The 70,158-nt window shown below is 39.5% G+C and overlaps 7 protein-coding genes and 1 long non-coding RNA gene across 15 annotated transcripts; 4 read left to right on the top strand and 4 right to left on the bottom strand.

The window, feature by feature from the left end:
- Positions 1-16,615: 16,615 nt before the first annotated feature.
- Positions 16,616-19,197, bottom strand: LOC121752744 (MADS-box protein FLOWERING LOCUS C-like). The gene is made up of 2 exons (XM_042147840.1): positions 18,938-19,197; positions 16,616-17,039 (listed from the first exon to the last, which is right to left on the bottom strand). The coding sequence occupies exons 1-2, from the start codon at positions 19,195-19,197 to the stop codon at positions 16,616-16,618; spliced, it is 684 nt and encodes a 227-aa protein (XP_042003774.1).
- Positions 19,198-24,141: 4,944 nt separating this feature from the next.
- LOC121751894 (SNF1-related protein kinase regulatory subunit beta-1-like) lies at positions 24,142-30,009 on the top strand. Of its 3 annotated transcripts, none has more exons than XM_042146706.1 (5): positions 24,142-24,449; positions 27,397-27,572; positions 27,695-27,857; positions 29,159-29,514; positions 29,634-30,009. In XM_042146706.1, the coding sequence occupies exons 1-4, from the start codon at positions 24,279-24,281 to the stop codon at positions 29,474-29,476; spliced, it is 828 nt and encodes a 275-aa protein (XP_042002640.1). In that variant the 5' UTR covers positions 24,142-24,278; the 3' UTR covers positions 29,477-29,514; positions 29,634-30,009. The 3 variants fall into 3 exon arrangements, with proteins under 3 accessions (XP_042002640.1, XP_042002639.1, XP_042002641.1); XM_042146705.1 differs by having other exon boundaries at positions 29,594-30,009; XM_042146707.1 differs by having other exon boundaries at positions 24,174-24,449; positions 27,393-27,572; positions 29,594-30,009.
- A 120-nt stretch (positions 30,010-30,129) lies between these two features.
- Positions 30,130-31,406, bottom strand: LOC121752743 (DNA ligase 1-like). The gene has a single exon (XM_042147839.1). It carries the CDS (start codon positions 31,404-31,406, stop codon positions 30,261-30,263), a length of 1,146 nt encoding a protein of 381 aa, XP_042003773.1. The 3' UTR covers positions 30,130-30,260.
- Positions 31,407-31,435: 29 nt separating this feature from the next.
- On the top strand, positions 31,436-31,945 carry LOC121751896. Its single transcript, XR_006040205.1, has 2 exons — positions 31,436-31,582; positions 31,646-31,945. It is a non-coding gene; the product is annotated as an uncharacterized LOC121751896 (long non-coding RNA).
- A 965-nt stretch (positions 31,946-32,910) lies between these two features.
- LOC121751895 (calmodulin-like) lies at positions 32,911-34,592 on the bottom strand. Its single transcript, XM_042146708.1, has 2 exons — positions 34,413-34,592; positions 32,911-33,551 (listed from the first exon to the last, which is right to left on the bottom strand). The coding sequence occupies exons 1-2, from the start codon at positions 34,486-34,488 to the stop codon at positions 33,178-33,180; spliced, it is 450 nt and encodes a 149-aa protein (XP_042002642.1). The 5' UTR covers positions 34,489-34,592; the 3' UTR covers positions 32,911-33,177.
- A 13,751-nt stretch (positions 34,593-48,343) lies between these two features.
- On the top strand, positions 48,344-55,346 carry LOC121752027 (protein argonaute 4-like). 3 transcript variants are annotated; one of them, XM_042146898.1, is made up of 24 exons: positions 48,344-48,460; positions 48,780-48,827; positions 49,856-50,097; positions 50,194-50,399; positions 50,488-50,712; positions 50,780-50,916; positions 51,019-51,116; positions 51,211-51,308; positions 51,401-51,563; positions 51,647-51,763; positions 51,854-51,961; positions 52,094-52,156; positions 52,238-52,351; positions 52,438-52,603; positions 52,689-52,801; positions 52,930-53,067; positions 53,271-53,401; positions 53,655-53,720; positions 53,915-53,978; positions 54,051-54,162; positions 54,269-54,342; positions 54,578-54,672; positions 54,757-54,788; positions 54,882-55,346. In XM_042146898.1, exons 3-24 carry the CDS (start codon positions 49,864-49,866, stop codon positions 55,055-55,057), a joined length of 2,730 nt encoding a protein of 909 aa, XP_042002832.1. In that variant the 5' UTR covers positions 48,344-48,460; positions 48,780-48,827; positions 49,856-49,863; the 3' UTR covers positions 55,058-55,346. The 3 variants fall into 3 exon arrangements, with proteins under 3 accessions (XP_042002832.1, XP_042002834.1, XP_042002833.1); XM_042146899.1 differs by lacking the exon at positions 48,344-48,460 and adding an exon at positions 48,467-48,614; XM_042146900.1 differs by lacking the exon at positions 48,780-48,827 and having other exon boundaries at positions 48,377-48,460.
- A 3,034-nt stretch (positions 55,347-58,380) lies between these two features.
- LOC121753118 (CSC1-like protein At4g35870) lies at positions 58,381-61,008 on the bottom strand. Its single transcript, XM_042148299.1, has one exon. The coding sequence runs from the start codon at positions 60,888-60,890 to the stop codon at positions 58,425-58,427; it is 2,466 nt and encodes an 821-aa protein (XP_042004233.1). The 5' UTR covers positions 60,891-61,008; the 3' UTR covers positions 58,381-58,424.
- Positions 61,009-62,327: 1,319 nt separating this feature from the next.
- LOC121750618 (probable ubiquitin-like-specific protease 2B) lies at positions 62,328-66,036 on the top strand. Of its 4 annotated transcripts, none has more exons than XM_042145188.1 (6): positions 62,328-62,630; positions 64,466-64,895; positions 64,963-65,130; positions 65,202-65,333; positions 65,456-65,537; positions 65,618-66,036. In XM_042145188.1, exons 1-6 carry the CDS (start codon positions 62,615-62,617, stop codon positions 65,966-65,968), a joined length of 1,179 nt encoding a protein of 392 aa, XP_042001122.1. In that variant the 5' UTR covers positions 62,328-62,614; the 3' UTR covers positions 65,969-66,036. The 4 variants fall into 4 exon arrangements, with proteins under 4 accessions (XP_042001122.1, XP_042001121.1, XP_042001120.1 ...); XM_042145187.1 differs by lacking the exon at positions 62,328-62,630 and having other exon boundaries at positions 63,512-64,895; positions 65,618-65,707; positions 65,801-66,036; XM_042145186.1 differs by lacking the exon at positions 62,328-62,630 and having other exon boundaries at positions 63,512-64,895; positions 65,618-65,731; positions 65,801-66,036.
- The last annotated feature ends 4,122 nt before the right edge of the window (positions 66,037-70,158 follow it).

The raw sequence follows: 70,158 nt of genomic DNA, 5'->3' as shown, positions 1-70,158 counted from the left end.
TGGCTTCACTCTGCTTTTCCCTCTCCTCTTCTCCTTCTGACTGGGATGTCTTATCCTTCGGTATGGGTTCTCTAAGAGCTTGTTCATTCTCTCCTACTGATCTTGGTGCGAGGTCCAGACCCTCAGCCACCAAGTCAGTTGTCTCCTCTCTTCGGTTTACCCTGTTCATTATCGAGTCAAACTCCTCGTCCGTCATGAGGCCCTGTTTCCTGGCTGATTCGTTCAGATCTATCTCTGGCCGTCTTACTTCTTGAAATACTGGGTCCTTCTCGGGCGTCATTTTTGCTCCGCCACTCTCTCCCTGGGTTTCCCTTACTTGGCTGGACCTTTTCTTTCGCTCCTCAGAGTCGGAGCTGTAAAACGCGGCGATAGCTTCCAGGTCTGCCGAATCTGGTACCGAGGGTTCCGATGCCGCGGTGGCTGAGGGAGATCCTTCCTCCGACTGTAGTTCTGCGTGTCTGACCTGTGCATGAGGAATTCCACTGGGTGCGGTTCCTATGCCCCCCGTGTGGCCGAAATTGGTCAATGCCGCCGTCCAGTCCCTAGTCGGGTCTTGTTGGCGAAGGAATACCATTACGGCATCCAAAGAAATAGTGGCCGGCGGTTGAGCAGTCGGTGCGGGTGGTTGGTTCGACTGTGGTTGGGCCTCCGGGGTTTCTTCTCGCAGCGGCTGCGTATCTTGGGTGTTCGCACGACGGGGCTTGATTTTCCTCGCGATAGCTTTCTTACCCATGACTGTAATTTGTGATTTGACGGTAGAAATTAGGGTTTGGTTTGAGAACGATGGTTCTGTGAGAGGGATAGAGGAGAATTTCTTGAAAGGTATTTTGGAAATGAGGGTTTTTGAGGGAGAAAGGGAGGGTCGGTTGGTTTAGTTCGGATTAGAAATGGCAGTTGCAGGTGGTTTCAACCGGCTATCAGTGGTTACCGGTCATGCCGCTTCATGTGAAAAGTGGTTGGGCGACAGGCGTTGGTTCCTGATTGGCTAGCGTGTGTACTCTCTCTGCTCCACACCATTCCAGCACTGCCACCCTGCAAAAGCTGCACACGCTTAATTCAAATTTACGTCCTATCCACAATTTCCCTCTATACTTACCTATTACGGAAAATAATTCAAAATGGCACTTAAATACAAATTGGAGTGACACTAAATAGGTAATCTCTTGGTCAAAGTGTACCCCAACCTAAATTTAAGGCCCGAAAATATATTTTTGGATTTTTAGAAAATTTTCAAGCATGCAAAAATTAATTACGTATATACAGTATTTACATTCTCCTTAGGTAATTTGGAATCCTACCTGGCCAGTATATGCAGAATATTATCAAAATGAAACTAGCCACGTGGAATTCCAAATTCCTATCTTACTAATCAGTATGTGACCTTAGTATGTGGTAGTAGTGGAATTTCATCCACTACCCCCACCTCACTATTATCCCTAAAGATTTTCAACCTATGTCCATTCACAACAAAAGGCTCAGAGTTAGAAAGACTCCCTGAAATCTCCACCGCTCCATTAGCTCGGAGGGCTGTTACGATGTACGGTCCTGTCCACTTAGATTTGAGTTTCCCGGGCATTAACTTCAATCTTGACTGGAAGAGTAGTACTTTCTGGCCAACATGGAGCTCCTTGGTTCTCAGATTTCTATCATGCCATAATTTCGTTCGCTCCTTGTACCACATGGCCGAGTCGAAAGATTCCAATCTAAGTTCCTCAAGCTCCTGTAATTGCAGCTTCCTTTCCTCCTCACAGGCTGTAGCATCCATATTCACTTTCTGTACTGCCCAGTATGCTCGGTGCTCGATCCCTACAGGTAAGTGGCACATTTTTCCAAAAACTATTCGGTAAGGGGACATACCAATGGGGGTCTTGTAGGCTGTTCGATATGCCCAGAGAGCATCCTCTAATCTCACGCTCCAATCCTTCCGAGAAGGATTTACAGTTTTCTCCAAAATCTTCTTTATCTCTCGATTAGAGATCTCGGCTTGGCCGTTAGCTTGCGGGTGGTAGGGGCTTGAAAGTCTATGGTGCACACCGTACTTTTTCATTAAAGCTTCAATTGTACGATTACAAAAGTGTGTACCTTGATCAGAGATGATCGCCCTTGGGACTCCGAAACGGCTGAAAATGTGACTCTTTAAGAATTTGGCCACCTCCTTTGCTTCACACGTACTTGTGGCCGTCGCTTCTACCCATTTGGAGACGTAATCCACCGCGACTAGGATATACAGATTGCCATAGGACGAGGGAAAAGGCCCCATGAAATCCATTCCCCATATGTCGAATAATTCACAAACAATAATCGGTACTTGCGGCATCTCATCTTGGGCAGATATTCCACCGGTCAGTTGGCAACGCTCACAGCTCCGGCAGAACTCGTATGCATCTTTGTTGAGAGTTGGCCAGTAAAAGCCGCTATCCAGAATCTTCCTTGCCGTCTTCTTGGATCCGAAGTGCCCTCCACATGCTAACGAATGGCAGTGGGTCAACACATCCCGCTGTTCCCAGTCAGGAATGCACCTTCTTATCACTTGATCGGATCCTACCCTCCATAGGTAAGGGTCGTCCCAAAAATAATATTTTGCCTCACTCTTGATCTTCATTCGTTGGGCTTTGGTAACACTTGGTACCTCTGGAAGTTCTCCAGTTACTAGGTAGTTGGCCAGGTCCGCATACCATGGCTCCTGCCCTACCTTCTCTTTTCCTTTTGCTGCATCATTCTGACCAGTAAGTTTGTACACTTCTTCCCAATCAATTTTTCTGGGTGCAAAAATCACCTCACATAAGTGTTCCTCTGGAAACTTGTCGTGCACCTCCTCGCTGTTTCCTTCTTGCACTATTCTGCTCAAATGGTCTGCCACCTTGTTTTCGACTCCTCTCTTATCTTCCACCTCCCAATCAAATTCTTGTAACAAGAGTACCCATCGGATCAAGCGTGGTTTTGATTCTCTCTTGGTAACTAGATACTTAAGGGCTGCATGGTCAGTGTATACTACGACCTTAGATCCCAGCAAATATGGCCGGAACTTCTCGAAAGAAAACACCACTGCCAGCATCTCCTTTTCGGTGGTATCGTAATTCCGCTGGGCTTGATTTAGAGTCTTGGACGCATAAAAAATTACGTGCCTCCTCCCATCGATCTTCTGACCCAGCACGGCCCCTACCGCAAAGTCGCTGGCGTCGCACATTACTTCGAAAGGATGGTTCCAATCAGGAGCTCGTATGATAGGTGCGGATACTAATTTTTCTTTAAGAAGATCGAAAGCTGCCTTGCATTGCTCATCAAAAACGAACTCCACATCATTTTGAAGCAGTCTGGTAAGGGGTTGGGCGATTTTGGAGAAATCCTTTATAAATCTTCGATAAAATCCAGCATGTCCCAGGAAACCCCTTATTCCCTTCTGATCAGTAGGGAATGGTAATTTGGATATGACATCCACCTTGGCTCGATCCACCTGGATACCTCTTTCTGAGACTACGTGTCCTAGGACTATCCCTTCGGTGACCATAAAATGGCACTTCTCGAAGTTCAAAACCAGACTCTTTGCTTGACACCTTTCCAAAACTATGTCCAAATGATGAAGGCAAGAGTCGAACGAGTCTCCGTAAACCGTGAAGTCATCCATAAATATTTCTATGCACTCCTCAATCAAATCGGAAAATATGCTCATCATGCATCGTTGAAACGTACCTGGAGCGTTGCATAAACCGAAAGGCATGCGACGGTATGCATAGGTTCCAAACGGGCAAGTAAAAGTGGTTTTGTCCTGGTCCTCAGGATCCACGTGAATTTGGAAGTACCCGCTGTACCCATCTAGAAAGCAGAAAAATTTTTTCCCAGCTAATCTCTCTAATATCTGGTCGATGAAAGGCAAAGGAAAATGGTCCTTCCTTGTTGCGTTGTTCAGCTTCCGGTAGTCGATGCACATTCGCCAACCCGTGACCAGCCTTGTTGGAATCAGCTCGTTCCTCTCATTCTTGACAACTTGGATCCCGGATTTCTTTGGAACCATGTGGATCGGGCTGACCCACTCACTGTCCGGCACTGAATAGATAATCCCTAGCGACAACAACTTCAAGATTTCCTTTAAAATTTCCTCTCGCATGTTAGGGTTTACCTTCCTTTGAGCATCTCGATGAGCCTTCGCTCCCTCTTCTAGCCTGATGTGGTGCATGCAAACGTCGGGGCTTATCCCTACTAGATCTGTAAGGCTCCATCCGACTGCCTTCTTATTCCTATTCAACACAGCCAGTAGCCGCGCTTCTTGTTCTTTTGTGAGACTGCTGTTTATGATTACGGGATATGAGTTCTCCTCCCCGAGGTAGGCATACTTCAAGTTCGATGGTAACTTTTTTAGCTCGACTTGGGGTGGAAGTGTGTCTTCGGGTAGAGGGTTTTTCTGGGCCTCCCCGTCTTTCTTTAAGTCTTCCCCTGAAGGTTCTTCCGTACTGACTGGAAGCTTGGCCCCTGCGGCTCCAATGAACGCCGACTTTTGACAGAATTCCTTGATCGCTCCTTCTATTTCTTCGTCGGTCAACCCCTGGCTACTGATCAAATCACACCACGCAGCAGCTTCTTCGTCGGCCTGATCACAAGCATCTAAAGCCTGGAGTTTTTCCTGTAATAGTTCGGTCTCAAGAAAATCTTGGACTAGAGGGTCAATCACATCAACAAAGCATAGATTTTCAGAATCAATGGGTTTCTTCATGGCATCATTTATATCAAAAGTAAACTTCTCACCATTAAAATCAATGCAAATAGTCCCCTCGGCCATATCCACTATTGTCTTAGCCGTTCTCAAAAAAGGTCTCCCTAACAAGACTCCACTAGACTCTCTCGCTTCATGCTCACTCATTTTTATCACATAAAAATCAGCAGGGTATGTGAACTCCTGTACTCTAACCAACACGTTCTCTAAAACTCCCTCAGGGCTTATGCACGACCTATCAGCCAGCTGGATCAACACCCTAGTGTTTGACAGCCTCACTCCTTTCAGTCGGTTATAGATTGATAATGGCATGACATTAATGGAAGCTCCAAGATCACACATCGCATGTTCAACTTTCACATCCCCTATAGTTATGGGTAAAGTGAACATACCTGGATCGGCCCTCTTGGGCGGCAGTTTCTCTTGCACAATTGCGGATGCGATCCCTTCCACCATGATTTGTCCATCTTTTTGAGCTTTCCCGGCTATGAAATCCTTAATGAATTTTCCGAGCGGGGGTAGTTTCACGGCTTGGAGGAATGGTATGGTGACGTCCAACCTTCCAAAAATCGACAAGTAGTCGACCGGGTTCTCTTTCTTCCTCTTTGTAACAAATCGGAATGGGAATGGTTTCTCCCCTTTTTTCTCTTCTACGGGTTCCTCAGCAACTTTCTTTGGTAGCTCTTGGGTCCGAGCCTCCATTCTGGGATTTTTCTCTTGAGGAGGTTCCTTCCTGGTCAGTAAGGCATCGGGTTCACCTCTTATACTTGGTGTATCATCCAGGAAGAATGGATCCTGCATTCGAGGCATGAAATTCCCTATTTCCTCAGCTGAAATTGTCTCGCCTCCTATCTTCGTTCCATTCGATCCTTCACTCGGCTGTTTCGGTTGAGGTGCATCATAAGTAGTTCCTGACCTCAACGTGACCTTACTCACATTTGTCTTCTCGGGCATTTGGACTGTAGATGGGAGTTTTCCTGCATTTCCCTTCAAATCACCCATCGAACTGGCCAGTTGAGCTAACTGCCTATTCATCATATCCATGTTCGCCTTATGTTCTTTCTGGGCATTTTGCATCCCCTGCACGACCTCATTATGGGCTTGCAATTCTCCTTTGATGTTCTGTTGTGATGCTAGCATTTCACTCATCATGTCCTCAACGGATCTCCTCGGCCTGTTCGAGTTTTGGAAATGACCCGGCCCTTGGTGTTGATAGTTCTGGAAGGTTTGTTGTCCTTGATTAGGCGGGTATTGGTTATATTGGGCAGGAGGAGTGTACTGATCTTGAGGATATTGATTCTGGTGCTGGGCTTGGAATTGATTCTGGTTCTGATGGTGTTGGGATGCTTGGTTTGGTTGATTTTGGTAGTTTTGGAAATTTCTCTGATGGGGTGGCTCGTAAACAGGGTTCGAGTTTGAGCTTTGTGGGTTATGGTTTTGGGCTTGTTGGTTTCTTCCTGACCAGTTGGGCTGGAAGTCTGGGTTTGCTGGTCCACGGTTAGGGTTTTGGTTCGGGTAAGGGTTATATTGGTTCTGGCCTTGACCTTGGTTCTGGTTTTGGTTCCCTTCTCCCCATCGAAAATTCGGGTGGTCCCTCCATGGTGCGTCCCGTTGTCTCCCCTGGATCCAATTCCCATTCTGGTTAAAATACCCAGCAGCGTTAGCTTGCTCCGTACTGATCAAGTCATTCGGATGCTCGTATTGGGCCCCTTGATTCCCCTGCTCTGCACCCTTGTAGTTCCCAGTTGGGAGAGGTGGTGGAGTGCTCTTCTCGATGGCACTCAAAAGTGACTTCTTCAGCTCATCCATCTTCAAGTCCATTTTCTGCTCCAGCTTGTTCTCCTGATCAGTAGTCGATGCAACAGCAGCCCGCTCTCGGTTGTATCCTTCCCTTGAATGGTCATACTCTTTCTTTGCATTCAGTAGCTTCCTTAGGACTCTCTTTGCTTCGCTGACCCGTAATTGCGTGAAGCTTCCTCCCGAAGATGAATTGGCCAGGTCTTTGGTTACCGCGTTCATGCCCTCGTAGAAAGTATGATGTACTTCAATGTCCGCCATGCGATGGTTGGGACACGATTCCAAAAGACCCATGTATCTTGCCCAATAGTCGCTCAAGGGCTCGTCATATCCTTGCTTCACATTCGTTATTTCTCTCTTCAGTGCGCTTGTCTTAGATGACGGAAAAAACTCGCCCAGGAATGCTGACTTGAAGTCGGCCCAAGTCTCAATAGAGTCAGGGGGCAAGCGCATGAACCAGGTGTTCGCCTCCCCCTTGAGCACAAATGGCAGAGCTTTCAGCCTATAATCATCTTCAGTCGCTCCTGCTGGTCTTCTCTGCGCTCTACAAATCTTACAAAATTCGTGAAGGAACTCATACGGCCCTTCATAGCTTTTCCCGCAGTATGTAGGTAGAATCGCTATGACATGAGGCTTCACGTCACAAGCAGTCTGTCCCGGGGTGACCACGATAGCTTGCGGTGGTTCTCCTTCGGTATGCGCATTCAGCGTACCGATCTCTGGATCTTCGTCCATGTTGGCAGCCATTCCTGGATTGCCTTCCAACAGTGGTAACTCCACGGGAATTGGTCCTTCTATGGTGTACTGTTCTTCGTCGCTACTCGTGTCTAGGTCAGACAGAGTTGTTGACAGGCCAGAACGAGTGGTCACAAGTATGGATCCTCGCTGAAGTATCTTCGGTTTCCACGGATTAGGATCCGAACTGCTTCTCATAAACTGAAACAAAAGAAAAAGAGAAAAAATTATACACAATATTTACGCCAAAGTATCACACACAATAGTATCTAAAACGCCATCCATCCCCGGCAACGGCGCCATTTGAAGAGGTAACGTGGTGCGTAGGTGTCGTTCAAGTGAGGATATATCCTACTGGCAGGATAAAGATCCTAACTAAGCCTAGACCTCGTCTTCAAAGATTCCTCAACCCACTTCTACTGATCAGTATAGTGGAGGTAAGGGTCGAATCCCACAGAGATGGTGCGTTTAAACTACTGCGGTGATGTTTTGGAGGGTTGGTTAGCTACCACGCTCGGGTTGAGTTTCTACCTAGGCGAGTAATTAAAGGGTGGCGTCCTACTGACTAGGATGGGGGAGCAGATCATGGAATGCAACTGTGTACGTGGAAATGAGGGGACATGGTGTAACAGAAATTGTTTGGAAAGGACGGTATTTCTATTTTTGGCTAAACAGAATATTCAGAGTGTAGTGGAGGTAGTGGTGACTAGGCTGACAGATCTGCAGGTACAACCAGAGGTGAAGGACAAAAGAAAGCAAAAGTAAATAAAAGTAAGGTGGTCCCCAATCTGGATGTAGACATCATCTTCTCCAACAACACAAATTAAACTCAGATAACAATTCCAGATCCAACCCGGCAAACGCAGATTAACAACTCGCGAACACAGATCTAAAACTAAGAAATCAAATCTGAAATCAAACGCTGAAACTGGACTTCTGCATGCTGGTCAACATGAAAGATCGATTCAGAAAATAAAACGAAGCCTTGCATGCAACGATCTACTTCCAGATCAAATAGTACTTGTTTACCTATCCTAAAGAAATTTGTTACGTAACAGAATTTAGAGATTTAGCACTTAAAACACCGAGAAATCTTAGATCTAAGCTAACTAGACAAGGAAAGAAAAGAACACTACAATGAACGAAACGGAAATCAACTTCATAGCATTAACACGTTCGGATATCCAAAGCAAGCATTTCAAAACAACAAAATCCCAAAATGTAACAGAAATCCAACGTAAAGACGGAGAACTAATTAAACTACGAAAGCAATTTAAAGATTGTTTGCCACTCCGGGCGATAAAATCTCTGACTGGAACTACGATCTAGCTAACTGGAACGGACGATGACTGGAACTCGGGAACATTCTGAACGTCAGGTGATCATGGCTCGGCGAGGCAAGAAGTGGGACACGGCTGAAAGACTGAAATTACCGAGAGAACTCTCTACCTAAAGATGATGGTGAATTGAAGTCTCTCCAAGGCTCCTTCTCTCTCCAACTTGGCTACCTTTTATAGGGAGGCTACCCTTGATTTTAGGGTAAATCCTCGCTGCAATTTGACTTCTTTGCCCTTAATTGTGGGTAATCCGTCCCAGCTATCCGTCTTCTTCATCTCAAGCCGTTTTAGCACGTATACGGATCAGTATGAGACCATGCTGGCGCTTTTTCTACCCGAACACTCCGGAACTTCCCTACTGGCCAGAACACTTATCCTGCACACTTTGAGCAACTGCTTTGCAAATATAATCATTTAAACCTGTCATACTGACCAGTAACCGAGGCCTAGAATACGACTTATCAAGGACTAATGAGGGAATTGCCTTAACGCAATCTCATTATGTTGAGAAAATGCTTAAAAATTCAACTCGTGTGATTGTAAGCCAGCAAAGACTCCTTTGGAGCCCAATGTCCATCTGAGCAAGAATATGAATGATTATGTTGCTCAAGAAGAGTATGCAAAGGTCATTGGAAGTTTGATGTTTATCACAAACTGTACTCAACCTGATCTTGCTTGTCCTGTAAACAAGTTGAGCCGATTTACGAGCAATCCTAGCAAGGAACAATGGAAAGCTCTATGTAGAGTTTTGAGATACTTGAAGTATACTATTAACTTTTGGCTGCATTACACAAGATATCCTCAAGTACTTGAAGGGTACTGTGATGCAAATTGGATCTCTGATTCAAAAGACTCATTTTCGACAAGTGGATATGTGTTCACTGTGGGGGGTGGTGCTGTTTCATGGAAATCAACGAAACAGACGTGTATTGCTCGTTCCACCATGGAATCTGAGTTTATCACATTGGATAAAGTAGGGGAAGAAGCCGAGTGGCTCAGAAATTTCCTAGAATGTATTCCATGTTGGAAGAAGCTAGTGCATGCAGTATTGATACACTGTGATAGCAAAGCAGCTACAGGTAGATCACAAAGTGGCTTTTATAATGGTAAGTCTCGACATATTCGTCGGCGACATAATACCGTAAGGCGGTTGATCACAAGTGGCATTATCTCAGTTGACTATGTAAAGTCAGGGGATAACTTAGCGGATCCGTTAACGAAAGGTTTAAACCGTGATCAAATGCATAAATTGCTAAAAGGAATGGGGCTGAAAACCACATCTTAAAAGATGAGTATAGTGGTAACCCAACCATACGATTGGAGATCCCATGGGATTGGTTCAATGGAAAAACGAAGCTATACAAATCTAGCTGTAACGCTCAGAAGATTTTAATCTTCGCCCATTCTTTAGAAAGCATTGAGTGTTGTAACCTGCACGTGGTAAGAGGTTAAGTCTTTTGACTTTTAATGATTCTTGAAATCTCAAGGAGATGCAGTATGGCAGGATACTCATGAAAGAATCACCTATGTAAGTGAAAAGTGAGGTCGCTTCGTGTGTGTGAGTCACTTATGAATTCCAAAGAGGTGTTCCACGGCCGAAATGGACACAAACGGGAGAACTGATGGAGTTGAGACAATATTGTGTTGATGCTATTGACTAGGCATACACCAAGGAGGAATAGTTCAAGGAATCACGTCCACTAGCCTGCCGGTATGTCCGATAGTGTTGACTATGGAAGGTTCAAAATCACAAGTTACCTATCCAAATACAGTATCGTTTCTCGAGAACTGAGCAAAAAGTCTGTATACATGCATTTGTGTCTGGTGTTGGTTTGAGCTGGCAGCACTCTAACCAATGTGGGGGATTATTAGAAACATGTGGAAAATGTGGAGACCTTTGATGTGGCCAAGACCTATGGCCTTTCATCTTAGGTAGCCCTCAAATACATAAAGCGATAACTTGATTGCAAGGCATTTCAAGTACTTTCTCTAGCCTATAAATAGGCTTGATCTTAGAGTGGAAGAAAACACCAACTAATCATTCTCTCTTCTCTCTAGCTCTCAAGCATTCTAGTTCGCATCATTAGGAGCATTGCATTGCTCGGTTCTCGCCTCCAATTCAAGTTTGCTGGAGCCTACGAGTTTGAGGTGCCTCAAATCGGTAGGAGGAAAGTCGTTTCATCTTTGGGGACGTTGCGCCAATCCGTGAGCACTAGCCGGGGCGTATCTCGTCTTGCGGAGAGAGGGATACCTCGACTCGACTTGAAGAAGACTATAGTTTGTATCTTGTTCTTTTTATTGTACTTACTTTGTTTTATTTATCTTCTAGTTTTTGGTTCTTTTGTAATAGCAAGAGTTTGCCCGTGTAAAAGGTTGTAATATTTCCAACATCTTATGCATGATCTGGTTATTATATGCATGAAGTTATTTGCTAAATAAATATATTTAAATAAAAAATGCATATATATATATAGGGGTGCATTATAATGATAACCCCAATTTCCGTAATAACCCTATAACTAAATCTGGACCACACATTTTTAAAATCACGTGGTCTAGATTCAAACTTAGCTTTCCTTCATAAAAAAGGCGCAGAGGGTAAATATGTCATTTCGCTTATTTAATTTCTGAATTTCGCTCATGATAAAATTTACGTATCCAGATTTCGCTCATTTAAATACGTAAAATCTTATTTCCCATGATATACAAATGTATGAGGTTCAGTTATACGTAAAATCTTATTTCCCATGATATACAAATTTCGCTCATTTAAATACGTAAAATCTTATTTAAGTATCATTTTATCATTTTATCAGTCAAAAGTATCATTTTATCAACTCAGAGTATCATTCTATCCAGCAAAACTATCATTGTATGCAATAAACCTAACATATATCATTTTATCATTTTACGTGATATTTGGCGAAATTCAGAAATTAAATGAGGGAAATGACATATTTACCCCCGCGCTTTTTTTTATGAAGTAAATCTAAGTTTGAATCTGAACCACAAGATTAGAAAATATGTGTGGTCCAAATTTGGTTATAGGGTTATTACGTGATTTGAGGGTTATTATATGATCACAACTCTATATATATATATATATATATATATATATATATATATATATATATATATATAGGACTATGACCAATACCAAACCAGTCTTAAACCTTAAACGCCGAACAACATCATTATAAGACAACCTGGAGTTCATTATAATGAACTAATAACAAACTTATAATATATATATATGGGTGCATTATAATGATAACCCCAATTTCCGTAATAACCCTATAACTAAATCTGGACCACACATTTTTAAAATCACGTGGTCTAGATTCAAACTTAGCTTTCATTCATAAAAAAGGCGTAGAGGGTAAATATGTCAATTCGCTTATTTAATTTCTGAATTTCGCTCATGATAAAATTTACGTATCCAAATTTCGCTCATTTAAATACGTAAAATCTTATTTCACATGATATACAGATGTATGAGGTTCAGTTACACGTATGTATGAGGTTCAGTTATACGTAAAATCTTATTTCCCATGATATACAAATTTCGCTCATTTAAATACGTAAAATCTTATTTAAGTATCATTTTATCATTTTATCATTTTATCAGTCAAAAGTATCATTTTATCAACTCAGAGTATCATTCTATCTGGCAAAACTATCATTCTATGCAATAAACCTAACATATATCATTTTATCATTTTATCAGTCAGTCAAAAGTATCATTTTATCAACTCAGAGTATCATTCTATCCGACAAAACTATCATTCTATGCAATAAACCTAACATATATCATTTTATCATTTTATCAGTCAGTCAAAAGTATCATTTTATCAACTCAGAGTATCATTCTATCCGGCAAAACTATCATTTTATGCAATAAACCTAACATATATCATTTTATCAATCAGTCAAAAGTATCATTTTATCAACTTAAAGTATCATTCTATCCGGCAAAACTATCATTCTATGTAATAAACCTAACATATATCATTTTATCAGTCAGTCAAAAGTATCATTTTATCAACTCAGAGTATCATTCTATCCGGCAAAACTATCATTCTATGCAATAAACCTTACATATATCATTTTATCATTTTATCAGTCAGTCAAAAGTATCATTTTATCAACTCAGAGTATCATTCTATCCGGCAAAACTATCATTCTATGCAATAAACCTAACGTATATCATTTTATCATTTTATCAGTCAGTCAAAAGTATTATTTTATCTACTCAGAGTATCATTCTATCCGGCAAAACTATCATTCTATGCAATAAACCTAACATATATCATTTTATCATTTTATCAGTTAGTCAAAAGTATCATTTTATCAACTCAGAGTATCATTCTATCCGGCAAAACTATCATTCTATGCAATAAACCTAACATATATCATTTTATTATTTTATCAGTCAATCAAAAGTATCATTTAATCAACTCAGAATATCATTCTATCCGGCAAAACTATCATTCTATGCAATAAACCTAACATATATCATTTTATCAGTCAGTCAAAAAGTATCATTTTATCAACTCAGAGTATCATTTTATCCGGCAAAACTATCGTTCTATGCAATAAACCTAACATATATCATTTTATCATTTTACGTGATATTTGGCGAAATCCAGAAATTAAATGAGGGAAATGACATATTATCATTTTATCATCTCAGAGTATCATTCTATCCGGCAAAACTATCATTATATGCAATAAACCTAACATATATCATTTTATCATTTTACGTGATATTTGGCGAAATTCAGAAATTAAATGAGGGAAATGACATATTTACCCCGTGCTTTTTTTTATGAAGTAAATCTAAGTTTGAATCTCAGCCACAAGATTAGAAAATATGTGTGGTTCAGATTTGGTTATAGTGTTATTACGTGATTTAGGGGTTATCATATGATCACAACTCTATATATTTATCATATGATCACAACTCTATATATTTATATATATATATTTGTGAATATCATCCTCTTCTCTGCTCCGCAAGGATAGAGCTCAATATAGTAGGAGATGGGCATAGCTCCTAAATTTTACACATATATATAAATATATGTGTTGGACTGTGATCAATACCAAATCAGTTTGATATCTTAAACGTCGAACAACATCATTATAAGACAACATGAAATTCATTATAATGAACGAATAACAAACATATAATGAACTTCATATATTTAAATTATGCTAGATGACTTCATTGTTTTTAAATCTTTGAATTCTCTTTAATGAACTTCAAATAAAGTTGTTATTAACTTTGCGTTATTTTATAATAATGTGTTTGGTGTTTAGCGTTTAAAACTAGTTTTGTATATAATATAATCATGTGGATGCTTTCAATACTATAAATATATAGTACTACCCTATTTATTCATGCCCCTTCTCAAATTCTCTACACTATTTATTCATCCCTTCTGAAATTATCTCTAAAATTTTCTCTACATATATTTTGCCCATTGAGGCTATTTCCTAGCTCCGCCCGGCCGGAAACCACGACAACCTTCACCATCGCTATTCTATAAACTCGTCAAAATTTCAAGTTAAATTAAACGAATTAACCTTCCATCAAATTATCCTCACATTCAATCAAATAAAATAATAGAGAAATAAATGATACCATATGATTCCTTAGAGAGAAAATACTAGTAAATAACTTATGTGAACGTCAACTATGAACATTCCTCTGGTTTAGTTCAAATTAATCATATTTGCTTTATTTTATATGTTTAGTTTGTATTTAAGTACCTTAAAATTTGTTATTGACATCATTAATTTAAAAATTACATAAAACCAAAGCTCAATTTATTCCTTTATTGACTTATTTGAAAGTATAGAGAAACATACAAATTGAGCTTTTGTTTTTATTCAATTTATAAAAAATAATTGCATTAGAAATAATGTTTATGTATTAAAATTAAAATAAAAGAAAACAAATAATGCTAATTAGGTGTAAACCAGAATGATGCTACTAACTATAATGCTCACGTAAGGTTTATAAGATGGAGTATTATTTATGTATATGCCACGTATAATTCTTTAAAATGGGACATTGTTTTTTAAAGAAATTAATAAGATATTAGAGTGTAATATATATATATATATATATATATAATAGGGAGATGATCAAAGTATAACTAATGTTAAGTGTATAACTGGAGAACAAATCTCAGCCACTCATTATCTTAATCAAATGACTAAACTAAGTATTATTTTTTATTAATAAAAATAGCATGGGGTATTTTGGGAAATACATTGTTCCATATTTTGCTACTGAACGAGAAGCCATGATCCAGAAGCGAATCGCGCGACGAGAGAGCCCTAGACACCACCGCGCTCAGGCTCCTGCCGATGACCGGATCGCCCGACGGCGGGAGAGGGGGAGGAGGCGCGGCAAGTCGGAGTTGGTGTGGATGCTCATCGATGTGATGCAGCAGAAATGATGCATAGCACACGGATTGACTTTAGCATAATTTGGATCGATGCGTCATGGAAATTGCACCGATCGTTCCCCGGAATTCGCGGCGAGAGGCAAATCGGTGGTGGCGGAGAAGCGATTTGAAGCCATTCAATATAGAGTGATTTTATTTTATTAGATTTTTTTATAGGGTTTGATGCTCAGCTGTGTCTACATTTGCTATGTAATCGAATGGAAAATTGAATGATTGCTACTCCGGAAACGCAGATCTGGTGGTTATCGTTTTAATTGATTGATAGATTGATTTGGTTTTATCTTATTTTTTTATTTCATGGCCGATCGCTTTGGGTCTCATTGTCTTAATTTTTATAGATCACGATTTCTGATATGGATTTGATGGTGATAAGGAGTGAAATCCTCGTTGAAGAAAGTATGTTTAATGCTATGAATTCTAGGGTTTAATTAAATTTGGAAAGTGAAGGATATTTAAACCCAGGAGCTAAGTCTAGTTCTTCAGATTTTGTGCTGTCGTTAGTCATTTTAATTTTTGAGTGCATTTGAGTTTGTGACCTGAACTTGATTGATATATGTAATTGTTTGTGTTATAACCCTGGAACACATCACTATAATCATGTTTTTACTTCACTGATGTTAACAAAATACATCACTATAGCAAAAACTCAAAGAAATATCACTCTAACCCTGGAACACATCACTATAACCATATTTTTACTTCACTGATGTTAACAAAATACATTACTATAGCAAAAAATCAAAGAAACATCACTCTAACCCTGCAACACATCACTCTAACCATGTTTTTACTTCACTAATGTTAACAAAATACATCACTATAACAAAAAATCAAAGAAACATCACTCTAACCCTGGAACACATCACTATAACCATGTTTTTACTTCACTGATGTTAACAAAATACATCACTATAGCAAAATATCATAGAAACATCACTCTAACTCTGAAACACATCACTATAACCATGTTTTTACTTCATTGATGTTAACAAAATACATCATTATAACCATGTTTTTACTTCACTGATGTTAACAAAATACATCACTATAGCAAAAAATCAAAGAAATATCACTCTAACCCTGGAACACATCACTATAACCATGTTTTTACTTCACTGATGTTAACAAAATACATCACTATAGCAAAATATCATAGAAACATCACTCAGAACACATCACTATAAGCATGTTTTTACTTCACTGATGTTAACAAAATACATCACTATAGCAAAAAATCAAAGAAACATCACTCTAACCCTGGAACGCATCACCATAACCATGTTTTTACTTCACTGATGTTAACAAAATACATCACTATAACCCCATGTTTTTACTTCACTAATGTTAACAAAATACATCACTATAACCATGGTTTTACTTCACTTATGTTAACAAAAGACATCACTATAGCAAAAAATCAAAGAAACATCACTCTAACCCTGGAACACATCACTATAACCATGTTTTTACTTCATTGATGTTAACAAAATACATCACTATAGCAAAAAATACTTCGTAGACTGATCACTCCTCTTCAAACTCAATGAAGGAGAGGTGATTTAGCCATCACCGCTCCTTCCCGGCCTCGATCGCCATGGAATAGGCGATCGGAGCACCTCCTTCTCCTCCTCCGCCTCTCCAGCTCTGGAATTAGGGTTGGGAAGGGGGTGGTTCAAGCTTCTAACGGGAAGAAGGAGAGGCTTCCGGCTGCTCTGTGAAACGGCGTCGTTTTGCTCCTCAACTACAACTACTGTCTCGTCTCTATGATACTGAGAGTTTAATGCTTCAAACTTGTTCTCCTCGATCACGGATTCGGATTCGGATTCATCATCGAAAACAGATGAAACTTGCAGCAGCTTGGACAAATATAGTTGTGCATTATCAATCTTGTAGTTGTCTTTGTGAGGCTCAATATCGTTATTCTTGCTTAACAGTCCGTACGAAACGGCGATGCCCACAAAAATGAGTTGCAGAAGCTCCCAGCTTGTTGAGTGGAAGGTTTGGTTGAAGAAATCAGGAGCTGTTTGAGTTGATGTTGTTCGACGAAGGACTAGATGTTGACGACTGGATAGCGACGGCTATGGCGACGGCGACGGCTACGGCGATGGCGACGGCTACAGCGAAGGCGACGCGAGGTTGAATCGCGGTTTAATATTGCAGAAGAAGGAAGAGGAGAAGAACGCGGTTTCTTTTTCAAATGAATTGAATTTGCCAATGACGTAACCTAATTTTGGATGTGCAATGACCATTATACCCCCGCCTTGTTATTGTGAAGTAAATTTGTGATTGAGGGAACTAATTTCTCCTTAAATTCGAAAATTACATGTATTAATAATAGCCATTGATTTTCTTGATTTTGTGGCTGTGATTTGTTCTCTAGTTATAGGTTTAAGGGGCTCTTGCCCTAGATCACTACTATATATATATAGGATTGTGATCAATACCAAACCACTCTTAAACCTTAAACGACGAACAACATCATTATATGATAATCCGGAGTTCATTATAATGAACTTCAGATTTCTAAATTATGCATGATGATGTCATTGTTTTTAAATCTCATAATTCCCTATAATGAACTACAAATAAAGTTGTAATGAACTCCGCATTATTTTATAATGACGTGTTTGGTGTTTAGCGTTTAAAACTAGTTTAGTATATAAAACAACCCTATATATATATATATATATATATATGTAGTGATCTAGGGCAAGAGCCTCTTAAACCTATAGCTAGAGAACAAATCACATCCACAAAATCAAGAAAATCAATGGCTATTATTAATACATGTAATTTTCGTCAATCTTGTAGTTGTCTTTGTGAGGCTCAATATCGTTATTCTTGCTTAACAGTCCGTACGAAACGGCGATGCCCACAAAAATGAGTTGCAGAAGCTCCCAGCTTGTTGAGTGGAAGGTTTGGTTGAAGAAATCAGGAGCTGTTTGAGTTGATGTTGTTCGACGAAGGACTAGATGTTGACGACTGGATAGCGACGGCTATGGCGACGGCGACGGCTACGGCGATGGCGACGGCTACAGCGAAGGCGACGCGAGGTTGAATCGCGGTTTAATATTGCAGAAGAAGGAAGAGGAGAAGAACGCGGTTTCTTTTTCAAATGAATTGAATTTGCCAATGACGTAACCTAATTTTGGATGTGCAATGACCATTATACCCCCGCCTTGTTATTGTGAAGTAAATTTGTGATTGAGGGAACTAATTTCTCCTTAAATTCGAAAATTACATGTATTAATAATAGCCATTGATTTTCTTGATTTTGTGGCTGTTATTTGTTCTCTAGTTATAGGTTTAAGGGGCTCTTGCCCTAGATCACTACTATATATATATATATATATGATTGTGATCAATACCAAACCACTCTTAAACCTTAAACGACGAACAACATCATTATATGATAATCCGGAGTTCATCATAATGAACTAATAACAAACTTATAATGAACTTCAGATTTCTAAATTATGCATGATGATGTCATTGTTTTTAAATCTCATAATTCCCTATAATGAACTACAAATAAAGTTGTAATGAACTTCACGTTATTTTATAATGACGTGTTTGGTGTTTAGCGTTTAAAACTAGTTTAGTATATAAAACAACCCTATATATATATATATGTAGTTATCTAGGGCAAGAGCCTCTTAAACCTATAACTAGAGAACAAATCACAGCCACAAAATCAAGAAAATCAATGGCTATTATTAATACATGTAATTTTTAAATTTAAGGAGAAATTAGTTACCTCAATCACAAATTCACTCCATAATAACCAGGCGGGGGTATAATGGTCATTGCATAGCCAAAAATATGTTACGTCGGCAAATTGAATTCATCTCCTCTTCTCCATCTTCATCGCTGCCTTGTACCTGCCGTCGTCGCAGCGGCGGCGGGAGATCGGATCGATGCGGTCGATCAGAGCAGGGTGGCCGAAAGCGTAGAGCTTCTGCGCCGGGGACTGCACCAGAATCGCGACTTCCGCACCGCAGAGGATGGAGAGTTCGGTGGCTTTGCGGAAGAGCCTGCCGCGGCGCTTGGTGAAGGCGACTTGCAGGCTTGATTTATTCTCGATTTTCCTCATTGGGATTTTCCTTCTCCCCGGAGTTTTTGTGCCGTTGGAATTCTCCATTGCTGTGATCAAAATAATTGTAATGCTGTTGCGTTGTGATTAAAACTAAACATACCATCTATATTTATTGAGCGTCAATTTTTTGACGGATTATTCATTTGAATGCACATTTTTTATGGATTTCATTTTTTGTTATTCGATTGGAATGAGCAGGCAATTGATGTGTCATAATTTTGAACTTGAAATTGATGTGTTTTGTTAACAACAGAGTGATGTGTTTTGTAAAAAAGAGTGAAGTAAAATCATGCTAAGAGTGATGTGTTTTGTAAACAAGAGTGAAGTAAAATCATGCTAATAGTGATGTGTTTTGTAAACAAGAGTGAAGTAAAATCATGCTAATAGTGATGTATTTTGTAAACAAGAGTGAAGTAAAATCATGCTAAGAGTGATGTGTTTTGTAAACAAGAGTGAAGTGAAATCATGCTAAGAGTGATGTGTTTTGTAAACAACAGTGAAGTAAAATCATGTTAAGAGTGATGTGTTTTGTAAACAACAGTGAAGTAAAATCATGTTAATTGTGATGTGTTTTGTTAACAATCCTAAAAATATTGAACTTGTTGTGCGGATATTTTTAGGAAAAATATGTTGAAGGGTCCGAGAGGAAACTATTGTGAAGTAAAAATATTATAGGATTTCCATAAGCTTTTTCGTGTCACTCTCCGTACACATCCACGTGTCTCCATGGCCATGAGCTTTTTCCATAAGACCGCCGCTTTCAAAATTCGTTTTCAAAATCGGCGGCATTAGGCATTAATTAAGAGCTAACAATTCACAATTGTGATGTAATAGGCCCTAATTTAACATAGCATACAGTCGTTAAATTCCTAACTTCCTGCACCACTCGCCACACCTCTCCTGCTCTCTACCGCCGCCGCCTCTATGCCTTTCTCTCTCCTCCCTCCTCCTCCTCCTCTTATCTCACCAACCATTTCCACCTTCTCTTCCAGTAAATTATCCAATCAGAAATGATTTGCTCGTATAATCATGGAGGCTTCTAAAAACGACGACGAAGAACCTGCTTTCAATCTGTTTGGGACTGAGACTGGATTTGGCAATTTAGTTTCCAAAAATGCCCTTGTTAATTACTTTTTATTTAAAATATATAAAAATAGCTAAGTCATATGATTAATTTGGAGTATTAAGATTTGTGCCTAAGATTTATTCTCTAGTTATACACTTAAAATTAGTTATACTTTAATCACTCTCATATACATCCCTATATATATATATATATATTACAATTTCCATATTAAATGAAACATATAGGGTCAAAACTTGATATAATTAACAGGTTGGATTTTTGACCAATCTAGCGTTACAAGCCCTAAAATTTTGGGACGATATTTATGTTTTTCCCTATTTTAAATGCAGATTAGTGAGAACTTGTGAATCTGAGTATATTGCGTCAAAATCCAGCTAACTTAATTCTAAGTGAGATGTGAAGAAATAAAGCATTCTCTTATTATCATTACTATACATATCATATTGTTACTCATTAATTGCTTCTCCTCTTTGTATTTTATCTACAAATTAATTTATGGTCTTCCTTTCCCCTTTAAAAATAGGCCGGTCCTCTTTTGGTTCTTTTTGAAGTGTATTGTTAATTTGTTGTATTTTAAGTTCACACATTTCTCTTAATTTCAAAAAGTGTAACGAAAAGAATAAAGAACCACATTTCTTTCTCCTTTTCCGAATGGACAAATCTGGTGCTTTTTTACAATTTTTTAAAGTGAGATTTGGTATATCTTACACTATTTATCTACTCTGAATAAATGAATAATTAAATCAAAATTAAAATAAAGAAACATATAATTCCATCGATTCTCATTATTCACAAATCTAGTATTAAAGATCAAACTAGAGACCAAATTAGGGCCCTCCATTTTTTTTAATCTTGTGGTTAGGATTAATTTACAATTAATTTAATATTTTATTTAATAAAAACTTTTTTATTTTATTTTTTTAAAAAAAATTATATTTTTTTAAAAAAATTATTCAATAAAAACTTGCCGGAGTAAATAATGAACTATATTCACTAAATAATGAACTAAAAGAACGTATGTTATGAAGTAATTTTGACATGTTATTGAAATACATTAATGATACAACAAATTTTTGTGTTAAACGTTAAGCGGTAGTAATGAATTATATCAGTAAATAATGAACCAAATGAACGTTAGTAATGAGGTAAATATGACATTTTATGAAATACAATGTTAACTGTGTTAAAAGTCAAGCAGTAGTAATGAACTTATTACTTCATTGAGTCATGCTATTACTTCATTCCGTTAGTTTATTACTTCATTCAGTCATGCTATTACTTCATTCCATGAGTTTATTACTTCATAATGTGTTATGACATAATTATCTTTCAGTTGAAGTAAATTCGGTAGGTAATGAATGCAAAAATTTACTTCATAACATGTGTTCATTTAGTTCATTATTTAGTGAATATAGTTCATTATTTACTCCATCAAGTTTTTATTGAATAAAAAAAATTAAATAAAAACAAATATATAAAATTTACTCCCTCCGTCCCCGATTAATTGTCACTCTTTTCCATTTTGGTTCGTCCCTCAATAATTGTCACACTTCATTTTTACCATAAATGGTAAGTAGGTCTGACATTCCACTAACTCACTTCACTCACATTTTATTATAAAACCAATATAAAAAAGTAGGTCTCACATTCCACTAACTTTTTCAACCAACTTTTCTTTACATTTCTTAAAATTTGTGCTCGGTCAAAGAGTGACAATTAATCGGGGACGGAGGGAGTAAAATTTAAAGAAATATATTTTTTGAATAAAATATTAAATTAATTGTAAATTAATCCTAACCACACGATTAAGAAAATAGATGACCCTAATTTGGTCTTTAGTTCGGTCTTTAAGAAGGATTCGACATTGATCATAACTCTAATTCCATCGTTATATTAATATAATCTAATCGAGGGAAAGATGATTTTTGACAAATAAGTGTAGGCGCCTTCACTCCCCATTATAATTGTGGGTGTGCGGAATATATCAAATTTTTATTTATTTCATATAATGACTTAACTTTGAACATAGTAAAATTTTTGGTATTTTTAAGTTCACTCTAGTCTGCATATCTCTAAGTTCAATATATTTCAAAATCGAAATAAGAGAACATATATATAATCATTACATAAACTTGATTGGGACGATTAAGTAATTTACAATATATTTTGTAATGATTATATATATGTTCTCTTATTTTGATTTTGAAATATATTGAACCTCGAGATATGCAGACTAGCAGCAAATTATTATTAAGTGACTATCTCAAAATTTTAATCCCAATATAACAACGAGATTAGTTAAGCTTTTAACCCAGCTTTGTTAGTCGGATGGATGGAATACCTCAGATATATTAGTTAATATACTTTTCTACATTTGTCTTAATATGTACACTTCACTTCATCATTTAATCAAATAAATAAACGTAATCACTTCAAAATCGAACGAAGCCGAGAAGGGGTTAGATTTTGACGGTTACTTATTTTGGCGGTTTGGTGATGGTGAGGAACTAAAAAATATTTATCAACATCGGTTAAGTCTTTACACGACAAATAAAATATTCGGAACATTCATTATTCTTAGTATGGTGTAACTTTTAATGATTAGTCATTGTACTTATACGTAGGGATGTCAGTTCAATCCGAACACGAAGAGTTTGACCCGATTAGCCCGTTTAAATTAAAAGATTAGGATTGAAAAATTACAACTTGATTAAAAATAGGACGATATAAGTCTCGGATGCTATCTAGCTTGCAGACAAGCTTGGCAGCTATCAAAATACCAAAGTACATAGGACAAATGTTCCCACAAGACTGTTCAATACCTTTTTTGATGTTTCCCACACACCTAATTGAGCTTAGGGTGGTGCCTCGTTTAAACATGGGACCAAAAACGCAAAGGAAAAAAAGCACTAAGACCATCTCCAATAATAGGCGAGCGACCGGCTCGCCGATTTTAGGCGCTCGCCGGTCCACTCGCCAAACTATTACAGCCGGCGAGCGCCAAATCGGCGAGAATTTCAGCGAATGCACGTCGATTCCCGGGCGCTCGCTGATCCGCTCGCCTCTATTGCAGCCTCCCGACCGGCGAGCGGATTTTTGTGGCATGTCGATTGCATTGTTGATATAATGTACGCCTGTATTATCATGCACAACATTATTGTCGAAGATGAAGGTGGACAACTGACTAGTTGGGCCAACGACGATAACGAAGCCGGTCCAAGCCACGACGTGGCCACCCCGAACGTACGAAGTGGGGTACCTCAAGATGACGTGGCCACCCCAAACGTACGAAGTCGGGTACCTCAAGATGACGCCGGCCGCCTCCAAGCACATGCCGACATGCGCCAAGTGGAAGCTCATATTCGACTCCAAAAGGATTTAATTGAATAGCTGTGGGCGCGGAGGATTGCACGACGTTAGGGTTTTTTTTAATTATGTAATTTTTTTTAATGTACCTTTTTAATTTAAATGAAACTATTGCATTTTCTCGTGTCTGTGTCGTAAGTTGAATTCCGTATTTTGTGTGATTGTTAATTATTTGTTTTTAGTGCTGATGATGTGGTTAGCCTATGGCTTGGCTATTGCTTGTCTAGTTGCTTGTTCTGATGATGTGCCAGGAGGATTTTAGAGCTGATGATGTGGCAGAAGAGTTTGTGACTGAACTATGGCTGCATTATTGCTTGTCCACTGGCTATTGGAGATGCTGTTATAATTTATCTCTCTCTAAAGTGACACATCAGAGACACGCAAGTGAGTCAATCGAACTCGTCGATCAGAAATTGAACGACGGGGATTTCACAGCGACAATAGTTCTTATCCAAAGTTGACGACCAGGATTAATCCACGTACTCAGATCTATCCTCTCAATTTCCTGCTGAGTTGACATTGCTTATATTTCCAGTTTTATCCCTCCTCCTCCTCCTCCTCATCATCCACAACACCGCCCTTTTGATCCCTCTAAAACCCTCACCGCCAGCCGTGCTCTCTCTCCCCGCACCTGCAGAATACGCATTGACCTACATGCACTTGCGTTACTCGCATGGGAAATGCGAATGGAAAAGAAGAAGGCTGTGAAAATGGCGGCGGCGACGAAGTCTCCGATGGTTCGAACCACGCGCCGACAATCCGCGTGGCTTCCTCTGATCTAATGGTGAGCTCTCCGCCGCATGATCCCCATCAGTCTCGCGCTCCTCTCTTGTTTTCGTCGCAGGTTAGGTCTCCCATTCCCTTTCTAGATGTTATTTATTCGTGCCTCTGTGTCGATCTCAGCTATTTATCCAACTGCAGCTGGATTTTTCTGGAAAATTTTGTACAGCTTTAGTAAGCTTTATTTGGCTAATGCTGAAGAATGTTGCACGGCTGTTAGTAATCTATGCTTATTGATTTGTTGCTTGCGGAGATCTGTTTTTCAAATTGCTATTGTGCTCTTGGAAATCATTAGAGCCAGGTCAACACTGCATTTACTTATTGTGGCAAGTGAAATGCTAATATCAATAGCGTATATCTAGCTTTGTAATTCAAGTTTAGATCAAAGACTATTTTTATCGATTATTGCCACTGTCGGATGTTGAAATTGATGTGAACTATATTATCCTTTTCGAGAACCGAGGCTCACATATGATCCGAATGCAAAAGCTCTTCCTGAACATATGTAGCTAGGCAAGCCAATCGTTGAGTGGATGCTAAGATAATTTCCTATAGAGATCTCATGATCAGCCACTTAACATTTGTTTTGATTTTCTTTTCAATTGTTTCCATGTGTAAGAGTGTAGGTTGCTAGGGTAAAAGTGCACTGTGTGCAATCCCTAATTCCCTTAATGACACCTTGTTTCGCTGGGAGAGCATGCATTTCTCTGGATCCCTGCAATGTGGACATATATAGGCGATGTGGTGATCCCTTTTTACTAATTTTATGTTGTTTTACTTATTCTAAATAATGTGGGAATAAGAAATAAATCTAGGCATGGGACGTGTTTTATTGTCATCATACATGGTTGTGGTCTTGGAGTAAATCTAGCACCTCTTGTCCTTTTAATTTCTTGTGGTTCATTGGAGTCGGTTGTTGACAAGTGTTGAACAAATATACAGCCTTGGAATGATTGGTCCTGAATAAATGCATATGATTAGTTTCGGTTGAACTTATGCAGTCTCTTATCTGATGTGACATCATATTATTATTCTTCAAGTCCACTGCTATTGGTTTTGGAAAAAAGATTGAAGTCCTTTCATAAGCATTCTTATTCATAATCCCTGACCTGTGGCATTTGGTACCATTAGGTTTGTGTTGAACTTGAGCCACAGATATTCCTACAAATATTTCACTTTTCTGAATCAGTACCATTAGGCTTTTTCTCTAAGTTATCATATGGCGGTTTAGTGCACAAGGAAAAGGTGGAAGTGTAAAGTAATAGGAAGGATGTGATTCCTTGTATCTAATCATCTGTGACACCTGTTATAATATCTTCTGTATCCTGATTCCCAGATAATATCTCACTTTATTGATTAGTTCTGTATTTGAGATAGTAAGCTGTTTGATTTGCGGCTCATCGAGAATAATAAATCATAAAGTATAAAGTTTCAGGATAGTCTTATTCTCCAATAAAGTAAGAATGAAAAGAAGAAAATGGGATATGGAGATTTCAAATCTGATCGGTGACAACGAGTACTTAACTGAACTGTTGTGCAAAGTCTTTATGAATTTATATTTTGTTTTGTCTATTCAATTTGATGCACAGAGAATGTTTTAAAATTTGATATGCACAAATATATGAATGCATGCTACCAGATGTAGAATGTAAATTACATAATATAACATTATGTAATGTAATTATGATTTATGACTAATTAATGCACAAATTTATTTTGTCTATGAATGCACAATAATCAGTATCAATATGTATAAGTTCATATTTATCTTTGTTATTTATATTATCTATTATCTAGTTCACTTATGTATATCAGTTATTAGATGGTTCAAGTTTAAATGTCTACATGAGTCTTCAGTGTTATTCTGGTTGAACTAGAGAGGGAATGAAGGCAGTTAAGTTTATGGGTCATAAAGCATCAGAAGAGGGGAATTATTCTAAAGTCCGTTATATATAAATGGTCCTATGGGACTGACCTAAGTTGTATTACTGTTGTAAACAAATGATCACTGTCATTTTGTATAATACAGTGACGTCTCAGGAATTTCTTTTAATAATCAATATCTATGCTAGGAAAATAGGGACACAGTGCAAATTTTGGTCATGTTTTTTCATTAAACTCATTTTAATATCACCATTGAAAGACAGGAATCTTTTCTTTGTTTTTGGTACGATTATTGGTAAATAGTGTCTTCAATTGGAATTAGGGATTAATATAGGAGCTCTACATATGGGGAACAAAATTGTAAACTTGAGAAGGAATACACCTAGTAATAGTAAGCCAGAACCATTTATTGGTCATTCAGAATTTTGTATCTCTTAATTTTAGATCCATTATTCAGATTTTGACAGGGCTTTGTACCTTGTTGGTACATTTGTTTTAACATTTTTCCATTTAGATCTCCAAAGCTGGAAAATGATTTAAGAATTTACTTGAGGAAGTAGACATGAATCTGATTGACAATATGGGATAGGATCATAGGACCCTAAGCTTGTGTAGACTTTAGTGGTTAGAAGAAGGTGAATTTGATGTATAGCACAAGCTAGGTTTGTTTCTAACGATATTATTAACTTGGATACAATGCTTATGAGAAAGAAATTTGAAAAAGCTTCAAAATTGTGCTAATCCTCGAGTAGTTCAAGTGCTGAGTCCTATTTGCACTCGTCTTGGTCCTCTGTTGTCTGCCTTACAATATATACAGTCTGTCAGTCTCCTCCTTATTCTTCATTTTGATGTATGTAAAAATTGATTAATATTATCATTATTATTACTATTATTTTATTCTACTATTAGATCTAGTGCAGTAGGGTTGTGTACGTATTTTCCCTTGTCTGGTGTTTGTCTATATTGGCACTATTTTTCCAAATGTATTAATCAGTGGTTTCCTCAAGTGCATTTAAGACTATATCACCACCTTAAATGTAATTTCTGTTGTGTCTTTTTTGTTAAGGAAGACATCTTTAATGATTTTATAGTGTGTTATGTATCTGATTTTTTCTATACCTAGGCAGGCCCCTGTAATTCCTTTGCAAAGAAATGATGGCCAGTCACTCAATCCACTGAGGCAAAATGAAGCTCAAAGAGCTTTCGATCACCCCCTTGAACAAGGTATACCAACTATAATAACTTGGAGTTTTGGCGGAAATAACGTGGTTGTGGAGGGTTCATGGGACAACTGGAGGACAAGGTGAATCTACTCATTCCAGCAATATTTTTACTTAATATATGCACTCATTCTCTTATGCTGTTTGCTTTTCTTTTCTTTTATTTTTCTTTCTTTTTGACACTGTATATAAATTCTACCTGCAGGAAAATGCTCCAAAGAACAGGCAAGGATCATTCTATTCTTTTGGTGCTGCCATCGGGCATATTTCGTTACAGATTTATCGTGGATGGTGAAGTGAGATATATCCCCGATCTTCCAACTGAAACAGATCAGAGCGGCCATGTTTGTAATCTTCTTGATGTCAATGTAAGTAAATGCTTAACCCAATGCATGTATCTCAATCAAAGACCTGGTATTTGACTCTTGAGGGTTTAGAGTTTTTTCCCCTTTCTGTGTGAAGGAAAATGTGGATTGTTTTTATAAAATTGATTTTTTGTTTCTAGTTTTATGGATTCCATTCATAAGTTATGGGGGTGAAATTTTTCCATACCTTTTAAGTCCTTAGATATTTATTTCAACAGGACGAAACTCTGTAATAGTATATAATTATATATAAACTGAAGAAAAAGAAGAAAAGAAAAACAAAGATTAGTAACTGTCTTAATTATTTTCCCTTCTAGGAGAGTGAAGGATATACTTTAAGCAGCATAAAAATCAATGTAATACTTAGTTTTTAAAAATTGTGAATTTTGAGAATATATGATTATGAGTAAAATTCAAATCAGGAAAAAAAAAAAAGAAGAAAAAAAATTTGTCAGTGAAATATGTAATTGATAGCAGGAGAGTGAAGTAGTCATGTCTCATATAAAAGATATATTTAGAGTTATGCAATAGAAATATAAGAAAAGAAAAACAAGACGAACCTGGTTCCACCCTTTCTAAGTTCCCATGCCTATTCAAGCTAAGGCATTGCCTTCCTCAAATTCCTCATTACCATTTCTTCCATTGCCACCATCCCATCCTGCTCCTTCTTGCAGATTTACTCATGCAAGCAAATTTTCCTCTCAATCCCCAGGAGATCTCTTCCTCTGAACACCGTAACACACATTTCCACTTTATTTTCTATAGAGACTATTGATATTGGTTTATGATCTAGATATTAGACAGCTGATGTTTACATTGGTTAGGGATATACTAGTTGTTTTCATTTTTATCTGTTGATGTATGTTTTTGAATGGCCAAAATGCTAATAGAGACCCAACCTTCATTGTTTTTACAAAAATAGTCTTAACATCTCAAAAGTATATCACAGTACTCAACCTTTTAGGCCCTCTTTCTAAAAATAGTATAGAACTCAGCCCCCCTTCTTTGGCATATTTCACCCCACCTAGGTTGCAGGATGCCCAATAGTTAGAAAATTATTTTCCTCAACTAAATAGCCAAACCGTTGCCTTCAACAAATGTATCCTATCTTTTCATCTTTAGCATTTTTGGAGCGTGAAGCTGAGAACAAATCTACATCATAGATTTGATTTCATGATGTCCCAGAAAAGAAGTTACATTGATTGTGCAGATGAATATCAGTTGATACCAAATTTGGAGTTTGAACACACTGGAGTTTTTTTATTAAGATTTACTAACCAATAAAGTACTTGTGGAATCTACAGGACTATGTTCCTGAAAACCTTGATAGTGTGGCAGAATTCGAGGCTCCCCTATCACCTGAGTCAAGTTACGGTCAGGATTTTCCAGGAGACGAAGACTTTGCAAAGGATCCGTTGATGGTTCCACCTCAACTGTCATCGAGTGTTCTTAGCTCAGAAACCAACAAAGACAGTAGTGCTTCAAGGCCGCAGCATGTTGTGCTGAACCACCTCTTCATGGAGAAAGAACGATCAGCCCAGTCTGTGGTTGCCCTTGGCCTGACTCACCGATTCCAGTCCAAATATGTGACTGTCGTCCTCTACAAGCCGCTAAAAGGATGATCTCTCTAACCTTCGTATCACACGCAGCTACTAGTGCTGTAAGTTCGACAAGTTTAATCTGCGATGATGTAATTCAACTTGTAATGTTTTGTTTTGTTTTGTTTTGTTGTACATTAGCAACCTAAGAGCATTTGCTTGGCTGTAAAAAATTGGTTAGAAGAAGAAGCAGCGGGCAATGGCAATGGCAATGGCAATGGCAATGGCAATGGCAACGACAACGACAATCGAATATGATGTTTGTTTCTTGAGCCCATCTCAAGCAGAGCGTAACTGTTAATACGGCAAGAATAGGCACCAATTTCTGCTTTCAGTAGTGAATAACATCTCATTTTCGACGTTCTTATGTTTGAACTATTGCCTTTATTTTATATTTTGCATACTTTTCAACTAACCAAGTTTTTAAGCTATTTCGGATAGCCGAAAAGAAAATTTTAATCCACTATGGACGATTTTAATATGTAAAAGTTATAGTAGTAATTGTTTAAGGTTTGTAAACTTTCTGTCCTCAATTCGAAAATTTACTTTGTCATTTTCATTGTTGTTATCTATTTTCTTTTTCTTTTTAAAATTTCGACTTTAGTGTATTTCATTAAAAAAATCATAATCGTAGTTTTTAATATTGGGAATTCTTCTCTACTTTTTGTATGTATTGATGTATATATACAAAATTACACTGGTCAAGAACAATCCCAAAAAAATAAATAAATAAAAAATAAATAAATAATCAAAAAAATATTCCTATATCCCCGCCACAAATATTATGCTAAAGTGGAACTCAAAGAATCTAATTTTCAAAGGATTGGCGCTCTTCCATTTGCTCCAACTGCTTGTATTTGTCTCCTTTTTTATCCTTCCGTCGCAATTTTTTGTCCTTTTCTCTACTCTTTTCTTTGTGTTCACTATTTTCCTCATTCTCCTTCTCCTTCTCCCCGTCCTCATCTTTCTCCTTGTGTCGGAGTTTTTTCTCCTTCTTTTGCCATTGAAAGAAATTTCCTTTTTTCTCTTTGTGGTCACTACTTTTCTGCGTGTCCTCATCATCGCCATTGCTCTCTTTGAGCTCGTTGTCTTTCTCCTTGTGTCGGAGTTTCATCTCCTTTTTTGCCCTAAAAAACAAACTTTCTTTTTTGTCTTTGTGAGTGCTACATCTCTCATTTTCTTCTTCATCGCCATTCCGCTCCTTGGCATCAACATCTTCATCCTTCTGTCGGGGTTTTTTCTCCTTCTTGTCCTTGGAAAAAAATCTTTCTTTTATCTTTTTGTGCTCGCTATTTTTCTTCTCCTTGCCCATGTCATTTTCCTCATCGTCATTGTTCTCCTTGGGTTCAGCGTCTTTCTCCTTCTCCTCCTCGTTGTCATTGTGCTCCTTGGGCTCAAAATCTTCCTTTTGTCGTGGCTTTTTCTCCTTCTTTTCCTTTGGAAAAAACATTTCTTTTATCTTTTTGTGCTCACTAATTTTCTTCTCCTTGCCCATGTAATTTTCCTCATCTTCATTGCTCTCCTTGGCCTCAACGTCTTTCTCCTTCTCCTCTTCATTGTCATTGCGCTCACCATCTTCTTCCTTCTGTCGAAGCTTTTTCTCCTTTTTTTCCTTTAAAAAAAATATATCTCTTAACTTTTTACGCTCACTATTTTTCTTCTCCTTCTCCTTCTCCTTCTCCTTCTCCTTCTCCTTGTCATTTTCCTCGTCATCATTGCCTTCCTTTGGCTCTGCATCTTTCTCCTTATGTCGGAGATTTTTGTCCTTCTTTTCTCTAGTTTTTTCTTTTTTTTCCTTGCCAACGCTATTTCTTCTCTTTAGCTCCATCTCCATCTCTAGAGCCTTCTCCTTCTCATTCTCCATCTGCCTCACCCTCTCTCTCTCCCTCTCCCTCTCCATCTCCATCTCCATTTCCATTGTCTTCTCTATCTCCTTTACCTTCTCCTCCTTCATCTCCCTCTCCCTCTCCCTTTCCCGCTCCTTCTCCATCTCCATCTGCATCTTCATCTCCATCTCCTTAACCTTCTCCTTCTTCATCTCCTTATCCGGGTCCGTATCCTCCTCCACCTCCACCTCCACCTCCATTTTCATCTCCTTCTCCTCCTCGTCGTTGGACTCCCTAGGATCAGGTATGACTTCGCTGCTAGGTTTAGATTTCTTCTTCAGTGCTTTACTAAGAAACTTTTTGGCAGAGAGCTTGGGAAAGGAGTGATGGTGATTGGGAGTGGCAGTGTTGTTGAGCTTGAGGATGGAGGATCGGCGTGGGTGAACGTTGTGGCAAAGTTTCTTCAATCGAGCTCGCAATTCGCGCGTCTTCCCCTTGGATGGCCCCTTCGAACTCTCAAACCATATGTCCCAGCTGAAACCCCAACAATACCATCAATTTCTAATCTACTTTCAACTTCTATAATACTTATCATAATATTGTCTTTCCTGTTTCATTCCTCTTGTTTTCTTATTACTTGCTAAACAAACTAAGACTCAATAAAATTGGACCCATTTTAGATAGGACTGAAAAGCAAACGCCATACCTCCAATCTCGTATATTTTTGGACTAATCATAATAGTATAATACTAGTAGCTAAATAGAAATAGAAATAGCTCATGCTCTTTTACGGGAAAATAATGGATGCAATTGGACAAACTTCACCCCTTGTACTTTTACCTTTTTTTTTCAGTTCACGCTTTTGTTACCTCCATACCTAAATCTATATACCTATGGCCCATACTTATATTTTCTTTACTTTTCTCCTTTTCACACAAAAATTAAAAATTTTATGTAAATTATACTCCCCCCATAAGCTAGGCAATCTAGATTTAAGAAATTAATATTTAAAGAGTAAATAGAGAGAGAGTATAGTATGATAGAAAAAAGTAAAGTGAAGAGACAATATAGTAGTTGGAAGAATAAAATAAGAGAGAAAAGAGGTATTTTTGCTAAAAAGGGAAATGACTCATTTGTGGTGGGACATTCCAAATATGAAAGTGATTTGCTTATGTGGGACAAGGGGAGTATATATAGGGGGGGAAATCATTAAAAGCACAAGTAATTTGTCAAAAACTAAGGAATAAAAGTATAAGGGGCAAAAACAAATAAAATATGAGCACATAGAGCATATTCTAAAATAGAGTACATAGAACATAATTCAAAAAACAATTCACAAGAAGCAAAAGTTTTTCTCTAAAAAAAAGTTGGAAGGGGAGAGTATGTGCTTTTTTGGGAGGGAGGGGGGCTGATAAGTAGTAGATGACATCTTCAAACCACAAACTAAAGCAAAAAAAAAATCACCATTTCAAAGTTCAAACAATCCCAAGACATGGATCCATGGAGTAGGGCAGAAAAGAGTAAAAGCTAGGGCAAAAAATAGAGCACTATAAGAGAATACATAGAAAAAAAGCATCCATGAGTAAGTGATCAGAGTAAATGAGATGAACAGAACAAAGATGATGCAGCTACTTACAGTCCAACTGATATAGGTTCTTACGATCAATGTCAAGAAATAGGGTTCACGAGGAAAAAGAGCAGGGCAAACAGCATACAATGAAGAACAAAAGCACTTAAAAATCAATGCAAGATGAAAAACAGGTGAGTACCAAAATAAAGCTGATAATGCCAGAAGAATACATCTAAGAGAAAATAGAAATCTCATCAGACTTATCTGCCCTTATTCCTTTTATGGTCTATTTCATACTTTCAAAAGATTTAGAATTGGTTGTTCGGATCTCACTTGGCCATCATGACCCTGACGAACTCCTCGTAGTTGATCTGACCATCACCATCTACATCAGCCTCGCGGATCATCTCATCAACCTCCTCATCAGTAAGCTTCTCCCCTAGGTTTGTCATGACATGTCGAAGCTCAGCTGCAGAAATGAATCCATTCTGGTCCTTGTCAAAAACACGGAAAGCTTCCTTGAGCTCTTCCTCTGAATCAGTATCCTTCATCTTTCTGGCCATCAAGTTGAGGAACTCTGGGAAATCGATTGTCCCATTGCCATCAGCATCAACCTCATTGATCATATCCTGAAGTTCCGCCTCTGTGGGGTTCTGCCCCAGAGATCGCATCACGGTACCAAGCTCCTTGGTAGTGATGCAGCCTGTGATAGAGTTCGCAAGCATTTACATGGGAAGGGAAACTTAGAAGTTTTCCAGAAAATGACAACAAATTACCAGGAAAAAAGAAAGAAGCAACTAAAAATGAGAGAGACAAGTGCCTAAAACATTCAAGATCACAGGAAACAAGAACAATAATTCAGATAATACCATCAAAATCCATGAACATTATGTGAATAATAATGCACAACAACATCAGAGAGGGAAAATTGAAAAGAGCCAACAAAGGACACATAATCTGTGAATAACACAGGTTACGTTCATTACAAAATTTACATCAAAGCTGCAGAATAATAACCTAACACAACCCGGCCCGAAGGGAAAAAAGAAGTTAATCCTAATTACCTGCCCTGTGCTTGTTAATGCCTGTATAACCAACATATACAGTCAATCAGAGAAACATTGAGACCACAACATCTTAGATGGTCTAGAATCGAATTGACCATCATAATTCTGACTCAAAATCAACCACCACACCACAAGACATTCTACCAAGTAAACACGATCGTGATTACAGAGAAGGTCAAATGCATTTGCAAGCAATTGAAAAACAAGCAGCGAAATATCAATGATTTCCAATAAGGTCAATTCCCAACAACAACACGTGATGCATTGGCGGGGAGGAGAATCTGAGATTCTGAATAGCCACACACAAGCAAACAACAACAAATATTATCCAAAATCTCCTTTCCGTGAGCGATCTACATCTCAATTGCAAAATCAATACAAATAACTCGCATACACAACTGAAATCGAGCAGATCAGAAAATAACGAGCATTTGAGCAGATCCGGATGGAGACGTATCGATGTACAAAACAAAATCAATAGGAAATGATATGTTTACCATCGCCATCCTTGTCGAATAGCGAGAAGGCTTCCTTGAATTCGGAGATCTGCTCGTCGGTTAGCTGATCCGCCATTTGCTTTGGATTGTTGCTTGGATGTGGATTCCTCTTCTCTTCTCTCAAATAATAGTAATAGAGAATGACATGTGGGCGTCTCCAGTCTCCACCATGAAAACGAGAGGAAAAGATATTTTTCACTATTTTTAAATATTTACTTTTCTTATGTGAGTATTATTCAAATCAAAAAATTTTAAATCATTATTTTTATTCTTCTTCAACAACACAAATATAGTACGACTACTAAATTTGTTTAGTGGCTGTGGTGTTAGGATAAAATTAATTAATTTCAGATATAATGTTTTCAATTTTTAATGGTATGTTTGACCATTTTTTCTTAAATTATGGTATGTGAAAATGGACATCACTCTTATATAATGATATTACTATAATTTTTCATTTTTTCTACAGTAACTATTTTTAGTAGGAAAAACTGCTTATTTTGAAACAGTGCATTTGTGTGATAAATGTGACAATACTAAGATATATATACCCAAATTTAAATATAATCTACGTTTTTATCCAAATTAAGGCACTAAGCTACTAACTATACCATCTTAGTTTCGACGAGGGGTTAAAAATGAAGTTAAGGCGACAACCTTCGAATATCAAATAGAACAACAAGACAATTCTATGCCCCATATGAAACGAAACTACTTTAATTTTAAACGCAAACTGTATTATGATAATTTTTTTATATTTTCTTGTCGACATGTCAAAATGCCCGTTTTAATCTAGAATCACATCTAGATGATAGTCACTGATGTGTGTGAGCTGATCAAGCAGTAGAGAGGTAATGCCTGAGACCAAATGTCTCATATTTGAGTTTTTCGTGGCACGACCCTTTAAATTCATGTACACTTAAAAATTATAAGAAAAAAAATGGTGGCTACCGAATATCTCGGTAAGTAGCTAATAAAACTTTCAGCTTAAATGATGGTCATTGTTAATTCTGATTTAGGTTAATGAGAATATTTTTTCCTCAGAAAAAAGAATTTAAAGGATAGTTCACCTAAAATAGAAAGTCAAGTATGCATCCTCTTAATTAAAATAGACATCTGTTACGTTATATTGAATCCATTAATTTTGTTATTCTAGATATCACTCATCCAGTGGCAGAGAACTCATAACAAGGGGTGCCAGTATACCTCCAAATCAAAAGGCTAAATACTAATTATAGAGATTTGCTTATAAAGGAGTAATAGTGGCCTTATGGTGTTGTGTTACTTTTAACATGGAGGTTCCGACTCTGATCCTCTTTGACTATATTTTGGGTTCCGGTTCCGACTCTGATCCTCTTTGACTATATTTTGGGTTCCTTTATTGTTTTGAAGCTTTTATTATGTTCTAACAATTGAAAATTCTACTATATTATTTTAATTTTTTTTCTGTTTTATTTTGTTAGAATAATTTGTTTAACTTTTTTTCATATTTTATTTTATCAAACAATTAAAAGTTACTCCACAATAGATATATTTAGTTAATTCCTTTTCTGTTTTATTTTGTTAAAACATTTTGTTTATCTTTTTCCATGTTTTGTTTTATCAAACGATTAAAAGTTACTCCACAATAGATATTTATACACTATATGATTTCTTGTTAGTCATTATGTTTGCGTTCTATATAAATATTCATAACGTAACTAAAATGTAAGGAAATTCAAAACTCCTAATTTTTTAAAAAAAATTTGGTAAGAAAAGCGAGCAAAGCCCGATTACACACTAACGAACGTAAGAAACACCTAATCTATCATGCATCAACCAAATACTAAGACCCGAAGGAGGAGACTCTAAAACATGGACACCTTTATGAAAGTTGTATGCGTAATGTGACAGAAAGTCAGCAGCGAAATTTACTTCCATGTGCACGTGACGGAGCACCACTGAGTCAAACTCATGTAACAAACTCTGCATTTTCCGTACTATAGATCTGCAATTGATGGCCACTTCAAAGTTCTCCACAATAATGGACACACCAGTGAAACTATCGCTCTCCACCTCTAACTTTCGAATACCTATATTCTCTGCCAATTGTAGCCCATGAAATAAGCATCAAATTTCAACAGTCAAAATAGAACACACTCTAACATTAGCAACAAAACCATACCTCCAAGATCCTGTAGTATCACGGATGAGACCACCACCAAAAGCATGTCCTGATCCTCCCTTCAGCGATGTGTCAGTATTGAGCTTAAGGATATCCGACAGAGGGGGCCGCCAACTGACAAAAGTGGGTAGTCGAGCTACTCCAGTGGCTACATCGTTTGCCATTTTAGCCTCTTTCTATCGTCTTTGCTATACTAACAATCTGAGTCATGCTCTCTATCGGGCTAATTCTCTCTCATTTAAAGATGAAGCCACATCGCCTTTTTCAAATTTGCCAGCAGCCTACTCCATATACCGTGCACCATATGACTCCACTTCCTAACAAGATTTTTGAGCTGATATTTTGAATAATCCAATCCGTCACATTTAAGGCCACATCAAAAAACCCAACCTCTCCTCCATATCTCATCAGTCCTTCCCATATCCTTTTTTTTCGTATCCCCGAATCGAAAATCCTAAATCCGCCACTACCCTCATCTCTTCCAAAAAATTCACCCTTTCTCCCAAATTTCAACAAACAAAAAGTTAAAAATATATATACTTTCATATCGTCAAGTAAATTATGGTTTTATTGTCTCTTCAAAACTTATAGTCTAAATTATGGTTTTATTGTGTCTTCAAAACTTATACTATGATTTGTCTATGTATCTATGAGCGTCATAACATGTTCATGTATGGAGTAAATATCATTATTTTTTGCTGCAAGATTGGTGTAATTTATGAATTGTATTCTAATAATTTCAACATTTTTAATGAATCATATGCATAATGAGCATATTCCATAAAGTGATTGAATAAACCGCTCGTTGAGTGGGAGGGACACGCGCGGGGCATGTAGAGCGCTATGCGTTGGCCGTGACTTTAACCCATTAAAATATACTCTCTGTTTAAAAATGAAACGTTTTTCTTTTTAGTTTGTCTCATTAAAAATGAAACTTTTCTAAGGGCATCAGCAGTGGGGCGCCCTAAGGCGCGCCACGTCATCAGTTTTATCCTCCTACCTCTCCACATGCAATGGGGGCGCCCTAAGGCGCGCCACATCATTATTTTTTTAATATTTACAAAATCCATACGAATTTAAAAAACTAATAAATTAAAATACAAATTTCAAAAACTTCATTTCATTTAATAAAAATTAATACATTACAATGCGAATTAAAAAAATGCAAACTCAGACGTCGAACTACCGGACTCAGACGAACTAAAACTATTGGTGTCGTCGCCGAAATTCATTTTGGTTGAATGTTGAGAGAGAATATGTAAAGAGATAGTCGATATGTTCGTATGTACAAATGAATGAGAAACGAGATTTAAATAGAAAATCAAAAACGCGTGTCATCGTCCGCGTAGCCCACAGTGGGGCGGCCGATGGCCTATCGTCCGCGCTATACTCCGCGCCCTTAGTATAGGGCGCGACGATCGTCCGCGGCCTATGTCACGCACCCGCAATGGGGCGGACGATGGCGGGCGCGGACGATGCGCGCCATCGGACGTGCCATCGTCCGCCCCATTGCGGATGGCCTAAAAATATAAATAATACTCTCTCAACTTTTTCTTCTTTTTTCATTAAATCACAAAACGACACTACAAAAAATCCTATGCCGAAAAGTAGATGTTGCATATTTAATGGGACGGATGGAGTATTTTTTCAAATTCGTAAAACAAAAATCCCCATTCTAAAAATAGAGTCATTTCATGACCATTTTCAAATTTTTTGAATCTTTTTATACCCAATTCAAATAGTTAATAAATATTCTCATTCATCATTTTTACATCAAGCTCTCATATTTCTCTTATATTTGTGTCTTTTTTAGAGTGTCCACTATAAGGCAGACATGCCCAATAGCCCCGCCCCAGTTTTTGTCCATAGCCCCATTTTGTTGTCCATAGCTCCAAAATTCTATTTCCGCCACTATAGTGGACACCTCCAATAGCCCCCAAATTTTATAATCAATTTTCATTTTTAAATATTTTTAGTTTCAATCAGTGTAATTTAAATAATCGCAGTATAAATAACTAGAATACGAGGTAATTAGGGTCGAATATTCGTTGTATTGCAAACCGGTAAAATTATACAACGAATAATTAAAATAAAATACAACTACAAAACTCCGCCATCGTCTACTCGGTGTCGGAGTCGGCTTCCTCGTCTTCCTCTTCTTCTTCTTCTCCTCCTTCCCCTCTCTCGCTGCTGCCGGCCGCGGTATCCCCAGGCGCATTATCAACCAACCCCAGTCGACTCTCAATCCGAGAGGCTGGAACGGAGGCGCATATCCGCCATATCCCGATTCCTGATAGTCGGGTGATTCGTCGTCTCCTCGGTGCATTTTTTAGAGAGTGGTTGTGTAGATAGTGAGTGGAGGGATTTTGTGAAAATGATGAAAAATAGGTGGTGGAGAGTGGTATTTATAGAGAAAAAAAATAAAAAAAAAATTGAAATTGGCGCCGCATGCGCAGCGGCGGATGTCGCCACTATGGTCGCCGCGCCTATAGACGCGGCTATGCCCCTCCCCCCGCCGCGTCCTCGCCCCGCACCCGGCGATCGCCCGTCCGCCCCCCATCGCCACGCCCGCCGCGTCCACCCCCAGGGGACAACCTTGCCACTATAGCCTGCCCGCCGCCCGCTATAGCCGCGTCCACTCCATAGTGGATACCCTTACGAGAGAGGGAGAACCGCCTCATTAGACAAATTCGTAACTTTTTTTAGTACTCTCAATCTCATGCTATTAATATCCGATGGCATTGCAAAAAAAATGAATTATTAAATTTCCTTTGCTGAAGTCGCTGAAATAGAGAATAAAATTTTCAGTCAAAGTTAGTTTTCTTTTTCAAATTTCAAATTTCAAATTTTTGTCATCTATCAGCGTCACACATAACCCAATTCAAATGTTTCGGAGGCCCAAATAGTACCTTTTTCGCTAATGAATTTATGATTGTATATTTGTATATAGTATCAAATAAATAGAAATATAAAATCTCTCAAATTCGAAATGTTTATCTATAAATAAGAATTCCTTCCGTCAATTAACTTTTTTTTCTTTTATTCAAACTAAGATGAATCATAATAAAAATATATCTTTCTTATTCTCTCCACTTAATACATAAAACAAAGTTGTATAAAATATCATGTCCGCACAAAAAAGGTCATTTATTCAAAATATTAACAATATTCTATCCACGTTTTCTCTTCTCTCAAATTTATTCAATTTTTTCATTCGTTTTCATATTTTACCTACTTTTTCTTTTCATCTCTTGTTTACCAATTTGTCATTAATACTAATATCGATCACTCATAAAATTATTATTGGTGGCTGAAAGAGTATTTATTATTGTTAAATTAATAAAACTACACAACGTGTCGTAAGTGCATCAGCAGTGCGCGCGGAGCTCCCGGCGAAATTCCCCGCGGAATTCCCAAAAACACCTCCTGCCACGTCATACGAACTTCCCACTGCACAGTGGCGGAATCCCCGCGGAATTCCCGACGGACTTCCCACAATAAAAAAAAATCACAAACAATTTCCGGAATTAAACAATTAACGGAATTAAAATTTCGAACGAGTAGGGGGAAAATTTCCATTAAAAAAGAAAAGTACATTTCACCAAATTTAAAAAATACATTTCAATAATTTAAAACTACATCAACGACGACCCCTCCGCTGCCATACTTCTTCAATAATATCGTTCTGGAGTTGAACATGGGCTTGTTTTTGGCGCATGTCAGCAAATGCACGGACTCGATCGACTTCGTCATGGGGTATCCCCATGCGTACATTGCTAGTGGCCACGACGTGGCTTGGACCCGCAGCATTAGCATCATCATTGGCCCAATCAGTCAGTGCTGGACCTTCATCTTCGACAATCATGTTGTGCATGATAATACATGCGTACATGATGTCGGCGATGCTTTCAACGTACCACAACCATGTTGGACCCTTCACTGCCGCCCATCGAGCCTGGAGCACATCAAATGCCCGCTCAACATCCTTGCGCGCTACCTCCTGGCGACCCGCAAAATATATCTTATTTTCATCTGTTGGGCATCTTATCGTCTTCACAAAGACAGACCACATAAGGTATATCCCATCCGCAAAATAGTAGCTCATGTTGTGTTAATTGTCGTTGGCGACGAAGTTGACGGTCGGACCGACGCCCATGCACTGGTCGTTGAAAAGGGGCAACGACTGGAGGACGTTGATGTCGCTATTTGACCCGGCTACTCCAAAATAGGCATGTCAAATCCATAACCAGTAGTCAGCTACCCCTCAAGGATCATCGTAGGATTCTTGGCCTTGAAACTAGTAGTGTACATCCATTTCCAGGCAGCGGGGCAGTTCTTCCATTCCCAGTGCATACAATCTATGCTGTCTAACATCCCTAGAACCCGTGTTGATTCTCGTTCATATCCAGCAAAGCCTGACAATCTTCGGGGGTAGGCTTCCGAAGATACCTATCCCCGAATATCTCCCTAACGCCCTCACAAAAATACTTCAGGCACTCTCGGGCAGTCGTCTTGCCGATGTGGAGGTACTCGTCGAACATATCGGTCGCGCCTCCGTATGCCAGCTGCCTGATTGCGGCAGTGCACTTCTTAATCGGCGTGTGGCCGGGTTTACCATCCACATCCTCCCGCACCCTGAAATACCCGTATCGACGCTCCAAAGTGCCCACAATAGGCAGAAAGAGCGGACGATGCATGCTAAGCCGTCGTCGGAATAGGTTCTCCCCAAACCGTGGCTCCGGTGCAAAGTAATCCACATACAGCCTATGGTGGGCAGCGAGGTGGTCTCGGGGTACTATAGTGCGACGATGGATGGGTCGAGGCACCGCTGGCGCCGAGGCCGCTTGTTCCTCCCTCTCTGCGGCCTCCCGCACACGTGCGTAAATCAGTTGCATCATATGTTCATAATGCCCATCACCATCACTACCACTACCGGCCATTACGGATATATAAAAGAAATTTAGAGAGAGAAACTTGTTAATACAAGTGGTGCGAATGAAATGAAGTTCAACGGGATGTATTTATAGAAATTAAAAAAAAACATTTAGTTCAATAAACGGGAATTCCGCGCGGACGTCCGTGGGAGTCAACGCAATGGTGGACGTCCGCATGGAATTCCCCGCGGAACGCCGCGGAACTGTGAATTCCTCGACAGAATTCCGTATCTGTGCATGCCACGCACAATGGCGGACGTCCGCCACGGAATTCCCGCACGCCGGTGGGAATTCCGCGGTGACGTCCACCACTGCTGATGCTCTAAACTTAAAATATGCAGGTTTTAGACCATTTATGCTATTTCTGACGATTGCCCACTCTTGCTCCAATTTGTTTTTTTGGACGATATGCAAATTTTAAACCATAATTATTCACACTTCCTAGAATTATCTACTGCTATAGTAAATAGAGAATCTAGTGGATTAATCATCCAAATTGAATTTAGGCACTGTTGTACCAGCAAGGTAGTTGAACCGTTTTATATTTGTGGGAAAATGGTGTCATTTCTAAGTCATGTGTCATAAAATGATCCCCTCTGCAATGGACCGTGCAATGCACTAAAATAGGATGAACAAGAGTATTAAATGAAATGGTAAAAAAACTATCAGTATTATCTCCTTATTCCAAAAAAACCCCACAACACAATATAATTTACTTTTACCTATAATTGAATGCTTATTTTACATGGAACAGAATCGACTTTAAATGTATCAACAGATAACATTTTCCTAAGAGCATCCGCAACGGTGGCGCTGCTCGCCACCGCCGTCCGCGCCGCTTGCAAGGACGCCACCCGCCGCCGCTGCGCTCGCGCTGCTGGCACGGCGCTGCTCGATGCATCGAGCAGCTGACGTGGCGCGCCCTCATTCGTCAACGGCATAGCCGTTGGGTTTAAATAATTTTTTTTTAAAAATCGGTTTTTAATTAAAAAAACTGATAAAAAATAAAAAAAATTTTCACTTCCCAAAAAAATTATATCCGTTTATAACCGTTTTTTCCCACTTTTTAATTTTTTTTTAAAATTTTTTTACCCAAAAAATACACATTTTCATCTATAAATACCCCCAATTTCACTCCCAAAAATTCACATCAAACTACACAATTCTCATCATCATTCTCTCATCTCCATTCTCATCTTCAATCTCTCATATCCATTTTCATCTTCATTCTCTCATACCCTACAACATCACTATGTCCGGCCAAGGCGATAACCCTACGGTCTCCCACGGTTGAAACCCCGAATGGTTCGGTTTAAAACCGTTTCCTAGTCCGGAAACGGAATATTCGGCCCCTCCTCAAACCCAAGATTCGGCCGTTCCGGGTGGCTACCGTCCATACCCAATTGACGACCAAGGTGCCTCCGAAGGACGATACGGGTGGACACCGGAGCCTAGGCCGACCGCCCCCTCCCAACCTCCGCAAGCTCCTACTCGCGGCAGCGGTGTCCGCACACCGTACACGCCGGCGGAGATGGATAAATTGTTCAAGGCGTACTTCGAAATCTCCGAAGATGCGGCGGTTGACACGAACCAATCGGGCGATCACTTTTGGTGGCGCGTATCTCGCCGTTACAATGCAAACCGGCCGCCGGGAACGATCGAGCGCAACGAGAGTATGGTGTGCAACTGCATCGGCCGAGCCAACGACGAAATTGGCAAGTTCAATGGCTATTTCCTCCAGAGTCGCGGAATGCTAGGAGCGACCGGAGCGAGGTCGACATCATCACTGCGGCGCTGAGCACATACCAATCCATGAACGGTAAGTCGTCCAAGTACCTTAACGTTTGGCAGGAAACGCGGTACCACCCGAGGTATCTGGGAGGCGTAACATCCTCCTCTAGCGGCTCCTCCAAACGGTCAAGGTCGGTATCCCTATCCGACTCCGGCTCCGAAGAAGTGGCTAGCCAACTCGCCGGAGCTAACTTGGGTAGCCCCGACGCTGGACCAAGCGGTTCCCAACGCCGACCGCAAGGAAGGAAGAAGGCGGCGACCGAGCGCCGGCGCTCCGCGACTCCATCGGCCCCCGCCCCCGAATCCGCACCCTATGTTCCACCTCCACCCCCGAACAACTCGTTGTGGGCCCTTTTGGCCCAACTCAATATGGCCGATAGGTCAACTATGACCCCCACGCAACTTCAAACGCACGAGGGCATGATAGTGGGTCTCCAAAAACAATTGGGGTTGTTGCCGCCGGATGAGTAGTCTTACTCGGGTAATATTAGCCAATAATTAGGTAATTTTTAATTTTAAGTATTTTAATTATGTAATTTTTAATTTTTAGGATTTTAATTATGTCTTTTTTATTTTATTTGTATTTTGTAATATTTATTATGATTTTTTAATGAATTTTAGTATTATGGAAATGTTTATGTTTAATTGAATATTAAATTAATTGTGCTCGTCCTTGCGGAAGAGCACATTTGTGGGTGTTGTGCTCTTGCCAGAGAGCAGACATGAATAGTACCGCCCGGGCCCACAACCGTGCCGCTGGCAAGAGCGCGGTTGTGGATGCTCTAAGCAAATAATACTAGTACTATTTTATTTTACATTTTAGTTTATAACTATTAATGATATTATTATACTTTAAGTCTCATAAAAATATAGTAATAATATTCAATTTCGGTTTGTATCATAAAAATATGAGTATTTTTCATATACATTGATTAACTTTATAAAATTGATTTAAACTTTCATCCAGATGAATCAATGGCCTTCTAGATGGTAAAAATAATGACGATTAAGGGACAGTGGCATGTCAGTGAGATGGGACTGATGGGTTAATATCGAGGCCAATCTTAAATATGGGAAACATTACTACACCATTACCTAAATTAATGGCCTTTATGCACACATGTTCCCCGCACAATTATATACTACTCCCTGGTTCACACCTAAGTTGATACAAAATTGTTGGGCACAAAGATTAAGAAATTTAGTTGAAAAATAGAATAGATGAATAAAATAAGAAAAATAAAGAGAGAGTAAATTAGGTGATAAAAAAAGTAAGAATGATTGAATATTTTGTTTTTAGTCAAAAAAGAAATTACTCAACTTAGTTGGAACATCCCAAAGAGGAATACGACTCAACTTAGCTGGGACGGAGGGAGTATGCATTATTATTTTAATTAGTAAGGTACTATCAACCATTTAGAAATCTAGTGAGGCAGGCAGTGTTCAGTTTTTAAAATTAAATAATACTATTAATATATAATCTATAAATGAATTAAGGAATACACATTATGTATAATGGAACAAAGGGGGTACTCTAGCTACTTAAAAATAAATTCAATCCTACTACCGTCTACCTATAGAAGAAATGAATGATACTATTACTAAGTTATTTAGACCATCCACATTCATGTCTCAATACCGTCTCATCCCTTAATTATTCATGGGTCCCACAACACTTTTTACCCTATCTCTTAACTAAGAGACAACACTTGCAACCTCCATTTCTTAATCATCTCATCCCTTAACTATTCATTCAATTTCATTTTTTATTTTTATTTCCAACAAATTCAATTAATAAAAACACACTTCATTAATAAAAGAAAATTACAATTTAAAATCTTAATTTTTTTTAAAAAACACATAATTAAAATCTTTAAAAAAATAAAAAAATAAATTCAAATGATAATTATTTATGGTCATATTGTGTGATTAAATATATTCAAAATACTCATAAATTCTCGAACATTAAAAAAATATTCGCCTTTATTCCGATAATTATTTTTCATACTGGCATAACTCAAAAGTAACAAAAGTGGCATGAAAATCAAAGAGAGAAAAGTGAGAAGAGAGATGAGACAAAGAAAATAGAGAAGTGAGATGAGATAGTATCGTAATGTAAAGAAATTTGACACTGATGCCGTTTTAAAATGTAATGATTAAAAAGGAAAGAAAACTTAAAGGTAATACTCCCTTAATACACCAATACAAGACTTAGTTTAGCCGAGCATGATTTTCATAAATGTAACGGAAATGGTTGGTGGAAGATGAATCTTATTTTTATATTGTGAGATAAAATTAGTGGAATGTGATTATATGAGGTCCATTATAAAAAGAATAAAAAAGCAAATGCGATATTTATTGCCGGATGAACGAAAAATACTATGACTACTATATCGAGACAATTATTGGTGGACGAAGTAATATTTTGCATTTTTCAGACCTATGTGATATTTGTAAGACCTTAGGGCATCCGTAGTGGTGCGGATGTCCCGGCAGACATAGGGTTGCGGTATGAGAAAATGTCATACCTATACCTTACCGAAAATTCGGTATGTCAATATTTGAAAACCTTTACCTTACCGACATTGCGGTATACCGTACCGTGTTGCGGTATACCGCGGTATACCGCAAATCATACTTGTTTGATTTATAAATAATAAATATATTAAATATTATAATTTTATAAATAATAAATATATTAAATCTATATAATTATTAAGGGTATATACCGCAATTTTGTGGTATATACCGTAATTGCGGTATAATGCGGTATGATGCGGTATACCGCGGTATATGCAAAATTCATACCTTTGCCGTACCTTAATCTAACGGTAAGGTATCATACCGTACCAAAAAATGCGGTATACCGAAAATGCGGTATTTTCGGTATTTTTTCGGTACAGTAAGTGCGGTATTTTCGGTATATTTTGCCAGCCCTAGGCAGACATCCCTGCGGACTTCCCAAAAACACCTCCTGCCACGTCATAAGGACTTCCCACTGCACTTCCACGTCATAAGGACATCCCACTGCACAGTGGTGGACATCCCACAATAATAAAAATTCACAAATTCACCAAATTAAACAATTTACGGAATTAAACAATTTCGACACAAATATGGAGAAATTGCAACCATTTTATTTAAAAAAAACATACATAGTACAAAAAAATGCATACATAATTATTAAAAAAATTACATAGTTAAAAAAAAAAACTACCGTCTCATTCCTCGGATTCCCCGCCGCCAGTACCCTCGTCGTCCCTGCCGGTAGTCCCCTCGTCGCCACTCTCCGCCATGTCTCCCAACCCCAAATCGCGTCGCATACTGTTGATGATATCCTTCAGCGACGACCTGTAATGGCGATCGGTCGATGTCCGCCATTCAACATTGCACGTAACAGGGTTTCATGTTGCGCGACGCGGGCGAGTGAGGGGAGCTCGAGATCGTTTTGGGTAGGAGCTGCCGATTGGGCCTAGGCGGACCCTCTGGCGCTTCCACTCGCCATCCGCGCCGCGGACTTTTGCCCCACCGGGCGACGGCGGCGGGCCGACGATGAAGGTGTCGGGAACTCTGCCTCGGCGGGGGGAGTTCGTGGGAACCAGCACTGCTACTGTACTCCCCAGAGGTACTGATCTCCGTCTGCTTCGGCCAGCCATATTCAACACCCGCAGTAAACTTTGCCGAAGTATGCACCACAAGATACACATCCCAATATTTAAATTCCCCGAAGCCCGCCCGCAGCGTCCTTGAACTAATGGTGAGACAGAAGCTTCACATCCTCGGCAGACATGTCGTTGGTTGCAGAGCGGAGGTTGTTTGTGTAAATGCCTGCGAATCGGCTGAGCTGCCTCTTCAGCCGCTCCCACTGTTTCCTACATTGCTCTCCGTTGTGAGGCTTCCCCCTGGCGGTTTGAATTGGAGGTAGCTTTGGCTTGCGCCACCACATCCTGTCGATATGCTGGTTAGCCCCAATATATGGATCCTCCACTATTCTGATCCACGCCTTCGCAAGCACGATGCACTCCTCTGTGCTCCAGACGGTCCTCTTTTTCCTACTGGATCCCCCCTTCCTCAGCGCCCCCCGCCTCACCATCGTACCCCGCCGCAGGCGAGGTAGTGCCCGTCCCATGCCCCTCTCTCTCTCCCTGTCTTCCCCCTCCTCCCTGTCGCCGTTGGTGCGTCTGTGGGAGAATCCCAGATCGGAGATAGCCCCAACTCCTCCATCGAGAACGTCTCGATGCCAGTGAACTGAGTCTCGAGGGGAGTACTCGGGGGCTGTCCGTCGACAGTAAATCCTTATAGGGGCGATAGACATTGTCCACCAGTGATTGGGGGACCCCCTGCATACTCCCCTCGCAGCGACATGCGAGCCCTGCATCATCCCGGGAATCTGGGGCGGCATCATACCCGGCATTCCGGGCTTCATCCCCGGCATTGGGGTCATTCCAGCACTCACCCCGGGCATTTGGGGCATCATCCCATACCAAGGCGGGTACATGTTGTAGTACCTGGGTATCATCCCCACCGTCATTTGGAGTTGGGGCATCATCCCCGCCATTCCGGACATCGTGGCGGACATTGGGGTACTTCCGCCAACGGGAAAGATCGGTCCCTGTGACTCGCTCGTGGCGGGGGAATCACTATCGTGGTGCTCCATTTATCTTCGAAAGAAAAGTATTTAGAGAAAGAGATACTCGTTAATACAAGTGGGGCGAATGAAATGAAATTCAACGAGCTGTATTTATAGAATTTTCGAAAAAAAAATAAAATAATCGGGACGTCCGCGCGGACGCCCGTGGGGTCAACGCAATGACGGACGTCCCGGGAACGTCGCGGAACTCTGGTGTCCGCAGCGGACGTCCATATCCACGTCACATTTGCACAATGGCGGACGTCCCGCACGGATTGTGGCACGCCAGTCGGACGTCTGCCGGAACGGGCGCCATTACAGATGCTCTTGCCTCTTAGTGATTAAAAAGTGTAAAATTCATTTTTAAGGGACCGAATTGAAAATTATTTCTAATAAATATAGAAAATATTAACCAAATAAAAGCAGTTGTCATCGGTTTGTTTCTATATCTCGCAATTTGCGTCACTCTGTAGCTCCTCCCCCCTCACTCCTCCCTTCTCTCTCTACTCCTTCGTCCTTTTATTTTTTGGTAAATCCTCTCTCCCTCTTATTAAAGGCGTTGAAGAAGCCCATTTCTAGGGTTTCCCGTACGAATCTAGTTGTGTTTTTCATCTTCCTCCACTTCAATTTGGGTTAATTTTTGAACAGCGTCGCTTTTGTATGCGAAGTTCGTCAATTTCATTGTTCGTCTCCCCCAACCCTATGTAATTTTACTGTAAATTGGTGTTTGGGAGTGAATTTACTCTAATTTTACTGAAATCTGTTTGTTGTGCATGTGTCATTATTTAAACAAAATTAACAAATCAATCTTTGTGTTGACTTGTTATTTTCTGGTTTAAATTTTACAGTCTTTCAAGAACAGAGAGCAGCCGCTTTTTCTCGGGAGTTTTTTTGAGGTATAAAACTGCATTTAGCGGGGTTGTGTGTGTGTGTGTGTGTGTTTTTGTTCAATTTCTGGGTATTTTTTGTTTCATTTTGTTTTCTCCCCTTTCCTGACATGCATGTGTTTAAATTAACTTGAATCGTTAAGTCTAAGGCCATGGGTTTCACTTGTTGGCAATTTTATCATATATTCTCAGTCATGTGTGTGTGTGTGTGTTAATTATTCTACATTTATTTAAAACTTTTGAACTTTTGTTAAAATTAGCCTCTTTTTTTCTCGGCATTCTCTAAAAAAAGTAATTTCATGTTACCCTTTAGTGGCTATTTTGACAGATCTACAAAATTGGGTGGATGCATTCCGTTTTCCTTATTTTTAATTTGACGTGCAATTATTTTTTATGACTGTTGGTACTTTGTGTACAATGTGGATCGAAGTCTTTATTTTTTTTTTCAAAATTATCTGCGTATTTTTGAGTTTTGTCAGAGCACAAGTTTGTGGCTTGAAGTTCTTGAGATTATTACTCCTTGGAGTCTCTGTTTCATAAACTTCTTTTAACCACTGGTACATTTTACTAAGTTCAGTATTCAGTTGATGACCTTCTTTGAATCATAGTTGCTATTTGTTATATTGTCACAAATTTGTCTAGATTTGCATGTTGTTGTTACTATTCTGTGTATGGGTGTAAAAATAAATTACTTTAGCATATTGTCCTTTATAATTTAGCTCCCATAAGCATTTGCTTTGGATTCTTGCTCTGCTGTGGATTTTTATAGCATTACTCCTTGGTGTGCTGTTTGTTCCTTTCATCCTTTCAGAAAATAGAGATACTCATCTAATTGCATCATGTTAGAAGAGTATGACTATATTCCATGAGAAAGAAGGTCAATGGACCCTGGATCTTTCTTTTGTTGTTTCAATAGAAATGTATAGTTGTTTTGTTTGATTTCAGTTTTTGGTAAGAAATACATTTCCGTTGAATACAAGCATGGCGGTTATGTTATTTTGATTACATGCTTGATGACTTATTCACTTTCTTACTAGATCTGTCAATGGATCCATCTGAACATGATGGAAATGGGGCCTCAGAAGCTCTTCCTCCTCCACCTCCCGTTCCTCCAAATGTAACTCCTATAAAAGCTGTTACTGAACCAGAAGTAAAGAAAGTTTTCCGGGCCCCAATGGCTAGGCGTGGGTTTGGAACTAGAGGGAATAAAGTTCCTATCTTGACAAACCACTTCAAAGTAAATGTGAACAACGTTGATGGGCACTTCTATCACTATAGTGTATGTGTTCATAGACACAGTCTTTGTTGATATCTGTGTTCAAATGTCATTGATTATTTATCTCACTCTCAAACTATCTTTCTTGTTACTTGACAGGTTGCCCTTTTTTACGAAGATGGCCGCCCTGTTGATGGAAAAGGGGTTGGTAGGAAAGTACTTGACCGAGTTCATGACACTTATGATTCTGAGTTGGCTGGCAAGGATTTTGCTTATGATGGGGAAAAGAGTTTGTTTACTGTTGGTGCACTTCCTCGTAATAAACTTGAGTTTACTGTTGTGCTTGAAGATGTTACTTCAAGTCGGTGAGTATCCTCTCTATTGGTTAAAGGTTGTTATTGAGTTATTATTGTTATAGTGGTCTCTTAATGCTTATGGGTTTTGCTGCATTAGGAATAATGGAAATAGCAGTCCCGGGGGACATGGAAGTCCCAATGAAAGTGATAAGAAAAGGATGAGACGTCCGTATCAATCCAAAACTTTCAAAGTGGAGATAAGTTTTGCTGCTAAAATTCCTATGCAAGCTATAGCAAATGCTTTACGTGGCCAGGAATCTGAAAACTCTATGGAGGCCTTCCGGGTTTTGGATATCATCTTAAGGCAACATGCAGCTAAGCAGTAAGTTATGCTTCTGCACTGGAATGCTAAATGACGAATTTAATCCGCATTGTGTCTTCTCTGTCAGGGGTTGTCTGCTTGTTCGCCAATCGTTCTTCCATAATGATCCAAAGAACTTTGCTGACGTTGGAGGCGGGGTTCTTGGCTGCCGAGGCTTTCATTCAAGCTTCAGAACTACACAAAGTGGCTTGTCGTTGAATATTGGTAATGTTCGGTTGCAAAACTATGTTCTCCCATCTGTTTATAGCATATGGTCTCCTAGTTTTTCATACTGATCATGATTGATGCGCGCTGTATGTATCCCAGATGTATCTACGACCATGATCATCCAGCCAGGGCCTGTTGCCGACTTTCTGTGTGCCAATCAAAATGCGAGAGACCCGTTCTCACTTGATTGGGCAAAGGTGAGAATAAAATGTCTCAGACTTAGTCTTCTTTTGTCATTGCATTTAGGGTGCGTCTGTTGATTATATATTCTCTTCAATTCTAATTTCCCAGGCCAAACGCACTCTCAAGAATTTGAGGATCACAACTAGTCCTACAAACCAAGAGTTCAAAATAACTGGGTTAAGTGAAAAGCCTTGCCGTGAGCAATTGTAGGATTCCTTGTTCTCCTCAATTTTCTTGCTTCTCTTTTAAATTCTTTCCCCCGGTTTATTAGAGATTCTGAAAAATTGAAAAATTGCAGGTTCACATTAAAGCAAAAAAGTAAGGATGGTGATTCTGAACCAGTAGAAGTGACTGTCTATGATTACTTTGTCAAGCACCGTAACATTGACCTGCGATATTCTGCTGACCTGCCATGCATTAATGTTGGGAAGCCTAAACGACCAACATATTTCCCTGTTGAGGTGGAAATGTGGATTATATTTTATTTCTATGAAATACTTACTTCACAATAATGTTTTGTTGATTGATTTTTGGCTTGTATTAGCTATGTTCTCTGGTCTCATTGCAACGCTATACAAAAGCTCTATCAACTTTCCAACGCTCATCATTGGTTGAGAAATCACGGCAAAAGCCACAGGAGAGGATGTCTGTGCTGAGTAATGTATGCTCTATTCTGCTCACGACTTCTGTACACCTACTAGAATAGTATGTAATTGTCAACGTACTTAGTGTTGCTTTTTCGTTGTTGTAGGCTTTAAAAATCAACAACTATGATGCTGAGCCCATGCTTCGTTCTTGTGGTGTTACCATCAATAGTAACTTTACTCAGGTTGAAGGCCGTGTTCTTCCTCCTCCGAAGGTATATTTTTGGCATACTGATAATCCTTCAACACTAAGTTACATGTATGTGCAAGTTGATTATGATTGATGTGCTCATTTATATGCGGATGAAAGGTGTGGATGCTTTACTGTTTTTTATGTTTGATCGCAGCTGAAAGTTGCAAATGGAGATGATTTGTTTACTCGGAATGGGAGATGGAACTTCAATAATAAGGTTCACTGCACACTTCACCTTGCTTTTTGAAAATATCTGTATGTAATTCCATTTTCTTATAACCACGTGTATTTTGCACAGAAATTTGTTAATGCTTGCAAGATTGAGCGCTGGGCTGTAGTAAACTTTTCTGCTCGCTGTGATGTACGTGGCCTGATCAGAGATTTGATGAAAGTTGGTGAATCAAAAGGAATCGTACGTCAACCATATTCTTTTGACTTGGCTGTTTTATGTTTGTAAATGGCTGGGCTGACTTTATAGTTTATATAAATTTACCGTAGGCTGTGGAAGAACCATTTGATGTTTTCGAAGAAAGTCAGCAGTTTAGACGAGCCCCACCCTTGGTTAGAGTGGAGAAGATGTTTGAAGAGGTGCAGTCAAAGCTTCCTGGCCCACCGAAATTTCTACTATGTTTGCTTCCAGAAAGAAAAAACTGTGACTTATATGGTTTGTATTAATATTTTTCATAATCATAATTTTCTGATATAAGTTATGATTCATTATGATATGATGACATGATGAACCATTCAAGGTCCATGGAAGCGTAAAAACCTGTCTGATTTTGGAGTTGTTACTCAATGCTTGGCACCTCAGAGGGTCAATGATCAGTATCTTACCAATCTTCTGTTGAAGATTAATGCCAAGGTTAATTTCATCATCATTCTTGGTCCCCTTGATGTTTCTTGATAATGTTCATCTTAAGATAATATGCATAAGATTATAGCTTCAGGATAGTTTTCAGCTTTCTTTTACTCACTGTTACCTTCTTGCAGCTTGGTGGGCTGAACTCTATGTTAGCTGGTGAAATATCTCCTTCAATACCGGTGGTATCAAAGTCTCCCACCCTGATTCTTGGCATGGATGTCTCGCATGGCTCACCTGGACAATCTGATATACCATCAATTGCTGCTGTAAGGGCTTTAATTTCCTTGCTTTTTATGTCTCCATTTTGTATTCATATGCTTCACACGATCATTTCTTTCGAACTTCACGGGGAAGGTTTCACTTATTTTTCTTTACATTCTCCTTAAGTCAAAATTGAGCAGTACAAGTCCATCAAGGTTTTCCTCTATTTTGGGCACTCAGTTAGAGACTTGTGTTGTTTAATACACAGGTTGTCAGCTCAAGGCAGTGGCCTTCAATTTCTCGCTATAGAGCCTGTGTGCGTACCCAATCTCCGAAGCTTGAGATGATTGATTCGCTACACAAACGCGTGTCTGACACTGAAGACGATGGAATAATGAGGTAAGGTTTTGATTAAAGTTATCTACTGTTTTTAGGCATAAGATGCCACTTGGGCTGTAACTGTATGGCATTGTACGATTCTAGCTCACTATTGTTTTTCATCGCTGATGCACTGAAATTCAAAATCAGGTCATGGTGATGATTGACATTTTAACTGCAGAAAATAATGTATCCTGCATCTATATATGGACATGAAAAGCCAAAATGCTTGTAAATGACGTTTAACCTATTTATCTTTCCCCTCCTATTGTAGGGAGCTTCTGGTTGATTTCTACACTAGTTCTGGGAAAAGGAAGCCCGATCAGATAATCATTTTCAGGTACCATGTGAACGTAATACTCGTCTCACAGGCAAAGTGACAAATTGAATCAAGCATATTGAGCAATTTACAAGTTTATAGAAGAGGATGATAAAATATAATTCATTTTCTTTAAAATACAAGAGTTCACCTTAAGTTATTTTATGGTTCGATTATCTTATTATGTTTGACCTGTTTTCATGGAATGAATTCAGAGATGGCGTGAGTGAATCCCAATTTAATCAGGTTCTGAATATTGAACTCAACCAAATTATAGAGGTCAGTTCCCCCTCCAACATTTCAATTCATGCTGGTTTATCCTGTTCTCAACCATTCTTCCACATTCTGTAGGCCTGCAAGTTCCTTGATGAGAAATGGAATCCAAAGTTCGTGGTCATTGTTGCGCAGAAGAATCACCACACAAAATTTTTTCTGCCAAATGCTCCCGAGAATGTGCAGCCAGGTGACACACTTTCGAACTCTCATTTACTTTGAATGAAATTTCCTCACATCTTATGGAATGTGAATAATTGACTCTCGTTGGTGTTTATTGCTTATCCAATTTACAGGGACTATAATAGACAACAAAGTTTGTCATCCCAGGAACTATGACTTCTACTTGTGTGCACACGCTGGAATGATTGTAAGCAAATTTTTATCTCTTTTATACATGCGAATACTGACATCTTCAGCCATCAAGAATTATGGTTTGACAAATTAGTTGAAAATCATTTTAATGGCCTATTTGTATATTAATGTTGAATTTAATTTCATTTCATCGTAACTGTATTTATTTTGTAGTGTCAAGTGCTTTGACACCTTTCCGTGAAATGAGGTACGAGAGTGACCTGCTAATTTGTTTTTATTTTAATCTACAGGGCACGACTCGGCCTACACATTACCATGTCTTATTGGATGAGGTGGGCTTTTCACCAGATGACTTGCAAGAACTCGTCCATTCCCTGTCCTATGTGTAAGTGGATCATTAGACCGGGAAACCAAAATCCATGTGTTAAATTCCTACTTTGTCCTAATACTCTTGTCATGATCTTTGCAGGTATCAGCGCAGTACTACGGCTATATCTGTTGGTAAGTAAACAACACCAAGATTTCTGTTTCGGTTCATCTTCACCTATTTTGTTCTTGATATCTCACCTTCATGTACGTGTGTGCTTTCTGCAGTCGCCCCGATATGCTATGCGCACTTGGCAGCCACCCAGTTGGGCCAGTGGATGAAGTTTGAAGATGCGTCAGAGACGTCATCCAGCCACAACGGGGCCGGGCCAGCTGCTGCTCCACCAGTTCCCCCGATGCCCAAGTTGCAGGAGAGTGTCCGCAACTCTATGTTCTTCTGCTAGGATGCCTACTTTATGTGGACTACTAGGTTGTATGTAGCTTTTCCCATGACTTGAAAACGACTTTCGAGTGCAGAACTCGTAGCTTTTAGGGTGACTTTCGAGTGCAGAACTCGTAGCTTTTAGGGTGTTTCGTTCCGTTGCGATGTTTTTTGGTTTTCTATGTGGTGATCGCATGGGAACGACCGTTTGTTTTTAATGTTGGCCTTGTAAGGTATCGGTATTGGTATGCGACTCCTAAAGATCCTGTTTAAAATGCTAATGTGTTGGCTTATATTAGTTTTATTATTAATATCAAGCCTGATTAGATTAAATAAAGCCCCCTTCCCTAACTCCTTTTCGATTAGATTTTCATCTTTTTTATTGTTTACTATTGATCAAGTTTTTAACTGTAACGGCCATTAGTATGGAGATTGTCACCAAAAGACATGCATACATTCTTTTCATAATTATTGCTTAAAAATTTGAGTTGGACTTTAAGAGAATATTTGTTACAGTACAGACAGAGACCTCATCTCCAGCAAGGCTTTTCAAAATCCTCACATGCATATTATAATCTGCCTACAATTAAGATGTCTTGCCAGACCACATATTCAAAAGTTCAATAATTAAACCTTTTTATGCACACAAAATATGTTTGTATATGTACAATCACAAACTCACTAGCAGCTAGGATTGTTTAATCAAAACCCACATAACACCATTTTAGCCACACCATCAGCGGTCTTCAACAAGCTCCAGTGCTCCACCATTAAAAACACACCATCATTCCGTCGTCTTCAACCTTGCTCAATCGCCAGGATATGAAGTCATTTGAAATATACTGCCTTCGTCCACCAATAATCGTCCTATTTTACCATTTTACCTTTTTTTTTACTATTTTTGGTAATGGGCATTACATTCTACTAACTTTTTTAACTCACATTTAACTATAAAACTAATATACTAGTGACATTACATTCATTATGATCTGGATTATGCTACTTTAGATTAACATACCCAACTTCTATATACTCCACATTCTTTATTTAATGCTTAGTGTATGACATGAGTAATTTATATGTGAGTAATAGTTTCTGGATCTTATGATATTGACAATGATGCTAGTGACAAAGCTAAAAACATTGCTTCCAAGATATATGCAGTTTATTCGTCACTGATCTTGAATATTTCTGATCACCTAGGTATACAAAACTTCTTCCATTTCCTCCATCTCAACGTCATCACTAAGACTGTAGCACATTGAACCGTTAAAGCATCCACATCCATGCTCTTCTGTAAGTCTATGGATGTGGGTCCGAACCCACATTTATTCATTTTTTACTCCTTACTCTTCCGCAAGAGCACAACACCCATATCCATGCTCTTCCGCAAGAGCATGATCAAGGGTCCCACCATTCTATTATTCAATTTAAATACTTCAATTACTAAAAACATTTCCACAATATTAAAATGCATTAAAAATACCCAAAATACTATTGCAAATTACTAAAAAATTAAAAATTACATAATTAAAATCCTAAAAATTAAAAATACATAATTAAATTCATAATAAAAAAATTTGAAGTACGAATGAGAGATAATTTGATGTAAAGAATGGATGATGAATGTGTATTTATATATGATTTCAGGATATTTTTTTTTTGAAAAAACAGTAAAAAAATGGCTATATTTTTGGAAATCCGATTTTTTTTCCAGATTATTTTCGATTTTTTTTAATTTAAAAAAAAATAAATTTAACGGAATAAAAATGAGTCAATCAGGAGGTGCCACGTAGGCGTGCACTTCGGCACGGCGGTGCTCTTGCTATAGAGCATGGTCGTGCTGTCGGCAAGAGCACAACGGCGAGCAGGGTACTTGCCGCGCCGAAGGCACGGACCCGCTCTTAGCTAAGAGCATCGCTGCAGATGCTCTTAGGAAAAAGTCGAACCAATTGTTGCATCGGATAGTGGTGAACAGTAACAACAACTTTTCCAACTTCTTTCCCAGATTGTCAGATCTCAACTCAAACACGGATGTACATAACCTACACATCAAGGGAAAAATTATGGCATAAATTTTAGGTAAAGAATGATGACCACTACGTGAAAATACTTTAGACCTTACCTCTTAATCCTTACTTTCTTCCCTTTTCTCTTTTCTCCTTGTTTTCCTAGGTCATTCACAGTAGTGCCCTTAAAACCCGCCCTATAGATCTGCCCATCCCATTTTCTCTTGTCACGTCAGCATTTTATCTTCTAACCCTATCACATGCAATAAGGGTGTCCACATAAGGCGGACACCCCAATAGCCCCACCCCAATTTTTTGTCCATAGCCCCAGGTTTTTTGTCCATAGCCCCAAAATTTTGTTTCCGCCACTATGGTGGACACTTCCAATAGCCCCCAAATTTTATAATCAATTTTCATTTTAAATATTGGGGGCGTTGGAGAAGACCTCCACGGCTGAGATGGAGGTAGGTTTGGGCTCGATGCACACGGCGAGGGAGATTGACTCCACATCCATGGCTGAGATGGAGACCCGTCATATCCCGTCGGCTGAGAAGGATATCCGCCATATCCTGATGGATTTGAAGGATAGCCGGCCGACGGCTGTGAAGGATTGCCGCCATAGCCCGATTCCTGCGAGTCGGGTGATTCGTCGTCTCCACCGTGCATTTTACAGAGAGTGAAAGTCTAGATAGTGAATGAAGGGATTTTGTGAAAATGGTGAAAAAATAGGTGGTGGAGAGTGATATTTATAAAGGAAATTTTAAAAAAAAATTAAAAATTTCTGCTGACAGCCGCTGCGCCGGATGGCCGGCCACTATGGTCGGCGCGCCTATAGGCGCGGCTAACGGACGCCCGCCGCATCCTCGCCCCCTCGTCGCCTATCCGTCGTCCTACCGCCCCGGGACCGCCCCCGCCGGGGCTATAGGCGGGGCGGTCCCATAGTGGATGCTCTAACGAGTTTGTTTGAAAAAGACAGATCATATGCGATAATCGTCTTCGGAATTATTCCACCACCTCCGATATAAATTGACACACTACGTCGTAGTTTTTGCAATAAGCATACAACGAACAATAAAAATAAATCTATAGTGGTTCAATTTTATCACATGTATGTAGTTTTGGCAATAAGCATACAACGAACAATAAAAATAAATCTAGAGTGGTTCAATTTTATCACATGTATGTATGTGTTATGTGATTGCGGGGCTATGGGGAAGAGTGAAATGGTCTATGCTACTAGTAATACATTTGGTGGGAGTTACAAACTCTTGTACGAGTGGTAGATGGTTTACACCTATACATATCGAGAGAGATCGGAATGCAGGAACACGAGATGGGCAACAAAAAGAATGAATTTTGAACGAGTAGTAAAATACAAGGTCATGAACTATAAGTATCCCATTCAAATGTAGGGCGTGAAAAAGCCTCATAATCAAGGGATCCACTAGTTGCACTTTCCACATTTTGTAAGGCTTGCAACGAACCAGGTTGGGCATCCTGATTCAACGCCAAAAGCTTATACATCACAAACAACCCTAGTGTAAATATCGCTTGCAGCTTCGTGGAGTCGCCATGAATGGTAAAGAACAACAGCATCGAAAGCAGAAACAAGTCCACGCAAAACCTCATGATGCACAGCACTGTATCCATCAATTTCCCATCGTTGCCAGCAGGAAAGCCTCCAACTCTATACACAAACAAGAAGTTGTATTTATCCACAACGTACCTATACCCAAAGTAGATCGCCCCAACTGGAACCACTAGAGGAGAGAATGAAGAGTATATCAGGGTCAGGGCGAAAATGGTGAGGTTGAATGCATAGTATTGTGCAAAATCAAAAGTCTGTTTGGGCACTGGAGATGTTCGGCTGCTGACTGGAGGATACTCGGACATATCGTGCCCGATTGCATTAGGAGAGGTCGGTGGGGACCCATTCGAGAACACGTTATTGCCAACCATGACCTCAGAAATCCTCTCTGATATGAGAGGTCTCTGCAGGCTATCAATGTCTTGATGCTGCAAGGGATAATCCTCGCTTCGTTCAGGCACCAGCTGCAGCATGTCATTCTTCCGGAATCTTCGTAGCTTGTTCTTGATCCAAGGTATGGGAGCCAGTAGGTCATAAGATATTCCCAAGAAAGTGCTTGTGATGAGAAACGCGAGAGACGAAAGGCACGATCTTGACAAGAATGAAGCACTTAGATATTGTTCAATTCGCTTGCAATCTTCCCCATCCAAGTAACACCTGCTCATATTTAGAATAGCACCTTCCAGTGACGACTCAACCAGAGCCCTCAAGAGAATGAGATTCACCAGAAAAAAGCAAACCATCTTCAACAAAGCAGCTCGTTGCTCCCTGGACGCTGTAAGATGCCTCTCAAACTTAGAGAGATACGAAAGTGCTGATGGAATAACTATGTACATGCTTATGAAAACAATCACATTAGGCAGAAACTGGAATATTATGGTAGCTATCCAGCTGGAGCTTTGCAACCAAGTCAACCACATCTGAGCATTATCTATTGCTTCGGCGTTGATAATCCTAGCTGCACTCTTGATGGCACTGATCACTGCAAGCGGAGAGCTAAAGAACAAGAGCATCAACAGAAGGCAAGTGTTGACAAGAACTTTTCTCAATTTCAACGAGAGCCTTGATGATCCCAAATGATTCCAATATATATCACTGGCCAACGGAGCTCTCTCTACTTTCCACTGGTTCCTCTGAAGTTGCAACTCCATCAAAGAGAAGAATCTCCCAACCCGCCTCCTCTTCTCATTTTGGAAATCCTGAACAGCCTTATTTGCAGTGTAAACGTCCTTAAACACCACAAAAGCAACAGCGGCACCCCTTGCACGTCCCTCTTTATAAGCTGCCATCTCCATCTCAAGATCAGCTCTCAACTCTTGCAACTTCCTCAGCCTCTCCTCCTCTGAAAAACCCAATTCATGAGCAGCCCTGTACCAAAAATCCTTCATTCTCCTCCAAAGAAACCTCAACCTAGCCCAGAATCCCTTTGCTTCTCGTGCATCCTCTCCATCGTCATCCTCATCAGCCAAACCCCTCGATTCAATTTTTGTCACCAACTTTGTGATATCCTCCCTCACCTTCACCAACTCGGTAGCCAAATCATCCAATGCACACAAATCCATCGGCACAATCACTCTGTAAATCTTCCCCGGATACCTCTGCTGAAAATACTCAACCAGGGGAGTCTTGTCAAACCCCAAAGTCTTGGGAATACCATGGACCATAATGGTGAATATGGCAGTCGAATTCGCAGTTGGCTCACCCGGATTCCCGTGCCCATCCCGAAACCTAGTTATCCTCAACCTCCTCTCAATCTGGTTTGTGCCGTAATACACCAACAAAACAACCAAAATAACAAAAACGAAGTGCACCCAAAGCAAAGGCGAACCTTTAGCAATATGATTGATGGTAGTCTTGGAGAATTCATCAGAAATTGGGGCATCGCCGGCGTATATATTGACGGGAAGCATGACGAGGAGGGCGAGGGCAGCAAGGAGGAGAAGAATAGCGGAGGCTCCACCCTCGATGAGGAGAAATTGGGCGGCATCGGCGCCGCAATGGTGCGAAATATCGCGGCTGGTGGCGTGCCAGGCGGCGAGGAGCTTGGAGGCGATGGCGGTGGGGCCGGGAACGCGGCGGTGGTCGCTCCGCAGCTTGACGAAGACGAAGATGAGGAGGCAGGTGAGGGCTCCGATGGCGGAGATGTTGATGAGGTATTGGATGTTGCCGTACCACGCGTCCTCGATGCTCCCGTCTCCGTCGCCGGAGGGCGAGAGGGCGGCGTCCGCCATGAACGGCGGCGACAGCGTGGGGTTCATGGCGAGAAGCGGAGATTCAGCGCCTCTGAATCGGGAATCGAATGATCGGAATTCGGTCCTTTCAAATTGGGATTTGGATTGGAAGATGTCGGACTATAATTCTTTGTTTCTGATTAAATATAAAATTTAAATAAAAAACTAGTATTTGAAAAATTTTATAATCGCTAGAGGGTGAAATCCATTAATCCAATCCAAGTAATAAGATTATTAATGAAGCTTTTTTTCTTTTTATTTATTTTATTAGTTTGATCAAAATCTTTATCTTTTTAAGTTTATGTCAAATAGTAAAAAATAATGAAATTCATAATTTTAAAAATCTGACTGAAAAATCGTAAAGTTTATATTGTTTTCATTATTTTATGATAAAAAAAATTCTATGGTTACATTTTTCGTTTTTTTATAGACAACATTTTCTAATTTATTGGTTTGTAGTATATAGTCGTAGCATATCATGATTTTTTGGCTTTCAAATCACATGAACAACTTTCAAATGACTTACAATTTCAACATCAAAAAAACAACTTAGAGATAGTTGAGAATAAATACTAACTTCATGTCTTTTTAGATGATTTTTAAAGTTGCAAGCAAATCAGAATTTGACCAAAATTTATAAGTATTTTTTGGCAATTTGCCCTTATTTTTATGAAAGATGGCCAAAAAATCAATGAAGTTTGGTCAAATTTGGATCTACCTAATAACTTTAAAAAATCACTAATTATATCATAACTTTTATACTCCATTTTTCTCAATTATCTTATTGACTATGATTTGGGGGATCATATATACTTTTAGCGAATAAAAAATATCATGCTTGCAAAACATTCATCTATTTAAGTGATGTCTTTAATACATTTAGTCAATTATGTCTTTAATTTTTACATATATATGCATTATGTTGATTAATTAAAAAACATAGCATGATGAAATTTTTGACTATGAGATAATTGAAAAAAATATGAAAGTTATGTTATAATTGGTTACTTTTTAAAATTCCCAGATAGGATATAATTTAACCCAACATAACCTTTTTTAGCATTCTACCCTTTATTTTTCTTTATAAATTGCATGCCAGTTAACTAGGAATGGGAAATCATATTTCTGATCAGATTTTTGTCCAACTCAATCCGAAAAATCTCAATTGCATAAATATAACAATGCAAAAGTCTAGAACAAGAAATGTGTAAAATTCGAAAATCCGATACCAACTTTCGAAAATCTAATATACCTTAGTATCATTAAAATTATTCAACACAAATGTTTTATGTTTATAAGTTTATAATCATAATGTATTTTTATTATACAGAGAATATATTTTGAATATCAGATTTTAAAATATCGTATCATATCCTATCAAATACCCAAAAAAATTAAAATTGATATTATAACAAATAATGAATCTTAAAAAAAATTGAAACCGCCGTTTCAAATTACAGACGCCGCTTCATCTTCTTCCCATCTTCTCTTTTTTTTCGTTTTCTTTTTCTGCAACCTATTTTGTCAACCATTCTCCAAGGCTAGTCTCCTTGCCTCAATTCGAAAATACACAAACGTGAATGGATCCAACTGCAATTTTCAGTGCTACTGGAAATTTGGAGTGATACTGTTCAGAAACTCAAAAAAGGACGATTTTGGGTATAGTTGGAGCTCAATTCAACTCCAAAAAATGGGATTTCCAGTATGGTTGAGGATGCCCTGAAAACTGATGCAACAGTCACTCCACAACAATGAATCAAGTATCAGGCAAGATTTCTCCACCCCCCCCTCTCTATCTATCTAAGACGGGGTTTTTCTGTTTTTGTTCTAAACTAGAACTTAGATTCCGTGTTTGTTCTAGACTTTTTTTTTGTTCCGGGTTTGGGAGAGACGCATGACCCTCATGCGTCTCCTTTTAATGAGACGCATGAGGATTATGCGTCTTTTATAGAGACGCATGAGGGACATGCGTCTCTCATTTTTTTCAATTTTTTTTGAACGACGCATGACCGTCATGCGTCTTAGGGAGAGACGCATGAGGGTCATGCGTCTCTGATACATACACTGAGTAATGATTGCTATTTTTTGGAGAGAGATATTGTATGAATATTGTAATACGCAAGGTCTACAAGCCTAGTAAAATGATGATGTGATGTCTGTGTTGTTGGTTGAGATATTACATATACTCATTACGCACGATTTTGTGATGGCAGTGCTGAACGATGGGAGTCAGACCAAGGAAAACAGCTTCATCTATGTATTAATAATGCTACTAGCCTACTTTTCCACTTTCTCACTTTCCCACTTTTCACGCCACCTTTCCCACTTTTCACGCTCCACTTTTCACACTAGCTCCACTTTTCACACTAGCTCCACTATTCACACTAGCATGAATAATAATGCTACTGCAGTGTATGTATTAGAGACGCATGACCCTCATGCGTCTCTCCCTAAGACGCATGACGGTCATGCGTCGTTCAAAAAAAATTAAAAAAAATAAGAGACGCATGAGGATCATGCGTCTCTATGAAAGACGCATAATCCTCATGCGTCTCATTAAAAGGAGACGCATGAGGGTCATGCGTCTCTCCCAAACCCGGAACAAAAAAAAAGTCTAGAACAAACACGGAATCTAAGTTCTAGTTTATAACAAAAAAAGAAAAAACCCTATCTAAGACTGATGAAGCCCTCCCTAATAATTTTGATATGCCTTTCTGTTTTTCAAAATTTTTTGTGTTTTTATTATATATTTTGTATCAATTGCGCAGATGAAGAATATGGTTTTGTATCGTTTCTTTTTATTTTTCCAAAAAAATTTGAACTCCATCAAATATTATACTGATGATAATCTCTATTCATGGTGAAAAGTTGAGCAAAATAATAATGTAGAAAAACGAAGCCCAAACGACCTCTCAGTTTTGAAATGTCACATTGGATTTTGGAGAAAGAAAAAAAGATCAATTTTGATGAATTCCAGTATCTAATTGTATGGTGTTAGGTTGTAAGCAAGCTATTTCTTACCTAGAAACGATCAATTTGTGTTAAGGTGAAAATGATGAAGTGTTCCCCTCATATTCTGTCATGTTTATGATCATTTGTTAGATTACTTGATTGGTGATGTCTCTTGGAGTGATGGTAATTTTTCAATCCTTTATGCTACAGTATCTTGAATTCATCTAATGGTATCTCAAGAAACTGCCCAGTTAGAGTGAGTCAACTATCAAGTGAATGGAAGTGTGAATTCTCGCTACGCAATAGGAATTACTCAAATCGTACATGAAAATGTCTAAGTTATATACTTCATATAGATATGGTGTGCAGGATCAATTGTTCCAATGCTGTAATCTTCAAAATCATGTTGAATCTTTTGACCGTCTACCTCAGCAGCTGATGTCTGTCCATATTCGTGATTTAGTCGAGTTATTTCTCGAATAGTTTCCTGTTAAGACAGATGTTTTTTAGCTCTTTGGTTAACTTCTTCATGCCATGTCTTTTCCTACAAGCAATTGTAATCTGCCCTCTTATTTTTGGTAATTTTGATCTTTCTTTGGGATATAAGAAACATATATCACTGGAATCCATGAGCAAATGGTTTTACGCAGGAATCTCCAAGGTAGGGCGCCCACGCGCAAAGGGGCGAAAGCGGAAAAATAAATCAAAACAGGATGAATTTAGTGATGTTGAAGCCACTGTACCTTTGGGCCCACGCAAAAAGGTAGGGCGCCCACGGAAAAATGTATTAAAACAGGATGAATCTAGTGATGTTGAAGTCACTGTACCTTTGTGCCCACGGAAAAATGTATTAAAACAGGATGAATCTAGTGATGTTAAAGCCACTGTACCTTTGCGCCCACGTGCAAAGCGGCGAAAGCGGAAAAATGTATTGAAACATGATGAATCTAGTACTGTTGAAGTCACTGTTCCTAAGAACATTCATCGTCGTGGTCATGCAAGGCAATCTAGAATCAGCAATTGCACAATCACCACCGAAAGAGGAAAGTTGGACTCAGGCAGATTCCTTTGCTACCTCATGTAGGTTATTAAGCTGACTTATTATTTGCATTTCTGACGATAACGAATAATTTTTGAGTTCATGTAGGCACATGTGGGATGGATTACCGGAAGAGAAAGTGGAATCAGCTACATATTTCGACCCTTTGTGGTTTGAAATGTATGCCAATCGGGATAGAAGAGCCAATGTATTGAGCTGGATCAAGGAGAAGGGCATTTTATCAAAGAAATGTGTTTTCGTCCCTATAGTTAAGTGGTATGAATTTATTTAATATTTGTGCAAACCAATACCTCATCGAGTTCCTGTATTAAGATTTTGTTTGGTAGGTCTCACTGGAGTCTCTTAATCATGTATAACTTGGGCCAAAGTCTTGATTCAGAAACTAATGCTCCTTGCCTGCTGCTGCTTGATTCATTGCAAGGCATGGATCCTAAACGGCTCGAACCATCAATAAGAAGGTATCATTAGTCTTACAAGACTTCACTTGATCAATATATGCATTGCTTACTTTTTTATATATGCGCATGCATATGTTTTGATTATATTTAGCCTTTAATTTTGCTATTATTATATATTGCAGACTTCTTATTGACATCTATGAATCGGAGGAGAGGACAGAGAGCAAGAAGGAGCTCCAAAAGATTCCTCTCTGGATTCCGGAGGTAGGAGCTCTTTTATTAATTTTTGGCATTAGATTTTGAAGAACACACGCTTACATATGCCAGTGTAACATCATTTACAGGTCCCGCAGCAGAAAGAGGGCAACGAATGTGGATTTTACGTTCTATTCTACATACGCTGCTTCATAGATAGTCCCCCTCAAAGTTTCAATGTATCTAAGGGCAATCCGAACATGGTGACTTTTACCTCACATTACTTCACATCTACCTTATCGTGCCTTACTTTGGTTTATACTGTATTCCAGATGGGAAAGGATTGGTTCACCAATGACCAAGTGGAAAACTTCTGCAAAGAGCTAGAGGCTCTTCCTAGTGTAACTGACCCTGATCCTGCTTCCTATGATTCTAGTGATTCTATCGAGATAGTTACTGCTCCGTGCTTTGATGTTTTGTTTCAAGTTTGTTGGTTGTAGTATTGATGTGTGTGCTTGCAAAAAGTAGGTTCTGTATAAGGTTTTGCTAGATGTACTTGGTTTCAATATCCATTCAACTGCATGTATGCATAGCCAATTGTCTCTAAGAGCATCTCCAATGGCGGACGTCCGGTCGGACGTCGCGACGGGCGACCGGGACGTCCGCCATTGTGGCGTTTAGGGTCGGATACGGACGTCCCGTGAGGACGTCGGGTGTCCTCGGACGTCCCGGCGACGGGCGGGCGGACGTCCGCCATTGTGGCGTCCAGTCGGACGTCCCGTTTTTAAAATTTTTTTTTTAAAACTCTATATATACGGCTCGTTGAATTTTATTTCATTCGCACCACTTGTGTTAACAAGTTTCTCTCTCTACATCTCTAATTTCAAGTATATCTAGAATGTCTAGTGAAAGTGATAGCGAGAATGAGTTGGAGGTCGCTGTTGAAGGTGCGATAGAGAGGCTGCTACAACAGAGGTTGCAGCGGCGGCAGCAGGCGGCGGTACCTCGGCCGATCCATCGTCGAACTCAAGTACCCCGTGACCACATTGCTGCACATATTCGGTTGTATGCGGACTACTTCGCTCCGCAACCGCGTTTTGGGGAAGCCTTATTCCGGCGACGCTTTAGGATGCATCGTCCGCTGTTTCTGCACATCGTGGGTGCTTTAGAGAGAAGATACCTGTATTTTAGGATCAGAGAGGATGCAGCTGGCAAATCCGGACTCACGCCCTTGCAGAAGTGCACTGTCGCAATCAGACAACTAGCGTATGGAGGCGCGGCCGACATGTTCGACGAGTACCTCCACATTGGCTAGTCGACAGCCGTCGAGTGTCTGCAGAATTTTTGCGCGGGCGTGAGAGCGATATTTGGGGAGCGGTATCTTCGGAGTCCGAGCCCCGAAGACTGCCAGATGCTGATAGATATGCATGGGTCGGTGCACGGGTTCCCTGGGATGTTGGGCAGCATAGATTGTATGCATTGGGAGTGGAAGAACTGCCCCGCCGCCTGGAAGGGGATGTACACTACCGGCTTCAAAGCCAAGCATCCCACGATGATCCTTGAAGCTGTAGCTGACTACCGGCTGTGGATATGGCATGCTTATTTTGGAGTCGCCGGGTCCAACAACGACATCAACGTTCTCCAGTCGTCGCCCCTGTTCAACGCTCAGTGCAATGGCGTTGGTCCCGCCATCAGTTTCGTCGCCAACGGCAACCAGCATAATATGGGGTACTATTTGGCGGATGGAATATACCCAAACTGGCCCGTCTTTGTGAAGTCAATCAAGCATCCGCTCGGACAAAAGAAGACATACTTTGCGAGCCGTCAGGAAGCAGCGCGCAAGGATGTGGAGCGGGCATTTGGTGTGCTCCAGAGTCGGTGGGCGGTTGTGAAGGGTCCTGCACGGCAGTGGTATATTCCCAACATCGGCGATATCATGTACGCATGTATCATAATGCACAACATGATTGTCGAAAATGAAGCTGCGGAACTGACTCAGTGGACCAATGAAGATGATACTGGTGCAGGTCCAAGTCACGGCGTGGCCACCGCGAATGTGAATATGGGGGTACCTCATGGAGAGGTCGCGCGGCTGCGTGCATTTGCCGACATGCGGCAAACAGATGCCCATGTTCGACTTCAGCAGGATATCATCGAAGAGGTTTGGACTCGGAGGGGTTGACGTGATAATGTATGAAGTTTTTTTTATTAGTATGTAATTTTTTTTTTCGAATCATGTATGTTTTTTCCGATGAAGTTGTTAATTTTTCCCGTTCGTATTCTCGGTCAAATTTTATTTCCGTAAATGTAAATTGTTTTATTTGTGAATGTATGATTTTTTTTTATTGCGGGATGTCCTAGTGGGAAGGGCGGACATAGGAGGGGATGTCCTAGTGACGTGGCAGTGGGATGGGAAGTCCTAGTGACGTGGCAGGATGTGTTTTTGGGATGTCCTAGTGGGATGTCCGCCCACTGGAGATGCTCTAAGTACTCCTTCCGTCCCTTAAATTTTATATATTGATTTTATAATAAAATGTGAGTTGGAATGTGTTAATGAAATATGAAGTCCACTAACAAAAATAATAATAAAAAAGTAAAATGTAACAAATTTAGGGGAAATGACAGAAATAGAAAAATATGATAAAATTTAAGGGACGGAGGGAGTATATGCTTTTTTGGGAGAAGGAAGTTGTTTGATTACTTTGTAAGATTTGTATAGTCATAATTTTATCAAGATTTCATTATTTTGGTTCTAAAGCTTAAATTGTACTAGTACTCTCTCCGTTCCACTGAAGATGGTCAACTTTTCTTTTTGATTTGTCCCAACCAAAATGACTAATTACTAAAAATTGAAATACCTTTATCTCTACTTCGTTCCTTCTCTTCCTTCACTGTCTTCACTTAACACATAAAATAAAGCTGCATAAATCTTATGCCGCCCAAGGAAGGGCCATGGCTTGGGATGGAGTGAGAGCATCCACAACCGTGCTCTTGCCAGCGGCACGGTTGTGGGCCCGGGCGGTACTATTCATGCCTGCTCTCTGGCAAGAGCACAACACCCACAACTGTGCTCTTCCGCAAGGACGAGCACAATTAATATAAAATTCAATTACACAAAAACATTTTCATAATACTAAAATTCATTAAAAAAACCACAATAAAATAACAAATTACAAATAAAATAAAAAGACATAATTAAAATCCTAAAAATTAAAAATTACATAATTAAAATACTAAAAATTAAAAATTACATAATTAAACTCCTAAAAATTAAAAATTACATAATTATTGGCTAATATAACCCGAGGAAGACTACGCATCCGGCGGCACCAACCCCAATTGTTTTTGGAGACCCAATATCATGGACTCGTGCGTTTGAAGTTGCGTGGGGGTCATAGTTGACCTATCGGCCAAATTGAGTTGGGCCAAAAGGGCCCACAACGAGTTGTTCGGGGGTGGAGGTGGAACATAGGGTGCGGGTTCGGGAGCAGGGGCAGATAGAGTCGCGGCGCGACGTCGTTCGGCCGCCGCCTTCTTCCTACCTTGCGGTCGGCGTCGGGAACCGCTTGGTTGGGCATCGGGGCTACCCAAGTTAGCTTCGGCGAGTTGGCTAGCCACTTCTTCGCCGGCGTCGGATAGGGATGCCGACCGTGAGCGTTTGGAGGAGCCGCTAGAGGAGGATGTTATGCCTCCCTTATACTTCGGGTGCGTCCGCGTCTCCTGCCAAACGTTAAGATATTTGAACGACTTACCGTTCATGGATTGGTAGGTGCTCAGCGAGGCGGTGATGATGTCGACCTCGCTTCGGCCGCTCCCGGCATTCCGGGACTCCTGGATAAAATAGCCGTTGAACTTGCCAATTTCTTCGTTGGCTCGGCCGATGCAGTTGCGCACCATACTCTCGTTGCGCTCGATCGTTCCCGGCGGCCGGTGTGCATTGTACCGGCTAGAGACGCGCCACCAAAAGTGATCGCCGGATTGGTTCGTTCCAACCACCGCATCTTCGGAGATTTCCAAGTACGCCTTGAACAATCTTTCCATCTCCGCCGGTGAGTACGGTGTGCGGACACCGGCGCGAGATGGAGGATTCGGCATTTGGGAAGGGGCGCGAGGCCTAGGCTCCGGTGTCCACCCGTAGCGCCCATCGGAGGCACCTTGATCGTCGATTGGGTATGGCCGGTAGCCACTCGGAACGCCCGAATCTTGGGTGAGAGGAGGGGCCGAATATTCCGTTTCCGGACTATGAAACGGTTGCGAACCGAACCATTCGGGGTTCCAACCGTGAGAGCCGCTTGGGTTGTCGTCGTTACCGGACATAGTGGTGTTGTAGGGTGTGAGAGGAAGATGAAAATGGATATGAGAGATTGATGATGAGAATTGTGTAGTGAAAGTGTGAATTTTTTGGAGTGAAATTGAGGGTATTTATAGATGAAAGTGTGTATTTTTGGGGTAAAAAAATAAAAAAAAATTAAAAAGTGGGGAAAAACGGTTATAAACGGATATAATTTTTTGGGGAAGTGAAAATTTTTTTTTTATTTTTTATCGATTTTTTTAATAAAAATCCGATTTTAAAAAAAAAAAAAAAATGTTTGAAACCAACGGCTATGCCGTTGGCGAATGGGAGACCGCCACGTGTGCGTCCGCTGGCACGGACGTGCTCGATACATCGAGCAGCGCCGTGCCAGCGGCG

The sequence above is a fragment of the Salvia splendens genome, chromosome 10 (genome assembly GCF_004379255.2).
Source record: "Salvia splendens isolate huo1 chromosome 10, SspV2, whole genome shotgun sequence".
NCBI lineage: Eukaryota > Viridiplantae > Streptophyta > Magnoliopsida > Lamiales > Lamiaceae > Salvia > Salvia splendens.
This window is presented reverse-complemented; position numbering and strand designations above follow the sequence as displayed.

What these genes read in the sequence shown, in the direction of transcription:
- LOC121751894 (XM_042146706.1), top strand. Translation starts at nt 24,279, where the DNA reads ATGGGAAATGCGAATGGAAAAGAAGAAGGCTGTGAAAATGGCGGCGGC. An exon ending in CTCTCTTGTTTTCGTCGCAG is followed by an intron (nt 24,450 to 27,396) that starts GTTAGGTCTCCC and finishes ATACCTAGGCAG; the next exon opens with GCCCCTGTAATTCCTTTGCA. An exon ending in TGGGACAACTGGAGGACAAG is followed by an intron (nt 27,573 to 27,694) that starts GTGAATCTACTC and finishes TTCTACCTGCAG; the next exon opens with GAAAATGCTCCAAAGAACAG.
- LOC121753118 (XM_042148299.1), bottom strand. Translation starts at nt 60,890, where the DNA reads ATGAACCCCACGCTGTCGCCGCCGTTCATGGCGGACGCCGCCCTCTCG.
- LOC121751895 (XM_042146708.1), bottom strand. Translation starts at nt 34,488, where the DNA reads ATGGCGGATCAGCTAACCGACGAGCAGATCTCCGAATTCAAGGAAGCC. An exon ending in ATTCGACAAGGATGGCGATG is followed by an intron (nt 33,552 to 34,412) that starts GTAAACATATCA and finishes ACTCTATCACAG; the next exon opens with GCTGCATCACTACCAAGGAG.
- LOC121750618 (XM_042145184.1), top strand. Translation starts at nt 64,315, where the DNA reads ATGTTTTTTAGCTCTTTGGTTAACTTCTTCATGCCATGTCTTTTCCTA. An exon ending in AGATTCCTTTGCTACCTCAT is followed by an intron (nt 64,896 to 64,962) that starts GTAGGTTATTAA and finishes GAGTTCATGTAG; the next exon opens with GCACATGTGGGATGGATTAC. An exon ending in TTCGTCCCTATAGTTAAGTG is followed by an intron (nt 65,131 to 65,201) that starts GTATGAATTTAT and finishes TTTGTTTGGTAG; the next exon opens with GTCTCACTGGAGTCTCTTAA.
- LOC121752027 (XM_042146898.1), top strand. Translation starts at nt 49,864, where the DNA reads ATGGATCCATCTGAACATGATGGAAATGGGGCCTCAGAAGCTCTTCCT. An exon ending in TCTCACTTGATTGGGCAAAG is followed by an intron (nt 51,117 to 51,210) that starts GTGAGAATAAAA and finishes CTAATTTCCCAG; the next exon opens with GCCAAACGCACTCTCAAGAA. An exon ending in AACTCAACCAAATTATAGAG is followed by an intron (nt 53,979 to 54,050) that starts GTCAGTTCCCCC and finishes CACATTCTGTAG; the next exon opens with GCCTGCAAGTTCCTTGATGA.
- LOC121752744 (XM_042147840.1), bottom strand. Translation starts at nt 19,197, where the DNA reads ATGGAGAATTCCAACGGCACAAAAACTCCGGGGAGAAGGAAAATCCCA. An exon ending in CGCCGCTGCGACGACGGCAG is followed by an intron (nt 17,040 to 18,937) that starts GTACAAGGCAGC and finishes CCACTCAACAAG; the next exon opens with CTGGGAGCTTCTGCAACTCA.
- LOC121752743 (XM_042147839.1), bottom strand. Translation starts at nt 31,406, where the DNA reads ATGAAGGAGGAGAAGGTAAAGGAGATAGAGAAGACAATGGAAATGGAG.